This window comes from Malaya genurostris, chromosome 3, assembly GCF_030247185.1.
Source record: "Malaya genurostris strain Urasoe2022 chromosome 3, Malgen_1.1, whole genome shotgun sequence".
Taxonomy (NCBI): domain Eukaryota; kingdom Metazoa; phylum Arthropoda; class Insecta; order Diptera; family Culicidae; genus Malaya; species Malaya genurostris.
Window position 1 is genome coordinate 29,118,830 of NC_080572.1, and position 72,089 is coordinate 29,190,918.

At 37.3% G+C, this 72,089-nt stretch overlaps 1 pseudogene; it reads right to left on the minus strand.

Annotated features, from left to right (window-relative positions):
* Positions 1-7,821: 7,821 nt before the first annotated feature.
* LOC131433749 (uncharacterized) lies at positions 7,822-45,430 on the minus strand (annotated as a pseudogene).
* Positions 45,431-72,089: the final 26,659 nt, after the last annotated feature.

The window sequence follows — 72,089 nt, forward strand, 5'->3', positions numbered from 1 at the left end:
ATCGGCAATTGAATGAAAAAAACCCTTCTTAATCCACCTAGTGGTGTGATAATGCCTTGCTCTTCTTTTATAACAGTCTCATGAAAATATGTTTCATACTTTTATTAAATAATTTTGGATACTAATTTTGACACCAATTGATTCAAATTGATTCGAGTAGTTCACAAAAGCATGCTTCAGTGTTTATGTCACACAGTCAGCATCATTTTCCTAAACTAGTGCTTGACATTTGCGTTGCCTATTTGTACGAGAACCTTTACCACCGGGTAGCACCCCTTACGCATGTCCGATTTAGCTCAAACTTTGCATGAAGGCTTTTTTCGAGGTGCTTAAACTTTTGAGCACTAGAGATTAACGAAAATAGAGGTGATCCCAAAATTTTGGCACCCTTATATATAAGAGCGGTAAAAATCAACGTGTTTTGTCGGTTACTTCACATATACCATCATATATCTGGAACCAAAAGTCACAACCATTTGATCTTCGAACTTGATCAATGGCCCGACAGTAGCTTTCAAACGAGCCCAAGTTTGTTAAAATCGGTTCAGCCATCTCCAAGAAAATTGAGCGCGTTAAAATACAACGCTTTTTGTCACTTATACAATCATATCTCCGGAACCAAAAGTCACAGCCATTTGATCTTCGAACTTAATCAACGGCTCGACAGTAGCTTTCAAACGAGCTCAAGTTTGTTAAAATCGGTTCAGCCATCTCCAAGAAAATTCAACACAAGAGATAATGCACAATGGTAAATTATCACGATGGAGATGAACCAATGTGCGTTAGTTCATGGAGGTATTTGAATTTTTGTTCAAAATTTACAAGTTTGTTGTTTCAGAGAAACGTTTTATCTTTTGGGTGCGTAGGGATATATCTAGAGTTACACACAGGGTAACTAAAGATCTCAAGAATCATTACAATGGTCTAGTTTAATAAGATTAAAATGATTTTCGTGGTTTTTGTGTATGCATAAGAATATTTGGAATGCATTTTTGCCTTTCTCATATAGAAAGGCTATACAATCACTGTGAAAACCTTTTGAACCGAGGCCCGGAGGGAATGTCATATACTATTCGACTCAGCTTGACGAACTAAGCAAATGTCTGTGTGTGTATGATGTATGTATGTATATATGTATGTATGTATGTATGTATGTATGTATGTATGTATGTATGTATGTATGTATGTTTTTTTTTTTTTTACAAGGTGAAATACCTACTTAGGTACTTTCCCAGTTCACGCGCTCGGTAGTTGTCAAGCTACCGCTATTGTGAACCAGCGAGTGGGACTGGCTGAACCTTACCCACTAAAACACCTTGGACATCTTGCCTTGATCCCCCCGTATGTATGTATGTATGTATGTATGTATGTATGTATGTATGTATGTATGTATGTATGTATGTATGTATGTACATATGTATGTATGTATGTATGTATGTATGTATGTATGTATGTATGTATGTATGTATGTATGTATGTATTTATGTATGTATGTATGTATGTATGTATGTATGTATGTATGTATGTATGTATGTGTGTTTGTGACAAATAATATCACTAGATGTTCTCAGAGATGGCTGAACCGATTTTCCCAAACTCTGATTCAAATGAAAGGTCTCACTGTCCCATAGATCGCTTTTGATTTTTATCCCGATCTGTCTTCCGGTTCCGGAAGTTTGGTGATATGAACAAAAAAAAAAGAATAAAATTGTCACTCACTTTTCTCAGAGATGGAGAGACCGAGACTTCCGGTTCCGGTATTACAGTGCGATTAGTGAAAATCTTCAATTTCATGAGTATTTTTTCACAAGTGATGGCGAAACGAGGGACACATTTTTATAAAATTTACTGATAAATTCACTTAGTTGCAGATCTTGTTATTTGGTGGATATATAAATCTACTTTGGGACTACTAGTGCCCGGTTTTCACTTCCAAACGCACCGGTAATAGTTAAGAAAAGCTCCAAAAACGGAACTCACTTCGATTTTCCAGCAACGGTCAAACCAATTTTCACAAATCATGATTCAAATCAAAGCTCTCAGTGTCTTAAAAGATACTGTGCTATTTTATCCAGATCCGACTTCCGGTTCCAATAGGTTATAGGGCAATGGATTCAAAATGATGCAAAATCGGTGCGCAACGGTAAGTGCTGGTACGGAAAAAAAGAAAACGCACCCGCCTAGCACACAGCGTGCTTTGTTCAATTTTGTATAGCGTGCAGGGTTGCCACATTTTTTTCTATATTAACTTGACATAACTGTTTACAAATTGAAAAGGTATGGTAGTGTATACCAAAAAAAGTTTTTGATTTTATTCAAGTTTGAAAAAAAAAATCTTGACAAAATCTACTGTTCTGGAAACATATGTAATATAAGAATGGCATCATTACACCACTAGGTGAATTAAAAAAGGTTTTTTTTGTTGGTAGCGCAGCTAAAGAAGGTGCAAATTGTACTTCAAAGTCAGGAAAAAGGAGTCGAGATGCTTTATTCCAGGGGTGGAAATAAGCAATTTTGTTGATTCACAGTAAATAAAAATAGTCAGTATTATCTTTTCATATCACATATTTATTGTAGAATGAATGGATTTTGAAGCGAATGATTTTTGATAAGATAAATTTTGAATTTACTTAGAGTTTAAAAATGTTTTCATCGTTATCAGTATCACTGGCTGATAACCGGAGTCAATATTTCAACAAAGTTAGGTTCGCTTTAATGCTACTCTGTGTTCATTAAACACGTTTGAAGTTCAAATGGCTGTCACTTACGGTTCCAGTGATATAATGATATAAGTGAACTATAATCACTATTTGGTGTGGTATATATTTTTAGTAGTTTTGTGTTGCGTATTGCTAGTGCGCAGTGAAAACTGTTAAATTAATTTTATCAATGATATTACGATCCAAACTAATTTATTCATAAACCCTTCTTAAGCAACAAGTTGCGAAATCGAACACGGTTTGTATCAAACGAGAATATGAGTTGAAACCAATGCAGTAAAACTGCATTCAATTCAATTGAAACTGAATGTGGAACACACTGACGATCTCTCTACTGCAGTAAACTTCACACTCTGACACACACAACGTTCGCTGACGTACCAACGGGCACAATTCAGTTCTTCACTCGTTTCTCTTCCAATCAAAGCTCAGTATTACCATCGTCAGTTGATCTCTTGAAGTAATAAAATATATTTTTAAATAGTGTGAGAGCGGCCTTCAAATGAGGTTCATGTAAACCTTTTAATTGATTCAAGATAATAGATGAAAAACAAATTAGATAGATGAAATATCATTTACAGAATATTCATAAATTAATAGTTTCCTCCTTCAGTTTTCATTTTTAATACTTCACTCTATTTATAATTTTATTCATTTGAACTAGCTCACAACCAAGAGCGAAGAAAATAAAGCAGCTAGACTACTTGGCACTTGAAACTGAGCAAGCCAAGTTTCAAATGACTAGGTACGATTATTCAACTGACAATGAATTCTGGGAGCCTCACTTGAAAATGGCAGCAAAAGTCAAATGAACTAGTCGGAATATGTTGACGGTCAGTGGCCATAAATTCCATTTTCATCTTATATTATTCGATTAAAAATGAAACTTTACCGCGCTTCTTGAAACCGTGCTGTAACGAAACCGGTATTTTGCACTCTGGTGATAAGGACTGTTAGAAGAGGCATTCCTAAAAGTTGCAAATTGACAATTTTCTCCAATTTGTAGCATCCTCATGCATATGAACTCAACTTCTTAAAGATACAAAATTGATAATTTTTCTATGATTTTAAAAGTCTCATTGATACGCGTTATCCATATTTAAAAATTCCTGTAGCACTACTGTTGCCACTAAATTTCGCACCCCTCATCGGGATCAACGATTGTAGACGTAAATCAATCGGCACTCATGTCTGATCTTGCTCATATGTGATTTTCTTCCATCTTTATGGCATGACATTCCTTTGGAATTTGGCCTTTCTGTTTCAACAGACTTTGCAGCCGATTCATAACGTACAGAATCATTGCATGACTAGTGCTACGATCCTACTGACACTAAAAATCCTTCCAGGTCGAGGCTCGAACATACGACAACTGGCTTGTGAGACCAGTGTCCTATACATTGAACCGCCAACCCGGGTTATCGTCCAGTGATTTGATCTCACAGGAATCAGTGAAATAGTAGTTCAAAATTATTATGTGTGACGGAAGATCGATGTGATTCAAGGATCACTGATCTACTGATCTCGGAAGGATTAGATCAGAAATGATTTTTATTGGGAAAGATTACAAACGATCATCTTCGCTAGTGATTATGATTTGATGATTTTTTGATCTTGTTTTTTCCAGACTTGATTCAAGAGTATTTCCGAAGTTAACAGTTTCACTGTCTGTAAAGTTCAAAAATTCAACTGCAAGATATTTTACATATGGGTATCGCTTTCTAATCAGATGCAAAAATTTAAAAAAATGTTGTCTAAACTATTCGTAGATTCTCAGCAAAACGTTCTATCAAATTATCATAAAAATCAAACTCGTAATATTTTTTGAACAAATTCCTGATACTATTTATCCATTCGACATAAAAGGTAATTTGAAATGTATGTGTAATCTCTCCGTGTGGTACTGTTTGAAACATAGTACGTTTCAAAAGTGATTGAGCGTTATATGAACGGCTGATAAGTGCAACTTATCGTTGAAACCCCCTTTAAGTAGTTTTGGATACGAAAACCGAGTTAATACTTTTTATGCCAAAATCGGACTTGAACTTTCCAGAGCAGAAAATGTTTAGAGCCATTTTTAGTGCAAGAAGCGGGCAAAAAGCTTTGAAAAGGATAACCTGATAAAATCATAGCCGGTACTTATTACATGGAAACTTTCTAAGATTTTAGAATACTGGATATTGATGACGAACCTTTCATTTAAATCTAGTTGTATAGAAATCAGATATTTGTATCTTGATGTGTGAAAAATTACTCTAATTATCGATATTATCAGGTTTGAAAAGTAGTTTAATATAAATAAAATTATTAACGTGATTATTCTATTCAATTCTAGATCATATTTGAATGGCTTTCTTTATGTATGACAACGCAAACAATTTTAAATAAATTTTAAGGAGGTGTTGAGCAAGATCGCATCAAGATTTTCAGGAAGTAGATGAAAAAGCTTTAGAATGATTAAGTAGTGACAGATACTTTTTCCCGCTTCTGAAAACCTAATTATGTATTACCAATATTGTGCCGTACGCCAAGGAAAATAATTAAACAAGTCTCAGAAAACACAACTTCTGAAAAAAGTAGGGTTTAGTATTCTTACAAAATTGTATAAATGTTATATTGTGATCGGAAACTTATCGGAGAGTTAATTAGCACAGGTTGTGATGCCTATTCTCCTGCGACTGAAGCACTCGAACCTCTTTCTTGGCTAAATGCGCTGAGAGCGTACGAAGTGCTGTACATTCATTTCTGCCGCGGTACATAAATTCGCGAATGAGTGAGAGCAGCTTGCTTGACAGACATGTGATATCGGAATCACTGTACACCGTGAAATCACATGTCTGTCACCCTAAACCACGGTGGTATCACGCGAGCATCATGATACAACGGTGATTTCCGTACTACGGTCATTTATCGTTGCAATGTGCATAATCACATCACTGTTTACTGCTACCAGCGCCATTGACGAGCGATGGTGAACTCACGAAACAATATTTCCTTCTTCAGAGTATCAAATAATAAACTACCTTTGTTATATATTGAAAAAAAATCTCTGTAAAATGCTAACCAGTAGCATAAAACGTATACAAGTTATCTACGTTGTAGCTTATTTTCAAAAAGCAGTCAAACCAAGAAATGTGCCTAAATTTGGTGAAGTTTTTAAATACAAATAAGGAAAATAATATATTCATATTTGTACATAAATTCAGCACTATTGAGTAATGGTTTTCTATTCAATTACATGTAAATTTATTGTTGAAATGGATTTAGAACACATAATGATTCATATTTTGAATGCACATGTGGTAATAATAAACGATAAATATACACAACATCAATAAACCAATTATGTAGTCACAAGTTCAAACTCCTCAAAATCCTAATAAAACCATTATGGGATTATATTTCTGCATAGTAGACCATTTTTCATAAGTAAAAAGAAGCATCAAACCTATGTCAAATCTATTTCGGAATGATTTCAAATTCAAGAAGGTTTTAAAATCAGCTTTATGATAAACGTAATCCTTTTTATGAAAATTTCGTAATGAATAAAATGTTTCGTTGAAAGCATTTTTTTTAGTTTGTGTGTGCCATGCCGATTTTATTGGTTACGTAATAAGAATATCTTATATTTATTTACTATTTTGAGGCTCAATGTTAAAAGTTTATGCGCTCTTATTTTTATTGTGAATATGAGGGTAAAAAAGGAATTATAACTGAACAACTTGAAATTTTTGCGGATTTTGCAAAAGTCGATATGATTTACAAACAAAATTCGGTGATTAATCATCTTTTCGGTACAAATCAGCTTCGTTGCATAAAAAATAGTGCTAGTGTTCTGCCCACGAACGACCGCTGTAGTCTATGGAAAGAATACGGGGCACCCGCCTGGTATTCGTAGCCTGGGGTTGTTCCCCGCGAACCCACACGGACAGAAAAAAGCGTCCAACATAGATACTTACCAACGTGTTACATTTAATACGCCGGCCGGTGCCGATCGCCAGCTGAAGGCTGGATCTGCCAAAGTTATTACATTATCTAAATATACTATCCGAGTTTTAAGTTATTTGTTAATTAAAATTAGAAAAAGCTCTTGGCATCTTAGAGCTTAAGCAGTGTGCCCTAAAATATTATATAATTGAATAAAAAAAAGTGCTAGTGTTCCGAAAATTAGTTCTGAAAGCCTTTCATACTTCCTCCATTTACTATTTTCATTTGGTTTTACTGTAGAACATCAAAATTGTGGACATCAAATTTTCCCTAATGCTAATTACATTTAAATAGTGAAGGTAAAAATCATGTATCCCAGAACAAACGTGTTAAAAATGTACCTTAAAACCATAAAACTTGATATCAGTGAAATTGTCATCCGAAGAACGCTCACACACAAAATTAGTTTTAATTTTTGCGGTTTGAAGTGTATTCCTAGTAACTGATTTATGACAGATATAATCAATGCCATTGGCATTGATTATATCTGTCTTAAATCAGTTACTAGGAATACACTTCAAACCGCAAAAATTATTGGTTTTTATATTATCGATCAACGGAGCTGGGAATTTAAGTAATGTTTTGAGTTTTTTCGTTTCACTGTATATTCTTTCTGTGCGCAAAACATATCTGTCACCTCATCGTTGTACGCGTACAGCGTTGTACAGAAATCATTGTACGGAAATCACATGTCTGTCAGTGGTAGCTCTTCGCCTGCGCATGGACAACTTCTAAGAATGAGAACAAATTTGTCTCAGCGCAATAAAAAGAGCTCGTACGTCTGCTGCTACTCTGTGTAATGTATAGTTCCCACATTTTAAAAAATAATCGCAATTTTAGTTTTGTTATCCAATTTTTTAATTCACGGTGTTCGGTTTTTGATTCTCAATCGGAAATCTTGATTCAAATTTTCGTGCGCAAAATGGGCTTATTTCCACCTCTCCTATATTCTTTTGTAGAATACGACTTTCTGTTTCAATAAAGTTCACTGCAGATTCATCAGGGTACGAGGCAGATGCTCGACTAGAGCTACGAATCTACGGACAAATATACTCCTTCCGTGTTGGGAATCGAACATACGACCATTTCTGACTTAATGAGGTAAACGCGTGCAATAGTTACAAATAAATATCCTACAATTTCCGTTTTTCTGGTTCCATTTAACGGCTTCTTCACGCATTGTGTAAATCAGCTCAATAGATACCTCGGCTTTTACCTTCTCTAAGAATAACAATGATTGAATCTAACGTTTCTTCAGAGTTTGGAATGATTTGTTCTGGAGGAAGCACGATTCCATGTGTGCCAGTGTCACGTAATTCGTAAGCGAAGACAATAGGTGTTTTGTATTCTCCTTTGATTCAGTCGATACTTCCACCTGAAGCAATGTCTAAAACGAATCTTTTTTAAGAATCTATTTCAATCTATTCAGAGCATTACAAACTTACAGATAGTTTCAGCTATATTGCCAACTTTATAAACAGTTCCATGACGTTCAGCGAGTTTTTGGATGGCTTTTGTTCCTACTTCTAACTACGTTGAAAAAAAATATCAGAAATTTAGTATGTTTTACGATTATCAAGTGATTTACCATTTCGTCGTAATTATCCAAATGGTCCTTGGTATGACCGTATGGAAGAAGAAGTAATTGAGAGTAAGCGTGGAATGATAGATAAGCACTAATAGTCGATTCTACGGAAGTAAAATACTCTGAAAGAGTACGGGTTTCATCTTCTGAAAAGGCTTCTGGTCCGGCATAGGTATCGGAGCATGGGCTATTTGATGCACCACCCTATATAGAAGAAAGTTCAAATTAATTACTTCAACAAAAACTATAAACTGTTATTACGCATAAAATTGTAAGCCCAGTTTCGGTTCGGATCCGCTCCAACACATAAAATACTATGCGGTCGACGAGTTTTCCTCCACTGACGATTTGTTGTGTGAGTGTACACATATCCATCGGGATTAGTCACCGGAAAGATATGCCAATCGTAGTTCTCAGCAATATGTCGTACCTCCTCGTCAGTAGAAGTCAAAAGTTCGTTCAAAATCCATGTGACTGTGGCACCACTAATCCATTCGAGAGCATGAATTGTTCCTTCCAAAAATACACCGGGGTTTCCCTCCTTGTATGACAGCTTTACACCACGAATTTGGCGCTCTTCATATGATGATCCACCAACAACAGAAGTCAAAACATTAGGATATTGTTTAACCAATTCATCCATCCAAGCATAGATTTCGTCTAATGTGTAATACGCATTCCAACCGAAAGCTTCCTTTGTAGTTCGCCTTTTTTCATAATCGAATAACTTTTGTAAGTTGGACACACTCAACTTCGACTGCAGTCCATGTTGTTTAACTATTTCGCTGAATTCCGCGAACTTATGCGGAGGTACCACCAAGTTCACTTCACTGTTGACGTGTACTGGCGACTCCCAGAAATTATAGCCATCTCCGAGTTGTTCAACAGCTTGCAGCACCTCTAGTTGGGTTAGATTATCAATTCGTATCCGATAGAGTCGGTAGTTATCGAACCGAGCTTTTTCGGCAAGTGCTGTTGAGATAGCTACTAGCACTAATAGGGAAAGTATGGTTCTCAATTACATCTTGTACAAAGGTGGAATATGACTGCTGTTTTTTACCGATGTGACTGCTTTTATAATTATCGATAGTAATTCGGGCGTAGGACGTGAATCTTTCAGCTCGTCTACTGTTTTTCTTATCATGAGGTAATATTCATCAAATTGACGAAGATATTCGATCTCATCATAGCGATTCCGCAACGTGCTCGATTACGAGCGGAAAGGTCCAGCTATTACCACTACGATGTTATACTGACGCAATTTCAATTAGAAATACTCTATCGATTCAGACTGAATCAATTAGAAACTTTCATTTTATATCTTCAGTTCCTATGTGTTGACAATATATTACTTTTAACTGACGTACTAATATACTAATCAGTTGACACAACGTAAGTCATGCGATGCCTGTATCTTATCTTTGATGCCGCACACATTATTGACGGAAACCTTTAAGCTATAATAAAATGATTTTAACGCTGGTTGGTGATCATGAGCATTTGAATATAAATTTTTTCAACAGTTTGAACAGTGGGACTTCTAATGCTTTACAACATATAACATTGATCCAAAAACAGAAATTCCTTGTTTTCTATTATTTGATTTATGATTGAAGATTTTTTTTGTCATCTGCAAAGTTGTTGATATTATAATTGAGAGTAGAGAGACAGCCGAACAAATAGCTTTTTTCTGGAAGAGGAAGTTTTTGTCTTCGACAATATTGTTGGAAACATAATTTCTCGTGATTACACAAAGAAAACCGATTCGCCAACTATAACCGTTGAATGCGGCAGTTTTACCAAATGGGTTTCAGGTTTTAGTATTTTATTCAAACTTTTTCACGTTCATTTAAACAAAGTTATATGTACTTCAACAAAGTGAATGATGGAAAAATAATAAGTCTGGTATATTCGATTTCATTTTTTGAGTCTCATAATCTACAAATGTGTAAAGATTGCTCACTCTTATCATTACAATATGACAAGCTTCTCTCATCTGGTGATAAAGACTTAATGGCTTTTTGTGAGTTTTCCTAGATTCGATTCTATCCAGGAATCAGAGCTAATTAGTTTAAGTGGCATGGTCCCATGGTTATTTGGAAATTTATGCCAAGTTGTGACTTCTCATCATTTTCCTCATAGAAAGGGAAGGTTAAAAACCTATTTTAATCCACCTAGTGGTGTAATGATGCCTGTCTCATATTACTCATTACATCATAAATATAATCGTGAAATTCGCAAAAACAACTGTTTATTGAATAGAAATAGGATAATTTGTTCGGATCTAATCTCACAAACTCTATAAAACCTGATTACCCTGTAGTTCCGGAACCGAAAGTAGCATCCACAACAAATTGAGGAATTCCGTATGAAACTGTAAGACTTTTCTTTTGAACCTTTGTGGAAATCGATTTGGCCATCTCCAAAAAAAAGTAAGTGAGATCCTTTTTGCAATTTTTGATCACTATTTCCAATTCTTCTGAAACCGGATTCAGATAAACGGAATAGCCGAAGTTGGTTCGTTTACTACCAACAAATATGACCTACAAATTAGAACAGTTTTGAACGTAGTTAAACCTATACTAACTATCTCATGCTCTATTTCGATTAAACCAATTAAACGAAATCTAACAAAAGAAACGAACATGCCTTTCTGTTACTTCTGCATATGTAAGTCAAGCTAAACAGCATGAATCAGCAGCATAAAATATGTAGTATTATTATTATTATTATTATTATTATTATTATTATTATTATTATTATTATTATTATTATTATTAGTATTATTATTATTATTATTATTATTATTATTATTATTATTATTATTATTATTATTATTATTATTATTATTATTGACATCACTACACAACGTGTACGAAATAGAACAAAACACGCCTTGTTCGTTTGGTGTTTTCTTCTTCTTTCGGTGTTGTACATATTGTCACTCTATATGGCGATTTGAAAACTTTGACACTCATGGCCCTGTAACTGCGGAACCGGAAGTCGGATCCGCATGAAATTTCACATTAGCTTTAAAGACAGTATGAACTTTAATTCAAATCAAGATTTGTGAAAATCGGTTCAAACATCGCAGAGAAATCGAAGTAAATTTAGTTTTAGGAGTTTCTCTTCTCCACATTCGTTGCTCTCGGAATGCCCACAAAATAACAAGCTCTGCAAACTAGAAGAATTTATCAGACAGTTTTATGGGATTTGTACCTGTTTTTAACCATCGTTCGTGGAAAAATACTAATAAAATTGGTAATTTTCCACTTATCACGCTTTAGTTCCGAAACCGGAAGTCGGATCCCTATAAAATGTTCCACAAATTTTTAGGATAGTATAAGACCTTTCATTTGAATCTAAGTTTGCAGTTTGGTTGAGTTGTTTCAGAGATAATTGAGTGTAAACTTTTTCTCAAATTTTCACATATTACCATATAACTCCGGAACCGGAAGTCACATTCAAATGAAATTCAATAGCAACGTATGGGACCATAATACCTTTCATTTGAATCTTAGTTTGTGAAAATCGGTTCAGCCATTTCTGAAAAAAGTGAGTACATATTTTTGTTACATACACACACACACACACCCACACACATATATGTATATAAATATATATATATATATATATATATATATATATATATATATATATATATATATATATATATATATATATATATATATATATATATATATATATATATATATATATATATATATATATATATATATATATATATATATATATATATATATATATATATATATATATATATATATATATATATATATATATATATATATACACACAGTCATTTGCTCAGTTCATCGAGCTGAGTCGAATGGTATATAATATTCGGCCCTCCGGGCCTCGGTTAAAAAGTCGATTTTCACAGTGATTGCATAGCCTTTCTATATGAGAAAGGCAAAAAGAATATGGAAATGAATTGTGAAGTGAGTGAGGTGGGGGAATAATGCACAAAACAAAAAGAAACGAATCGTTCTGCATCCCCAAAAGCTGAACGATCTGCAGGTGCCAAAATAAAACTTACATCCTCCGAGACCCAGCTATTCTGCACTCCCAGTAGAATGTATAACAATTCGCAATATGTATGCCGATGGTACCCCACACACCCAACCAGTGTGGTAAAATTTCATTTTCAATCGAATAATATAAAATGAAAATGGAATTTATGGCCACTGACCGTCAGCACATTTCTACTAATTCATTTGACTTTTGCTCCCATTTTCAAGTGAAGCTCTCATAATTCATCGTCAGCTGAATAATCGTACCTAGTCATTTGTGAATTTGCTTGCTCAGTTTCAAGTGCCAAATAGTCTAACTACTTCACCCCTGGTTATGAGCAAGTTAAAATGTATGGAATTATAAATGGAGTAATGTTTTAAAAATGAAGACTGAAGGAAGAATCTATTAATTTATGTATATTCCGTTAATGATATTTGAACTATCTAATTTGTCTTTCATCTTGTATCTTGAACCAATTCGAATGTTTACATCTTTAAGGTTACAGCATTGATTAGGTCACACTATTGAAAGAGATATTTTGTTACTTCAAGAGATCAACTGACGGTGGTAAAACTGTGCTTCAAATGGAAGACAAACGAGTGAAGAACTGAATGCTGCCCGTTATGCTTATGACAGACATGTGATATCGGAATCACTGTACACCGTGAAATCACATGTCTGTCACCCTAAACCACGGTGGTATCACGCGAGCATCATGATACAACGGTGATTTCCGTACTATGGTCATTTATCGTTGTACTGTGCAAAATCTCATCACTGTTTACTGCTACCAGCGCCATTGACGAGCGATGGTGAACTCACGAAACAATATTTTCTTCTTCAGAGTATCAAATAATAAACAACCTTTGTTTTATTTTGGAAAAAAAAAATCTTTTCAAAATGCTAACCAGTAGCACAAAACTTATACACTATTTATCAACGTTGTAGCTTATTTTCAGAAAGCAGTCAAATCAAGAAATGTTCATAAATTTTTTGAAGTTTTTAAATACAAATAAAGAAAACAATATATTCATATTTGTACATATAATCAGCATATTATTGAGTTAATTCAAGAAGGTTTTAAAATCAGCTTTATGATAAACGTAATCCTTTTTATGACAATTTCGTAATGAATAAAAATTTTCCCTAAAGCTAATAACATTTGAATAGTGAAGGTAAAAATCATGTATCCCAGAACAAACGTGTCAAAAATGTACCTTGAAACCAAAAAAATTGATATGAGTGAAATTGTTATCTGAAGAACGCTCACACACAAAATTAGTTTAATAATTCAGAGAGGCATTGATTAAATCTGTTATAAATCAGTTACTAGGAATACACTTCAAACCGCAAAAGTTTTTGGTTTCTATATTATCGATCATCGGAGCTGGGAAATTAAGCAAAGTTTTGAGTTGTTTCGTTTCACTGTATATTCTTTCTGTGCGCAAAACATGTCTGTCACCTCATCGTTGTACGCGTACAGCGTTGTACAGAAATCATTGTACGGAAATCACATGTCTGTCAGCGGTATTAGGTACATCAGCGAATGTTGTGTGTGTCAGAGTGTAAAGTTTACTGCAGTAGGGTGATCGTCAATGTGTTCCACATTCAGTTTCAATTGAATTGAATGATGTTTCACTGTATTGCACCCAACAAAGAAGCGTCGTATAACAAACTATGTGTTCATCCAGGGCTCATTACAAATAAACAGGCTACCACTCTTCACGGAGCAGGTATCTCACAACGAATGTTACGCAGGGAAAATTGAATGTGAAAGTTAGATAAGTATGAGGGAGTAAATACTTATTCCAAGTAATCATTTGAGACCACAAGCCAGTGTGGCTAGTAACGTAGTCTACAGGGTTACTGTTCCAAAGCCCTGTAACCTTAAGACGGTATGCACAAGATGATGTTTCTTGTTTTAGGAACACATCTAGAGCAGCAGTAGAAGTTGATGCACCTGTAGTCGCTATGAGGACCAGTGCGGTAAAACGGTTGTACGGGTTTTTTTTATGAAAATGAAATTTATGGCCGTTGACTGTCAGCATATCCCTTATCATTCATTTTACTTTTGTTACAGAAGCTCCCAGAATTAATCGTCAATTGAATAGCCGTACCTAGTCACTTGAAGTTTTGCTGGCTCAGTTTGTTTCACTGTTTTCCTTGTTTTCACTGTGGGTTGTAGCAAAGGCGAAAGGATAGGCATAATCATCAACTCGATAACACAAAACACTCTCCTACCATTATGGTAAGTATAGGGTGGCAGTTCTCATTTGAGTTTTCAATGATCATCAGCAAGTTAAAATCGATAATCTCGACTGTTTGAAATGTATTGAGATGTGTTTCGAAATATTAAAAATGAAAACTGAAAGAGGGAACAATTAATTTATGTTTTTTTAATTGATATTTCAACTATCTTGACTGGTTTACGTTTCATCCATTATCTTGAACCAATTCGAATGTATATATGAACCTCACTTGAAGGCCGCTCTCTCTTTCAAGGTGTGTGTTAAAATGTGAAGTTTACTGCAGTAGAGTGCTCGTCAGTGTGTGCACACATTCCATTTCAATTGAATTGTATTAAGTTTTACAGCACTGATTAGGACCATCTTTTGGAGATGATTTAGCTTTGACTGAGCTGTCCAAACTTCTCCATATGTTAAAATAGGTTGAAAAAAAGTTGAATTGATCCAATAAATATATCTGAGTTTGAGCCCCCATGATTTTCAAATAGATTGCCTGCATTGCATTAATCTTAAAGTCAACGTGAGCAGACCAACTCAGTTTTGAATTAAGTATAACCCCGACTTATTTAACTTGATCAACCATCAACAACCTCAGAACCAAAGAACTGTAATGGACGAGCTCCTGTGAAAATTCTACGATGACTCTAAAGCATCATTGAAGTTTTGCCCGGATCTACGGATAATTCAACCTGACAACACCATTACTCAACAAATCGTAGGGCTTGCCGCATTAAATTGAAAAGGGTGTTAATGCTAATACCGGTCATCAATATCCTACAAGCCGAGTGGATAAAGCACAAGATTCGTTCTTGGGCTGCATCCAAACATACCAGCTACTGGCGCAGTTTGCGAACTAGCGCTCAGACAACAGCATTTTTACCAGTTTTGAATCTGAAAAAGTCAAAATGTCTACTGCATTTTTGCAAACTTCATTGTAGTATTCTGGTCAGAACTCTGACTGGACACTGCAAACTCAACTATCACGCGGCTATTATTCAGCGTGCTGAGTATTATTAGTGTGATTTGTGTGAATTCGATTACGGTACTTCACATCATCTGGTATGTAACTGGGTTTTTGATTCTCCATACATGGTTGAATCTTTGCATGCAGAGCCAAAATTGAAGGATATTCTATCGTTTCTATTGGGTGATAAGGAGCTATAGTCAGAGGGATTCATCGTTTCTCCGGGAGTAAATAAATACTTTCTGTATTGACCCTAAAAGGTTTTAGGAGGTTGTTTAGCATCCCTTATGAAGTGCCGAATATACTTCCATCCGGGGATGTAGAACGATTTGTTTCTTTTTGTGTTGTACTGTTTTCCCACCTCACCCACTCCATCAATACTCAAGTTGCACGTTAAGTTGCTGCCCTGTATTTTTATACTGATCGTGAAACTTATTAAGCTTGTTTATATTATTAGTCTGTAACTGTTGTGTTATTGAAAAAGCCCATTCGGTGTTTTTGCAACATACCCTTAAGCAGAGTTGCAAATTGTCAGTCATGTTAAATGACCTTAACAGACTGACTAAAATCATCGTCAACTGTAATCGGTACGGTCAAACGGTCTGTCACATGAGATACTCGATAGTTCTATGACCAAGTAGAAGTATACTCAGTCAAAGTCAGGTGACTTTTTTGTTACTCTCACTCATTCTCCTATTCCCTGTTGAAGTAAACAACTCAATGAGAGTACTAACATAAACATAAATTGATAAAGTTCATTGTATTTTGCAAAAAGTCATAGGACTTCGGAGTATATTGGTGTAAATGAATATAATTCAATGTTTATGCTGTTAGATTATTATTTAGTCACATCGTAATCTAGCAGTGACAGGAGAAATGAAGATAATATCAATCGCGTCGGCAATCGATGAGCGTCCTGGTGAGTGTAATATCAAGAGAATTTAAATTATGACAAATTGGCTCTAAGACACTCAATATATGATGATTAGTATAGCCTGATTGGCAGCAGTCCAGTGACATAAGCTTTCCAATCTTCATCGTGTAAAGTTGCTAGTTGATAGTGACATATAGCAGCTCTGCCCTTAAGTTCATCCGTTGTCACGAATATTAACTGCGTGTAACTTGTCTTATATTATGAAAAATCTCGTATGTTTGACAGTCAGTGATGTTTGCTAGAGAGAAATTGAATATGAAGCTACATGAATTACGTTTAAATGTATATGTTTTTCGAACGATCTTATGAACTTATGAAATCAATTTTGAAACCTATGTAGGTGCCTTTTTATGTAGTTTGGGGGAGGACTTTTTTCTCTTAACTGATCCTTGAGGAATGACAAGTGATATACCTTCACTATTCCCATCAGAGCCAGATACCTCTGCCGCTACAATCTTAGAAAAAATGAAATTTACGCTTGACGTAAACTCAAATGTGCCGTAATTTCTTCGGCGATGACACAATATTACATAAAACGGTTTGAATAACCGTGTTCTGTTCCAAGAGAGGTAACATCAATGACAGTTTTGAGCATTTCTACATCTTCACATCTGATACATTCAAGCTTGTTACTACAATAAGTAGCTGTACAAAAAGCCGAACAGGAAGACAAACTTTATCAATGTAGACATGCCTGGCCAACGCAGACCCGGATAATGTCACTCGAAACGAATCTGTGGGTTAATAAGTCTTGTTACCATCATTAATAGATATAGTACAATTGTTTGCACCAAAATATCCTCAAGCATCCAGTTTTTAAAGCAACCAACTCGATTCTTAATTAAGCCATCGACTGTCAGACTCGCTTCAGTGACAACACCGTAAATTTCTACATCCTTCGATGGAATGATATTCTAGAACTAATAATGCACAGGTTAATTTGGTTAGCCTGATTTAAATCGTTAACAACAACTCGAATTTTATCTTTATTTCCTTTTAAAATTCTACAAATTCTGAAAAACGTAATGTCAAATCTTTTGTAATTTGCATCATATTCAATGGCTTCGATTTGCGCCAAAATAGACGATCCATGGATTAGAATCCGGAGACCCTCCGGATAATGCTTATCCCTGGGAGTATTAAAGCTCTTGCTAGAATCCGGAATTGGATTCGGATGATCATTCATGAGATCATTCATTGCATTAACTAGTTGTTTAAAATTTCAGAACGAAAACTTAAGAATAGTTATTCAGTTTGTTACGGAATCACGCACCGCATCCTCGGCCGTTCTCTCGACTGGACTGGCAACAGTGAAATAACAAGAAGAATGTCATTCAGTATGGCGAAGAAAGGAAGTGAGACCACGATTCGAACAACGTGCGATTAAATTATAATTATTTCTCAACGTTATTTTGGATTTGTACAAGTAAGATATTCGAATTGTTCAATAATCTGGTTGATTTATTACTATTTCACCTAACATAGTATAGGACAGTCTCTGATTCGGAGCACGAATTGTTGCCGGTTTCTTGAGACATAAGTGAGGTTACGAAATGTAAGATACAATGAAATTGAATTTGGTAAAATAACTGAACTAATAACAATTGTAGCTTTTAGCTGCGCCAATCATCGTTGCGTGTGCGGTCTGCTTGAAAGATCCGAAAACCCTTCGTCGTAAACTACAACAATCTAAAAGATTTCCCTTTCGGAAAATGCCGAATCAGACGGAAACGCCGGCCGGTGCTTCAGATGGTGCAATCACCGGACAAAACTGCCAAGGATGCGAGCAACCAGACAACCTATTCATGGTGCAGTGCGATAAATGCGATTGCTGGTGGCATTTTACTTGTGTGAATGTGGGCAATAGCATCAGCGAAAAGAGTTTTGTATGTTCCACGGATTCGCCACTTCCTAATGAAAAAGAGATTCTAGACGATAATGTTAGCATAACCAGTAGTTCGAGCGACTCACGAGCCAGAGGTAAACATAAAATGCAAAAATTAGCAGCACAAAAAGCACTAGCCGAAAAGCAGTTGGAATTGGAAAAAACGGAATCAAGAAAGGCGACATCAGTTGGAAAAGATACAGCAAGTTTCGGAACGTGAGCGGAAACAGTTACAGATAGAAGAAGTTTTTGAAGAAGAAAAATTTCGTTTATTGGAGGAAGAATTAGAAGAAGAGAATGACGGAAAAGGTGCAAAATCCCATCAGAGCGAGTTTAATAAGACGAACGATTGGAGTGGTAGGAAGTTGCATTTTGCTGCGGCTAGTTCAACGCTGCAAGCGCTTTTAACACTGGCCGGCACCGCGAAGCAAAGTCTTAGAACCATCAATCGACAAACTGACTCTGGAGAAGTGGAAAAGACACTAACCAGCAACCGTGATTACTATTCTCTTCTGCATGCGATGACGTCGGCAGGAATTTCTTTAAATGAGTCGGTAATTGCACGTACAGCGGGTGACTTATTGAATAGATCATCGGAAGTTTCTGAGCAACATGGCAGAGCCGTAGCAACCTAGGGGGCAAGGGGGGGCTTTGCCCCACCACGCGGTTTCCGCCTCACCACGTATTTTTCTCGTATATGAAATTGATAGTAGAAAGGAAAAAAATTAAAGAATTATAAAATAAAAAGCAATAAAGAGATCTATTTGTATAGTTTATACTGCGTTCACAGTTCTTTTATTATTTTGAACAATGATATTCAACCACTTTTTTAATATAATTGCACTTTGCGATTTTTTTGTTCGTTGAATCTTAAAAGGACTGTGTCCACGTCTAAAAAATCCAGTCGCTTGTGCTCGAATGCCAGAAACGATAAATTGTTTAATCTATCAGTGGACATGCTAATACGTTGAGGCCGCATGATCCGTGTCAATGCCGAAAATGATGATTCGCATACTGCCGTTCCGGACGGAAAAGTTTCAATGGTTGCAAAAAGGTTGTATACGTTTTCCATTCCTTGGCACACCTTATACAGCTCTGTCAGTATTACAGTCTTAATTTTTTTATCTATCGGCCTCTTCAAATTGTTCAATTTCTCATTTTTTGCACGAATTTTATCAATGTATTCTTTGGCAATTTTTAGCTCAATTTCATTTGGCAATTTGATGCCTAACTCGGTCAAAGGCTGCAGCTTTTCCAAATCCATCTCATTTGCTGTATCGATAGCTGTGAGAATGGCATCGTTTTTTATGAAACGATCTGTCATTTTCATGGCTGCTGAAACCTGCTCAGAAATGAATCCGAAACCACTCTCAGAGTGATCTTAGAGGGTTTACTTGAAAACGCTGTCAGTGAGTGACGTTCGTCGCGTACAATATGCAGGCATATGGTGCCTCAAATTGCTATCTAGATTGTTTGATACGCATGTAATGCAGCTTTTTTTTAATATACGTTAAATTTAATCTAAAAAATTTGCCCCCCCACGAAAAACTGAATTGCTACGGCTCTGCAACATGGTGTTGCGCTTCCCGTTCCAGCTGGTATTGCAAACAATGTAGGCGCTAGTGGCGTCTTAATGAACCCATTCGGAGGAGTCGTTGGTGAGCAGAGCGTACCTATAATAAAAAATGTTGAACCATCCCCTTTGTCTACGGTACCAACTTTATCGTCCGATACACAAGCTGGTGCGTATATCGCGAATGGAACGCCAACTGCTCAACAATTGCATGCAAGACAAGTCATTCCACGAGAGCTACCTATTTTTTCCGGCGATCCCGAGGAATGGCCAATCTTTTATAGTGCGTTTCAGAATTCCACGCGAGCCTGTGGCTATACCCATGCTGAGAATATGATATGAGAATATGATACGTTGTCTCAAGGGTAACGCGCTGGAGGTTGCTCGGAGTCGTTTGCTGTTGCCGGCTGCTGTGCCTCTAGTTATTAACACTTTGCGAACCTTATTTGGGCGACCGGAGATTATTATATATACGTTGTTACAGAAAGTTCGTGATGCACCTTCACCGAGATCTGAAAGGCTGGAGAGCTTGATAAGTTTCGGTATCACGGTTCAAAATCTTTGCGATCATCTCGAGATAGCGGATCAACAGGCGCATTTAAACAATCCTACCTTGCTGCATGAGCTTGTAGGTAAATTACTGCCAAATCTTAGGTTAGATTGGGGTCTTTATAAGCAAAAGCTTCTCACGGTAGGTCTGCGGACATTTGCACAATATATGAACACTTTAGTAACCGCCGCTACAGAAGTCACCTTGCATGTCCACCTAAAACAACAATCGCGTATCAAAAAGGATAAGATGTTTTCGGGGGCTCATCATGAAAGTGAATCCGATCCACCATCCGATGGCCATGATAGAAAAAGAAACCATAAAGAAAACTGTGCCGTCCGAATCCAGTGCCGGTCCAGTATGTCTTGTATGCCGTGTTTCGGGCCACAAGGTGAAAGATTGTGCTATATTTTCTAAGCTGCCGATAGAGGAAAGGTGGAAGACTATCCAGCGCTATTTTCTTTGTCGTAATTGTCTAGGCGTCCATGGTAGACGGCCATGTAAGTCGAAAGCGAGGTGCGATACGGCCGGTTGTCAAATGAGACACCACCCCTTTTTGCACTCTTTTGTCGCAGTAAGAGCGACAGAAACAAATACATCTGCCGCAAGTGCCGTAACTAATCTCCACCTTTCTGACCGGACGACGCTATTCAAAATCATTCCAGTGACGGTACATAATGGAAGTCGTTCACTCACGGTGTACGCGTTTCTGGATGATGGCTCATCAATGACATTGGTTAACAGAACCGTAGCTGAAGCTCTCGGGGTAGACGGTGAAGCCGTTCCGTTATGTCTTCAATGGACAGCAAACGTAACTCGATCTGAAAAGCATTCAAAAAGAGTTTCGTTTGAAATATCGGGGGTGAACTGTTAACAACGATACGTGGTATCGGACGTAAGAACAGTAAATTACCTGAGCCTTCCGAGGCAGTCTTTAAAATACGTCGATTTAGTTTGTCGATATATATCTGATTGGCAATAATCATTCCTATTTGAGTGCTAACTTGAAAATACGTGAAGGGGGTCCCCATGATCCGATCGCAGCCAAGACTAGATTAGGATGGTCAGTGTATGGTGTAATAAAACCAGGAATCATTAGGAACGTACATAACCTCCATATTTGTGAATGCACCGGTGAATCTCTTCACGATCTAGTTAAACAACACTTCTCGTTGGAAAATCTAGGTGTAGCAATTCTAGAGACCCCAATGTCAATCGATGATCATAGGGCTCGTCAAATTTTACAACGTACCACCAAGAGAATCGACAACCGTTTTGAGACGGGTCTTCTTTCGCGATATGACGACTTTGAATTTCCGGACAGCTATTCTATGGCAGTGAGACGAATGGAGTGCCTAGAGCGAAGAATGGCAGCTGACTCAGTATTAGCGGACGGTGTAAGAAAGCAAATAAATCAGTACATAGAAAAGGGATATATTCGTATCCCGACGCAGCAGGAACTTCTTGATGCTGATCCACGACGTACATGGTTCCTGCCACTAGGAGTCGCATTGCACCCGAAGAAACCAAACTTAGTAAGGATATTCTGTGATGCGGCAGCCAAGGTGGACGGCATTTCGCTTAATAGTATGCTGATGAAGGGACCGGATCTATTGACCGCTCAACCGACGGTGCTCTACGGTTTTCGTCAAAGAAGAATAGCCTTTTCGGCTGATATTCAAGAGATGTTCCATCAGATCCGGAGGGAAGACCGGAACGCTCAGAGAGTACTATGGAGGGATAATCCTATGCAGAAGCCTACTATATACGTCATGGACGTTGCGACGTTCGGAGCTTCATGTTCACCGTGTTCCGCTCACTTCATAAAGAACCTGAACGCATCTCAGTACTCTAAAGAATACCCGTCGGCCGCGGATGCCATCATCCGGAAACACTACGTCGACGACTATCTCGATAGCGTCGATAGTGTCGAAGAAGCAGTTGTTCGAGCACAAGAAGTACGATTCATACACTCCCGCGGAGGGTTTCATATTCGCCACTGGCCGTCTAATTCGGACGAGTTCCTGCAGACGATCGGCGAGAGTAGTCCGAATAATGAGAAAACGTTGGATTTTGGAAATACCAAATCAATGGAACGAGTCCTTGGCATCCTTTGGCGGCCCAAAACTGATGTTTTCACCTACCATTCTACATCCATCGTCGTGGAAAGTCGTCCTACCAAAAGGCAGGTGTTGCGTACTGTTATGAGTTTGTTCGACCCGCTCGGTTTTCTTTCCTTCTTCCTGATTCACGTTAAAATCCTAATCCAGGATACACCCAAACCTCCATTTACGAACCTTATATATGTATGTATGTATGCTTACACACTCACTCATTTACGTATATGTGTATATATTTATACATATAAAAGATCGCATTTACTTCACCAATATTTATATGTATTAAGAAATATAAATATTTGCACACATGCGTACATATATTAATACATATATACATATATAAGTTACGTAAATGGAGATTTGGGTGTATATGGCGCGCTAAAACAGACTGGGACGAGGTTATACCAGAGAACTTGCGAGAGAGATGGCTGAAATGGACAAATTATTTCGAAATGGTAGATCAGATCGAAATTCCTCGGTGTTATTTCCCTCAGCGCGCATGCAACGATTTTAAATCACTGCAGCTGCACGTTTTTGCAGATGCAAGCGAGGGGGCGTTTGCCTGCGTCGTATATCTCAGGGCTGAGTTCGAAAACGAAGTAAAATGCGCATTAGTGACCGCCAAAGCAAAGGTGGCACCACTCAAGGCTCAAAGTATTCCCAGGCTAGAACTGCAAGCAGCCACAATTGGTGTTCGACTGCAGGAGATGATTATTTCTGCACACGAGCTACCTATTACGAAGAAGATGTTCTGGACCGACTCTCGGACGGTCCTGTCATGGATTAACTCGGATCACCGAAACTATCGTCAATTCGTGGCCGTGCAGGTCGGGGAAATCCTTTCCCAGAACAATACTTCCGAATGGAGATGGGTGCCATCCAAATCGAATCCCGCTGACGCCGCAACGAAGTGGGGAAAAGGACCATGCATGGCCACGGAGAGTCCATGGTTCAGAGGTCCCGATTTTCTTTATCTGCCCGAGAATCAATGGCCTGAAGAGATTGCGATGGGTTCTGGAGTATCAGAAGAACGGCGCATTTGTCTGCTTCACAACGAAAATGCAACGCAAACGTTGATAGACTGGAACCGTTTTTCTCAGTGGAACCGTCTCCAGCGAGCGATGGCTTACGCGATTCGGTACATACATAATTTGCGCCATAGTACGAAGCAAGAAGCGAGGATATCGGGACCTCTCCGACAAGAAGAGCTAGAAAAGGCTGAATCGTCTATTTGGAGAGCGATACAGCTCGAAGCGTATCCAGATGAAATATTAATTCTTGCTCAACACCGAGAGCATCCTCTGGAGCAAAGCGAATTGAAACTGGCACGTGACAGTAAACTTCGATTATTGTCACCTGTGATGGACACGCGAGAGGTGTTGCGGCTTGAAGGAAGAACCGCTTTAGCGGACTATCTTTCCTACGAGACCAAGAATCCTATTATTCTACCCGCGAATCACTCTGTCGTCAAACTTCTTATCAATTGATAAGAAGTTTGACGACAGAGTGATTCGCGGGTACAGTTCTGAACGAAATAAAACAACGGTTTCACATTTCCAAGCAACGACTTACGAAGGGAGTTGGATATCGACCAGCAGCAACTGGCCGAGACATTTACCAACACCATCACCAAATGGTTCTTCAATCCGCCTAGTGCTCCTCACATGGGAGGCTCCTGGGAGCGTATGGTTAGGTCAGTTAAAACTGCACTTGCTGCAATGTCATTCGCTAAACATCCCGACGATGAAACTTTCGTCACGGTTATCTCAGAAGCAGAGAGTATAATTAATTCCCGTCCTCTAACCTTCATTCCATTGGAAAGTCCGGAACAGGAAGCTTTGACCCCAAACCATTTCCTTTTGCTGAGTTTTTTCGAGGAATTTTCGAGTGGAGTCGCACAGCCGCTAAAAACGTTTGGGGAACAAAGATTGGCCCTGCGTAGTAATTGGAATTTATGTCGTTCGATGGTTGATCAATTTTGGCGTAGGTGGGTGCGCGAGTACTTGCCGACAATAACTCGACGCACGAAGTGGTTCGCGGACGTGGAATCCATAAAACCGAATGACTTGGTCATTGTGGTCGATGAGTCGATCAGAAATGGATGGAAAAGAGGACGAGTTCTCGAAGTGATTGAAGGTGTAGTCGGCCGTGCAAGGCGGGCCGTAGTGCAAACTGACGGCGGAATTATGCGGCGACCGGTTGCCAAACTGGCGCGATTAGATCTGGAGAGGTGCAAATCTGGAACCAATGTGAAACAACAGATTTACGGGTCGGGGAATGTTACGGAATCACGCACCGCATCCTCGGCCGTTCTCTCGACTGGACTGGCAACAGTGAAATAACAAGAAGAATGTCATTTAGTATGGCGAAGAAAGGAAGTGAGACCACGATTCGAACAACGTGCGGTTAAATTATAATTATTTCTCAACGTTATTTTGGATTTGTACAAGTAAGATATTCGAATTGTTCAATAATCTGGTTGATTTATTACTATTTCACCTAACATAGTTTAGGACAGTCTCTGATTCGGAGCACGAATTGTTGCCGTTTTCTTGAGACATAAGTGAGGTTACGAAATGTAAGATACAATGAAATTGAATTTGTTAAAATAACTGAACTAATAACAATTGTAGCTTTTAGCTGCGCCAATCATCGTTGCGTGTGCGGTCTGCTTGAAAGATCCGAAAACCCTTCGTCGTAAACTACTACAATCTTTTGTAATTTGCATCATATTCAATGGCTTCGATTTGCGCCAAAATAGACGATCCATGGATTAGAATCCGGAGACCCTCCGGATAATGCTTAGCCCTGGGAGTATTAAAGGTCTTGCTAGAATCCGGAATTGGATTCGGATGATCATTCATGAGATCATTCATTGCATTAACTAGTTGTTTTAAATTTCAGAACGAAAACTTAAGAATAGCTATTCAGTTATTATAAAAATGATAAAATTAAATTAAATCTACCTTGTTTCTGTTGTCTCTGTTGCTCTGCCGTGATTTAAACCGACCAATTGAGAGTATGTTTTGGCTATACCTAGGGTGCGTTGCCAACAATTTTCAAATTGCCGTTTTCTGGTATCGCTTTCCATCTCCGCTGCTCTGCCGTTGTGGTCTCCAGGGAACTTGGTGTGCCTTGTCTGTACCTGGCAGTTTGTACAGCACTATAGCTCATGATAGTGATTAAATGTGATGCTTGTAGTGTACGATAGGTGTCGTTTCTTTCCTGCCACCGCGGCAGGTACTGTACCCCGTACGGTGTAGAGAAGCGGCCATCTTTCAAAGTGGCTACGCAAAGATGAGAAAGAAACGAGTTCTTAGTAGTATGCAAAATCGAAGTAAATTTGAAGTCGAACTGTTTTCAAGAGTTCATATCTCTTTTGTTGAATAGTCTCTAGTATGTTCAATTGACTTATCGTCCTGAAGTGTCGGAACCAGAAGTTGTATTTACAAACCAAATTATTGTTACTAATTAGACCAGTAAGATTTTCATTTATATCTAAGTTTTTCCACAATCGATTCGGTTTGGCGGTTCAATGCATAGGGCGCTGGTCGTACAAGCCAGTTGTCGTATGTTCGAGCCTCGACCTGGAAGGATTCGTAGGATCGTAGCATCAACCAAGCAACGCTCTGAATTGGTTGCGAAGTCTGTTGAAACAGAAGATCAAATTCCACAAAAGAAATGTAGTACCAAGGCTTTACCGTGAAATCGAAGTTAATACTGTTTCAGAATTTTCGACCACTACTTTCGCAATTCACAATTTCCTCTTACAAACTTGAATAATAGGAATAATTTTGCAGATTTCACCAGTATATGTAGTTTGGTTTGTTATATACTAACAAGTTCTCATGACCAGGGCCGCCGAGAGAAAATTAGGCACTGCTATATTACGGGTCCCTAAACACGGGAATTAAAATATATTGTGAGTATGCGAATATCATCGAATCAAGAGCAGTTCGCTTTCACATCTCATCCAAGTCGATAAAACAAAACCGCTTACGTTCGGGACGGAAGAAACCAAGTACAGTATTGTGTAGTGAACAATAGAACGATCTCGAAATGAGTGAACCAAACGAATAAAAGCTACCGCCGCTACGAATGAATACAACAATTATTGTTGACTTCAGGCAGTGCAAAATTCGACCTTCGATACGAGAACTCGATGGTTTGCTCAAGGAGCAAATGCATCTTGACCTTGAAGTGCGTATGCATGATCATCACTCAAGCGTCATCGATCCTTATATTCGCAAAACTATGTCCCAATACGGAGAGATTCTCTCTATCGAAAATGCAAAATGGGAGAACTTTTTCCCCGATATTCTAAATGGCATCTTGACCTTGAAGTGCGTATGCATGATCATCACTCAAGCGTCATCGATCCTTATATTCGCAAAACTATGTCCCAATACGGAGAGATTCTCTCTATCGAAAATGCAAAATGGGAGAACTTTTTCCCCGATATTCTAAATGGCGTACGTTTGTTACGCATGCGCTTGAAGAGGCCTATACCTTCTTATGTGACTTTCGGTCAGGATACAAGAATCCCGTGCAAATCACTTGTTACCTATGACAATCAGATGGCCACAAGTCAATATTGCCAAAAAGCTGTTCACTACGGTAAGCCATGTGATAAACTGGACAAGGAGACAACTACAAAAAATCGGCTCAATCAGCCACGTAAAGCTTGTCCGCAAATAGGCCTGAATAAAAATCTCTTAAATAATAAAAAAATCGAATCAGATTTTTAAATAGATTATTTTATCAAAATAATTCGAAAGACATTTTTTTTTTCGATTTTTGATATTTTGTTTTTTTTAATGAAAAATGAAAAAAAAATTTAGAACTTCTTATTTTCCGGAGCGAGAAGGACCCTTTCCCCCTCCCATCTCGACCGCCCTGCTCATGACCTTTCATCTATTTCGATAGTTGGATACAAAAATAATCTAGACATTTTTACGTCATTCTAATATCATTCATTTCAATGTTATCTTCGAGAAAACCAAGTATGTACACTTTTTTTAAACATACCACCATGCAATCCAGGAGCCGGAAGCTCGTGGTATACAAAATTCTGAATTCAGTGAAATATCACTCATTTTATTATTTTCGATGAAATAGAAGCATTCATATGCTGTAAATAATTTCTTCAAAAAATAACTAATATGGGCTTTATCACAAACTCTGATTCAAATGAAAGGTCTCACTGTCCCATAGATCGCTTTTGATTTTTGTCCCGATCGGACTTCCGGTTCCGGAAGTTTGGTGATATGAACAAAAAAAATGATTAAAATTGTCACTCACTTTTCTCAGAGATGGAGAGACCGAGACTTTTCTATTTCATGTGTATTTATTCACAAGTGATGGCGAAACAAGGGACACATGTTTATAAAATTTACTGATAAATTCATCTAGTTGGCAGATCTTGTTATTTGGTGGATATATAAATATACTTTGGGACTACTAGTGCCCGGTTTCCACTTCCAAACGCACCGGTAATAGTTAAGAAAAGCTCCAAAAACGGAATTCACTTCGATTTCTCAGCAACGGTTAAACCGATTTTCACAAATCATGATTCAAATTAAAGCCCTCAGTGTCTTAAAAGATACTGTGCTATTTCATCCAGATCCGACTTCCGGTTCCGAAATTATAGGGCAATGGGTATCAAAACTTTCAAACTGTCAAAATGATGCAAAATCGGTGCGCATCGGTAAGTGCTGGTACGGAAAAAAATAAAACGAATCCGCCTAGTACACAGCGTGCTTTGTTCAATTTTGTATAGCGTGCAGGGTTGCCACATTTTTTTCTATATTAACTTGACATAACTGTTTTCAAATTGAAAAGGTATGGTAATTTTTACCAAAGAAAGTTTTTGTTTTTATTCAAGTTTGAAAAAAAAAATCTTGACAAAATCTTCTAGTAAAGTTTCTGGAAACATATGTAATATGAGAAAGGCATCATTACACCACTAGGTGAATAAAAAATGTTTTTTTTTGTTGGTAGCGCAGCTAAAAAAGGTGCAAATTGGTAGTTCAAAGTCAGCAAAAAAAGTAGTCAAGATGTTTTATTCTTTTGTAGAATACGACTTTCTGTTTCAATAAAGTTCACTGCAGATTCATCAGGGTACGAGGCAGATGCTCGACTAGAGCTACGAATCTACGGACAAATCTACTCCTTCCGTGTTGGGAATCGAACATACGACCATTTCAGACTTAATGAGGTAAACGCGTGCAATAGTTACAAATAAATATCCTACAATTTCCGTTTTTCTGGTTCCATTTAACGGCTTTTTCACGCATTGTGTAAATCAGCTCAATAGATACCTCGGCTTTTACCTTCTCTAAGAATAACAATGATTGAATCTAACGTTTCTTCAGAGTTTGGAATGATTTGTTCTGGAGGCAGCACGAATCCATATGTGCCAGTGTCACGTAATTCGTACGCGAAGACAATAGGTGTTTTGTATTCTCCTTTGATCCAGTCGATACTTCCACCTGAAGCAATGTCTAAAACGAATCGTTTTTAAGAATCTATTTCAATCTATTCAGAGCATTACAATCTTACAGATAGTTTCAGCTATATTGCCAACTTTATAAACAGTTCCGTGACGTTCAGCGAGTTTTTGGATGGCTTTTGTTCCTACTTCTAACTGCGTTGAAAAAAATATCAGAAATTTAGTATGTTTTACGATTAAATGATTTACCATTTCGTCGTAATTATCCAAATGGTCCTTGGTATGACCGTATGGAAGAAGAAGTAATTGAGAGTAAGCGTGGAATGATAGATAAGCACTAATAGTCGATTCTACGGAAGTAAAATACTCTGAAAGAGTACGGGTTTCATCTTCCGAAAAGGCTTCTGGTCCGGCATAGGTATCAGAGCATGGATTATTTGATGCACCACCCTCTATAGAAGAAAGTTCAAATTAATTACTTCAACAAAAACTATAAACTGTTATTACGCATAAAATTGTAAGCCCAGTTTCGGTTCGGATCCGCTCCAACACATAAAATACTATGCGGTCGACGAGTTTTCCTCCACTGACGATTTGTTGTGTGAGTGTACACATATCCATCGGGATTAGTCACCGGAAAGATATGCCAATCGTAGTTCTCAGCAATATGTCGTACCTCCTCGTCAGTAGAAGTCAAAAGTTCGTTCAAAATCCATGTGACTGTGGCACCACTAATCCATTCGCGAGCATGAATTGTTCCTTCCAAAAATACACCGGGGTTTTCCTCCTTGTATGACAGCTTTACACCACGAATTTGGCGCTCTTCATATGATGATCCACCAACAACAGAAGTCAAAACATTAGGATATTGTTTAACCAATTCATCCATCCAAGCATAGATTTCGTCTAATGTGTAATACGCATTCCAACCGAAAGCTTCCTTTGTAGTTCGCCTTTTTTCATAATCGAATAACTTTTGTAAGTTGGACACACTCAACTTCGACTGCAGTCCATGTTGTTTAACTATTTCGCTGAATTCCGCGAACTTATGCGGAGGTACCACCAAGTTCACTTCACTGTTGACGTGTACTGGCGACTCCCAGAAATTATAGCCATCTCCGAGTTGTTCAACAGCTTGCAGCACCTCTAGTTGGGTTAGATTATCAATTCGTATCCGATAGAGTCGGTAGTTATCGAACCGAGCTTTTTCGGCAAGTGCTGTTGAGATAGCTACTAGCACTAATAGGGAAAGTATGGTTCTCAATTACATCTTGTACAAAGGTGGAATATGACTGCTGTTTTTTACCGATGTGACTGCTTTTATAATTATCGATAGTAATTCGGGCGTAGGACGTGAATCTTTCAGCTCGTCTACTGTTTTTCTTATCATGAGGTAATATTCATCAAATTGACGAAGATATTCGATCTCATCATAGCGATTCCGCAACGTGCTCGATTACGAGCGGAAAGGTCCAGCTATTACCACTACGATGTTATACTGACGCAATTTCAATTAGAAATACTCTATCGATTCAGACTGAATCAATTAGAAACTTTCATTTTATATCTTCAGTTCCTATGTGTTGACAATATATTACTTTTAACTGACGTACTAATATACTAATCAGTTGACACAACGTAAGTCATGCGATGCCTGTATCTTATCTTTATTGCCGCACACATTATTGACGGAAACCTTTAAGCTATAATAAAATTATTTTAACGCTGTTTGGTGATCACGAGCATCTGAATATCAATTTTTTTCAACAGTTTCTTGAAATAATATGGGACTTCTAATGCTTTACAATATATAACATTGATCCAAAACCCGAAATTTCATGTTTTCTATTATTTGATTTATGAATGAAGATTTTTTTTGTCATCTGCAAAGTTGTAGATATTATTAATGAGAGTAGAGAGACAGCCGAACAAATAGCTTTTTGCTGGAAGAGGAAGTTTTTGTCTTCGACAATTTTGTTGGAAACATAATTTCTCGTGATTACACAAAGAAAACCGATTCGCCAACTATAACCGTTGAATACGGCAGTTTTACCAAATGGGTTTCAGGTTTTAGTATTTTATTCAAACTTTTTCAGGTTCATTTAAACAAAGTTATTTGTACTTCAACAAAGTGAATGATGGAAAAATAATAAGTCAGGTATATTAGATTTAATTTTTTGAGTCTCATAATCTACAAATGTGTAAAGATTGCTCACTCTTATCATTACAATATGACAAGCTTCTCTCATCTGGTGATAAAGACTTAATGACTTTTTGTGAGTTTTCCTCGATTCGATACCATCCAGGTGAAGCTCTCAGAATTCATCGTCAGTTGAATAATCTTACCTAGTCATTTATAGATTTGCTTGCTCAGTTTCAAGTGCCAAATATTCTAGCTACTTCATTGTCTTCGCTCCTGGTTATGAGCAAGTTAAAATGTATGGAATTATAAATGGAGTAAAGTTTTAAAAATGAAGACTGAAGAAACAATCTATTAATTTCTGTATATTCCGTAAATGATATTTGAGCTATCTAATTTGTCTTTCATCTATTATCTTGAACCATTTCGAATGTTTACATGTACCTCATTTTAAGGTTACAGCACTGATTATGTCACACTATTGAAAGAGATATTTTGTTACTTCAAGAGATCAACTGACGGTGGTAAAACTGAGCTTCAAATGGAAGACAAACTAGTGAAGAACTGAATGCTGCCCGTTATGCTTATGACAGACATGTGATATCGGAATCACTGTACACCGTGAAATCACATGTCTGTCACCCTAAACCACGGTGGTATCACGCGAGCATCATGATACAACGGTGATTTCCGTACTATGGTCATTTATCGTTGTACTGTGCAAAATCACATCACTGTTTACTGCTACCAGCGCCATTGACGAGCGATGGTGAACTCACGAAACAATATTTTCTTCTTCAGAGTATCAAATAATAAACAACCTTTGTTTTATTTTGGAAAAAAAAATCTTTTCAAAATGCTAACCAGTAGCACAAAACTTATACACTATTTATCAACGTTGTAGCTTATTTTCAGAAAGCAGTCAAATCAAGAAATGTTCATAAATTTTTTGAAGTTTTTAAATACAAATAAAGAAAACAATATATTCATATTTGTACATATAATCAGCATATTATTGAGTTAATTCAAGAAGGTTTTAAAATCAGCTTTATGATAAACGTAATCCTTTTTATGACAATTTCGTAATGAATAAAAATTTTCCCTAAAGCTAATAACATTTGAATAGTGAAGGTAAAAATCATGTATCCCAGAACAAACGTGTCAAAAATGTACCTTGAAACCAAAAAAATTGATATGAGTGGAATTGTTATCTGAAGAACGCTCACACACAAAATTAGTTTAATAATTCAGAGAGGCATTGATTAAATCTGTTATAAATCAGATACTAGGAATACACTTCAAACCGCAAAAGTTTTTGGTTTCTATATTATCGATCATCGGAGCTGGGAAATTAAGCAAAGTTTTGAGTTGTTTCGTTTCACTGTATATTCTTTCTGTGCGCAAAACATGTCTGTCACCTCATCGTTGTACGCGTACAGCGTTGTACAGAAATCATTGTACGGAAATCACATGTCTGTCAGCGGTATTAGGTACATCAGCGAATGTTGTGTGTGTCAGAGTGTAAAGTTTACTGCAGTAGGGTGATCGTCAATGTGTTCCACATTCAGTTTCAATTGAATTGAATGAAGTTTCACTGTACTGCACCCAACAAAGAAGCGTCCGTGTAACAAACTATGTGTTCATCCAGGGCTCATTCCAGATAAAAAGGCTTCCACTCTTCACGGAGCAGGTATCTCACACCGAATGTTACGAAGGGAAAATTGAATGTGAAAGTTGGTATGAGGGAGTAAATACTTATTCCATGTAATCATTTGAGACCTAGTAACGTAGTCTACAGGGTTACTGTTCCAAAGCCCTGTAACCTTAAGACGGTATGCACAAGATGATGTTTCTTGTTTTAGGAACACATCTAGAGCATCAGTAAAAGTTGATGCATCTGTCGTCGCTATTAGGACCAGTGCGGTAAAACGGTTGAACGGGTTTTTTTTTATGAAAATGAAATTTATGGCAGTTGACTGTCAGCATATCCCTTATCATTCGTTGTACTTTTGTTACCGAAGCTCCCAGAATTATTCGTCAATTGAATAGCCGTACCTAGTCACTTGAAGTTTTGCTAGCTCAGTTTGTTTCACTGTTTTTCTTTTTTTCACTGTGGGTAGTAGCAAATGGAATGAATAGGCATAATAATCAACTCGATAACACAAAACACTCCACAGTGGGGAAAAAACTATCAAAAACGCGACTTTGCTCAATAATTTTATAAGAACCTAAGTAAATATTTTGAAAGTTAGTATTTCTTATGCAAATTTTTCCGTAGAATCGATTTATGATAGTTAGAAGATCCGTAAAATTCACTATCATGCCCGTTTTGCTCCAATTCCTCATTTTTCTGACTTTACTACGAAAACTAACTGTGAAACTCAGGAAAAATGCAATTCGACCAATCGGAAGGTATTCCTGATATGTTCATAAGTTATATAAATGGATTGTTTTTAATAAGATTGACCACAAATAACTATATTCTATTTTACCCCCAGTCATCTCCTTCCATGGATTTACAGAAAAAAAAGTTCAAGTGATCGGTGTTTGGACCAATATTGGTTAAACAAGACAGTTCTATGTTTCGCATATAACCTCAAATAATAATCAACAGATAGTCTCCATGATCGCATACGTCGTGCTACATCGTTTTACCCCAATTTTCCCACAAATATAATTTTATGTTGAATTTAGATTTACAATCCCGAAGCAGATCCAGTATGACCTGCCAATATTGGTTCATATCACGTACAAAACATCTGTAATCCAATCAAACACAATGGGAATCTAACCCGTTTACCGCCTATCTAACCCGTTTTACCCCAATTTATTTCATAAGTCGTTTTTCTGGTTAAACGTTCTTCTGCATACCGTAAGCAGGCTGATTGTGGTTGATGAAAATCGATTGATATTACGAAGAAAGCCCTAAAAATAAGATTACAGATGAATTCAATGGCCGCATGAATCTTGGTATACCGTTTTACCCCAATTTATCTTTTAACTGAGTCTTAAGATTTTGCTCCACATTTGGAAAATAGTTCGTAATATAAATCGATTTTCATCAACCGCAATCATCCTGCTTTTGGTATGCGAAAGAAAGTTTAACCAGAAATACGACTTATGAAATAAATTGGGGTAAAACGGTATAACAAGATTCGTGCGGTCATTGAATTCATTTGTAATCCTATTTTTAAGGCTTTTTGCGTAATATCAATTGATATTCATCAACCGCAATCATCCTGCTTTCGGTATGCGAAATAAAGTTTAACCAGAAATACGACTTATGAAATAAATTGGGGTAAAACGGTATAACAAGATTCGTGCGGTCATTGAATTCATTTGTAATCCTATTTTTAGGGCTTTTTGCGTAATATCAGTCGATATTCATCAACCGCAATCATCCTGCTTTCGGTATGCGAAAGAAAGTTTAACCAGAAATACGACTTATGAAATAAATTGGGGTAAAACGGTATAACAAGATTCGTGCGGTCATTGAATTCATTTGTAATCCTATTTTTAGGGCTTTTTGCGTAATATCAATCGATTTTCATCAACCGCAATCATCTTGCTTTCGGTATGCGAAAGAAAGTTTAACCAGAAATACGACTTATGAAATAAATTGGGGTAAAACGGTATAACAAGATTCGTGCGGTCATTGAATTCATTTGTAATCCTATTTTTAGGGCTTTTTGCGTAATATCAATCGATATTCATCAATCGCAATCATCCTGCTTTCGGTATGCGAAAGAAAGTTTAACCAGAAATACGACTTATGAAATAAATTGGGGTAAAACGGTATAACAAGATTCGTGCGGTCATTGAATTCATTTGTAATCCTATTTTTAGGGCTTTTTGCGTAATATCAATCGATTTTCATCAACCGCAATCATCCTGCTTTCGGTATGCGAAAGAAAGTTTAACCAGAAATACGGCTAATGAAATAAATTGGGGTAAAACGGTATAACAAGATTCGTGCGGTCATTGAATTCATTTGTAATCCTATTTTTAGGACTTTTTTCATAATATCAATCGATTTTCATCAACCGCAATCATCCTGCTTTCGGTATGCGAAAGAAAGTTTAACCAGAAGTACGACTTATGATATAAATTGGGGTAAAACGGAGTAAACAGGTTAGTACTGTCATTCACAATGTGTTTAATTGGATCACAGATGTTTTGCACGTAGTATGAACCAATATTGATAGATCGTATTGGATCTGCTTTTGGATTGTAGATCATATTTCAACTGAGTATTATAACTAGAAAAGAAATGGGGTAAAACGGTACAGTGAGTTTTCTACTGTCAATAAAACTATATGCAATCGATTTGTTAGACTTTTTTACTTCGAAAACACTCTATTCGCTCTTCTGCAAGTTCTTCGGTTTCATGTTATATAGTTAAGCTTGAATACAATGCAGTATAAAAAGGGAATTTGGGGTAAAATGAACATGATAGCGTTTCGTGCGGTCCTTCTAAGTACATGGAATCGATTCTACTGACCATTTTACACAAAAAAAGTGCTTTGTGGTCAGCTGTATCATGCCTCCAAAAAATCGTCGCGCTTTTGGTCTATTTTTCCCCACTGTGCACTCTCCGACCATAATGGTAAGTAGAGGGTGGCGGTTCTCATTTGAGTTTTCAATTATCATCAGCAAGTTAAAATCGATAATTTCGACTGTTTGAAATGTATTGAGATGTGTTTCGAAATATTAAAAATGAAAACTGAAAGAGGGAACAATTAATTTATGTTTTTACCTTTTTTCATAAATATAAAAAAAAGGTATTGAATTCGCTCAAACTTTAGAAAATTTTTCCGAGGCCCGGAGGGCCGAATGACATATACCAATCGATTCAGCTCGACGAACTGAGCAAATGTCCGTGTGTGTGTATGTGTGTGTCTGTATGTGTGTTGTCAACTAAGAGGTCGAGATCTCAGAGATAGCTTGACCGATTTTGATCAAACTAGTCGCAAATGAAAGGTCTCCCCGTCACCCAAAACGCTATTGAATTTTTTTGCGATCGGATGTTTACTTTTTGAGTTATACGAAGTTTTATGTTTTTTGACAGTATCTGTTACAATTGACCTTGAAAACAGAATATATTTTCAGACTTAGATTCCGCACGGTAATACCTATCCAACAAGCCATAGATTGTTAAAATCCGTACATTTTTAAGGGAGATATCGAAATTTTTGTGTAAACGATTTTTCCCCTTATTCCAGCAGTAGAAGTTTTGAGCGCTGTCTGGCAAAGAAATGCTTGGGAGCAACGGAAAACACGTTTTTTATACTGTGACATACAATTGTTTCTAAGTACCAAAAAGACTGTGTTCAGCATCCTTTTTCATGACAATTTGACTTGGACCGATTTTAGCACGGTTCGTTTTTGGCAACATAATCGTTCGAATATGGCATATGTAAACCAGATGATCTCAGCATTTTCGAGTTGAAAGCAATTCCATAATTATATTGATTTAAACTACTTACAGCAATAAAAGCTGGAAGAACATAACTTCCATATACCATACGACTCAGTTCGTCGAGACTAGCAAATGCGTGTGTGACAAATAATTTCACTCAATTTTCTCGGAGATGGCTAAACCGTTTTCTACAAACTCAGATTCATATGAAAAGTAGTATACTCCCAAACAAGGTTCCTGAATCACGTTTGGATCCGACTTCTGATTCCGGAACCACAGGATGATATATGAAACGAAATTAAAATAATGCAATTCATTTTTCTCGTAGATGGCTGAACCGATCTAAGATTCAAATGAAATCTAAAAATAATCTATTATTCAAATGAGAGGTCTTGAAATCCTATAAAATTTAGTCAGATTCGATTTCTGGCTTAGGGGCTGTCCATAAAAGACGTCACGCTTTTTTTACGATTTTTGACTCCCCATCCCCCCTTTGTCAAAAATTGTCAAAGAAGCAAAGACCCCCCACCCCCTCTATGTCACATGTCACGAATTCAAAATAAATAAAATTCATCTCAATACCCACTCAATATGTATGACAAACCATACAAATATGAGGGAAAAATCAATTTATTACATGCTGTCATTAGATTAAAAAATATCCCTAAAACTACAAAATCATCGGGATTATTTTATTAATATCAATTATATAAATTAACAAAAGTATTTGGTTGGACTTGATGAAACATTTAAATCATCTGTTTTATTCCTCCTAGGGGTACACAGATATATTATTGTTTTAGGTAAAGAATAATATTTCCTTAATGTAGCATACAGGGCTGAGAAAATAAAGACCAAACCTCATCAAAACGAGATCACTGCCGGAGAATCTTTTCATGATCAGTTGATCAGTGAATTTTAAATCACATCGATCAATATCGGTACTGATATTCCGTAACACAATGGGTAGTAATTTTGAGCTAAAATGATTCTTGATTGATGTAAGTTCAATCATTGGATGATTCGATAAGCTTTGATGTTGGTGGAGGAAAATCACATATGATCAAGATAAGACATGACATGATCTACGTCTGAAATCGTTGATCTCCCGCCCTTTTTCAAATGGAGTACAATTGAATAAACCGCATCAGAATCAGATAAGAGAAATTCTTATGATATACTATTATCAATGCTAGAAAATCAAATTACTGAAAAAATTGTCAGTGCATAACTTAAGTTAAACCGTTTGAAGGCATCTTTTCCATTTTTTACTCATATTAGCAAAATTTATTAATTTCGCTAATTTACTCGCTCCTCCGTGCACTTTTGCTGATCACAACCGAAATGATTTCCTGCATAACTCATTTCCGAATTTACAAGAAGAAGCTTCTACACCAACAAATACACGTTTTCCTACAGAATGTAAACGTGTGGAGATTTTTTCAGGAAATAGGGCAAAGCAGTAATATAATTAGGTATTTCAAAAATGCGCTCATTGAAAATATTGGACGTCACGTTTTATGAAACACCCCCCTCCCCCTTGCAGCGTGACGTCTTTTATGGACAGCCCCTTAGGAGATACAGCGTGATTAGTATAAAAATGTCCATTTCACATAAATTAATCAAGTTGATCGGGTTTGCTGATTTGGATAGTCGATTACGAAATAAATTTATTTCAGTTTAAGCGGTATTCAGTTTTCGATTCGGAATGTACCCCCAAATTTTAATTCGCACTACAATTACTTAAAGATGTCTACACACTACCCAGGTGAATTTAACTGATTTCGGCTACACCGATTTTAGAAGTTCGGTTCCAGTATCGAATCGTTTCTCAAAGCTTAATCATTTTTTCAAAAAGGCCAAATCGAACTTCAAAAACAAAAATTCAAATTAAAGGACTTAAGGTCCCATACAAAATTGGTGAATTTTATCCGATTTTGGAGTTACAGATGATGAGTTTTTAAAATGCATACCGATATAGAAGATGTAAATTGTTTGGCGTATTAATTTATGGCCGTTCGAATCATTTTTGGTTATGCTAGTTCCTGAATACCGGCTCTGGAAGTACCATAAATAATGACGAAAAACTCTAACGTGGAACTTACTTCGACATCTAATGGAATGTTCAATCGATTGTCACACGTTAAGATTGAAATTCGATACGATTTGCAGTTTCGACATTACAGGTTAATGAATGATTAAAATCTCAATTTGCCGTTTAAAACGACGGTAATTAAAATAATGTCATGAGAACTAAAACACCTAAGAATATCCATGCAAAAAAACACATGCGGATTGATAAAAAAAGGTATCATCTCACTGCTAGGTGGATTAATCACGTTTTTTAATTGATATTTCAACTATCTTGACTGGTTTACGTTTCATCCATTATCTTGAACCAATTCAAATGTATATATGAACCTCACTTGAAGGCCACTCTCTCTTTCAAGGTGTGTGTTAAAATGTGAAGTTTACTGCAGTAGAGTGCTCGTCAGTGTGTGCACACATTCCATTTCAATTGAATTGTATTAAGTTTTACAGCACTGATTAGGACCATCTTTTGGAGATGATTTAGCTTTGACTGAGCTGTCCAAACTTCTCCATATGTTAAAATAGGTCGAAAAATAGTTGAATTGATCCAATAAATATATCTGAGTTTGAGCCCCCATGATTTTCAAATAGATTGCCTGCATTGCCCGAAGCTCTCTTAATCTTAAAGTCAACGTGAGCAGACCAACTCAGTTTTGAATTAAGTATAACCCCGATTTATTTAACTTGATCAACCATCAACAACCTCAGAACCAAAGAACTGTAATGGATTGAAAAGGGTGTTAATGCTAATACCGGTCATCAATATCCTACAAGCCGAGTGGATAAAGCACAAGATTCGTTCTTGGGCTGCATCCAAACATACCAGCTAATGGCGCAGTTTGCGAACTAGCCCTAAGACAACAGCATTTTTACCAGTTTTGAATCTGAAAAAGTCAAAATGTCTACTGCATTTTTCCAAACTTCATTGTAGTATTCTGGTCAGAACTCTGACTGGACACTGCAAACTCAACTATCACGCGGCTATTATTCAGCGTGCTGAGTATTATTAGTGTGATTTGTGTGAATTCGATTACGGTACTTCACATCATCTGATATGTAACTGGGTTTTTGGTTCTCCATAAATGGTCGAATCTTTGCATGCAGAGCCAAAATTGAAGGATAATCTATCGTTTCTATTGGGTGATAAGGAGCTATAGTCAGAGGGATTCATCGTTTCTCCGGGAGTAAATAAATACTTTCTGTATTGACCCTAAAAGGTTTTAGGAGGTTGTTTAGCATCCCTTATGAAGTGCCGAATATACTTCCATCCGGGGATGTAGAACGATTTGTTTCTTTTTGTTTTGTACTGTTTTCCCACCTCACCCACTCCATCAATACTCAAGTTGCACGTTAAGTTGCTGCCCTGTATTTTTATACTGATCGTGAAACTTATTATGCTTGTTTATATTATTAGTCTAGTAACTGTTGTGTTATTGAAAAAGAGCATTCGGTGTTGTGCAACATACCTTTAAGCAGAGTTGCAAATTGTCAGTCATGTCAAATGACTTTGACAGACTGACTAAAATCATCGTCAACTGCAATCGGTACGGTCAAAGTGTCTGTCACATGAGATACTCGATAGTTCTATGACCAAGTAGAGGTATACTCAGTCAAAGTCAGTTTTTTGTTACTCTCTCTCATTCTCCTATTCCCTGTTGAAGTAAAAAATTCAATGAGAGTACTAACATAAACATAAATTGATTAAGTTCATTGTTCTTTGCAAAAACTCATAGGACTTCGGAGTATATTGGTGTAAATGAATATAATTCAATGTTTATGCTGTTTGATTAATATTTAGTCACATCGTAATCAAGCAGTGACAGGAGAAATGAAGATAATATCAATCGCATCGGCAATCGATGAGTGTCCTGGTGAGTGTAATATCAAGAGAATTTAAGTTATGACAGATTGGCTCTTAGACACTCAATATATGATGATTAGTATAGCCTGGTTGGCAGCAGTCCAGTGACATAAGCTTTCCAATCTTCATCGTCCAAAGTTGCTAGTTGATAGTGACATATAGAAGTTCTGCCCTTAAGTGCATCCGTTGTCACGAATATTAACTGCGTGTAACTTGTCTTATATTATGAAAAATCTCGTATGTTTGACAGTCAGTGATGTTTGCTAGAGAGAAATTGAATATGAAGCTACATGAATTACGTTCAAATGTATATGTTTTTCGAACGATCTTATGAACTTATGAAATCAATTTTGAAACTTTCTAAAATAATAACAAAAGTAAAATTGGGTTTATAGTTGCAACTTATTTTATAAAAATTCTCGTGCAGTTGAGTCAGCCGTAAAAACGATTGTGCAACTCTTACATAAACTTTTGCAGCTATCACATTTCAATTGCAGCAATGAAATCAGCGAAAAAACAATTGTGAAACTCAAGGAAATTACTACGTAATGTGAACAAGAATTGAATTGATGTTTAAAAAATCTTAACAAAAAATTTCTAATACATAAGACTCACTTTCCGCTCATTTCATGAACATGAATTATCAACGACATTCTATATAAGAACAAATTAAAATTATGTATTCGTTGTTCGTCTCTTTGTGAATTGAAAATCGACAACGAAATGCATTTTTATGGTGAAATATGTATTAGTAGGCCTGAAACTTCCGAGCGCCTTCGAATTAATGTGTTTTGATTGTTGTGCATCAATTTCTGTAAAAAACAATAGTATTGTCTTTTTTTGTGAAAATCATTAGCATGTTGTTTCAAATATCCATAATATAATTTTCGAACATTTTCAGATTACTTCAATCAAATTGATACCTTAATGAAATAATTAAATTTGGAAATTTTTTTCAATATTTTCCAACGTGTGACGCATCAGTGTGTTGAATGAAAATGGGTTCATACAATGGTGAGTTATATTATCTAAACAGGAAACATGAACATAGGAATATTGCAGTAAGATGATATTCGCAATAAAGAAAGGCGTTACGTTTTGCAATTTTCAGTTTTTTGACAATATCTGTCACAATTGACCTTGAAAACAGAACATTATTTTAGATTTAGATTCCGGTAATAGCTATCCAACAAGCCATAGATTGTCAAAATCCGTCCATTTTTAACGGAGATATCGATATTATTGTGTAAGCGACTTTTCAGCTTATTCCAGTAGTAAGAGTTTTGAGCGCTAAATGACAAAGTAATGTTTGGGAGCAACGTGGAACATGATTTTTTATACTAATGTTTATAAGTACCAAAACGACTGTGTACAGCATATTTTTTCATGAAATTTTGCCTCGGGCCGATTTTAGCACGATTCGTTTTTGGCAACATAATTGTTCGAATATGACACAAAATGTAAGCAATTTCATAATTATATTGTTTGAAACTACTTACAGCAATAATTGCTGGAAGAACATTGTTGCGACCCCTTGCTCGGCGCGCCCAACAAGAACGAGCCGACAGAAAGAATCATCGAAACATTCCCGCACTGATAACTGTCATACGAGTATCAGAAGCAAACACGTGATACGCACTATTCACTCGTTGCAACTAAGTGTGCTTTGATTCCTTGCTAAAAATATAGTTGAACTGGTAGCGGAATTTGGTAAGAGGTGTAGGTTTACACATTGATTATTTGTACATTAGGTTAATTTGTTATTTGCAATAATATGCTAGATAAGCATGTCAGGAGGCCTTGATCATAGGTTAGGTTAACCGAATGATAGTCCTTAAGATCCTATAAAACATCTAGCTTTTTAGTCAGATCCAACTTCCGGTTTATGAGATACAGGGTGATTAGTATAAAAATTTCCATTTCACATAAATTTATCAGATTTATCGGGATTGTATATTTGGGTACTCGATTAACAAATAAACTTATTTCAGTTTTAGCGGTATTCAGTTTTCGATTCGGAAGGCACCCAAAAATTTATTTCGCATTACGATTTCTCAAAGATTTTCAAACAGTTTCAATCAAATGTAAACTATACAGCTCCTGAGGTGGATTTAACTAACGTTGGCTACACAGATTCTAGAATTTAGCTCAATCGTTTTCTCAGAGAAGGCCAAATCGAATTTCAAAAACTAAAATTCAAATTAAAGGATTTATGGTCCCATACAAAATTAATCAATTTTATCCGATTCTGGAATTACAGGGTGATAAGTTTTCAAAATTCATACCGATATAGAAAATGAAAATAAAAAAAGCTTCAAAATTGGACTCAAAACTATTGCAATTTATTCGTCATATTCATTTATGGCCATACGAATCGTTATACTGGTTCCTGAATTCCGGTTCTGGTAGTACCGTAAATAACCGTAAACTCTAAAGTGGAACTTATTTCGACATCTCATGGAATGTTCAATCGATTATTACTAGTTTATAATCAAATTCGATCCGATTTGCAGTTTCGACATTACAGGGTAATGAGTGAATAGAACTTTAAATTGCCACTTGAAACGACAGTCATTCAAATAATGTCACGAGAACTAAAACGCCAAAAAATAAGAACTAAAACACCGAGGAAAAACACATGCGGATGATAAAAAAAGGTATCATCTCACTGCTAGGTGGATTAAACAAGTTTTTTCTTGATGATTTCACGAATTCTACCCATATACAAATCAAAATCAGTGGATAATATTTTTTCACTAGCTCTTATCTTATATCAACAAAACATAAAATATGTCACTGGAAGGATGAATGAATGGATGAAAATATACTTCGTCAAGACACAGAGAAAAAAAACAACACATGCTCTTCCAGAGCAAAATATATGCAGATATAAACACAAACATACTTATGAACGCAAAGGAAAATTACACGACTCCACATCTTTCAACATCTCCGGAACGTCGACGGCACTAGCAATCATGATAGGGATGATGATGAAGACGAAGGCGACGTTCGTCGAAGGGATCGTTGTGGGATTTTCAAATCTCAACAGGTTCCTGCACTTAAGGGTATTTTCGCATTTTCCGATCACCCGTTAGTCGCCTCCTTCCGCTCTTTTCGTTTGTCTCTATCACTTTGTGTGGCCTTTGTTGGATCTGAAAATCGTCTTGAAGGCATTCAATATTTTTACATTCGAACCTCTTCCCTTTCATCGGAAAAGCGGATAAACATATTGAGGATGCCTCTCCGTGAGTTAACAACAGATTTGCTACCGAACGAAAATAGTGCTGGCAATGATTTCATGACGACGAGTCACTGGTAAGAAATTGGGTTCTTAGGGGTTTCTGACTGATGTGTGGGTAAAAGTGGAAAGTTGCTTCGTTTGTGGTTTGATTGAACGAATTGTGACGCAATAGGTGTTGGGAGAAAATCTTTTTACGATATCATGAAACTAATGATTGTTGGAAGTACACAACTACAGTAAAGGTTATTTTTATTAATGCTGTAAAATACAGTGACTCTGTTTGATACAGTATGTTGTAACCCTTCTTCCTAATACAGAGAATGTTCAACACAAATTTGAGAATTATAGAATCTGATAAGTTAATTTGGTTCATACTATGCCAAAAAAGGTTTCAGTGTACAATAATAAATCATTTCGAAAATTGTGATTGTGGAAATTCCCAGGAACAGTGCAATGATTCCTCCAGCGGTCGCCATAAAGTCAAGGAAGTCGAAGCGAATGACTCTATGGTATCCGTAGAAGTGATCTTCCCCAAAATGAATAAGTAGTTCGGAGAAGTTTCCGTTGTGTTCACTTTTCAACACGACTCGATTGTAGCTAATTTCGTTACAAGTCGGTAGGCAATCACAGGTGTGCACGAAATATCTTGACAAGGGGATATGCTGGGTCCTAGCTAGCAAAAGTGCTTCTTTGTCGAATTGATCGTCCCAGTGGAAACTGTGCTTACAGAGTTTTGTTTTTGCATGTCTGGGCATATGATATAGTACACATTTTTTCTTTTCTAGAAAGTAATTGGTACGGCATTCCAATTCACAGTTCTCCTGGCTGTATGTACGAAAGAATCGCAGTTGTCGTTGACCATCAAAATAACATTTAGCACTGAAAAAGTGAAAGTATCAGAACACAATACTGCTCTGAAAACGAAAATATTTTCTACCTGTTTGAAGGATAATATTTCAAAGATGCAGGTGCCTGTTTTACTACAGGTTTGACCGTAATATCAACGAGCTCTCCTGATGAAACTGGTACTACATGTTTTCCTTTAAAAGGAAAGTCTACAGCGTTGTGCAGGAATATTCTTAGAGTACGAGGGTTTTCACATTCAGATTCGACCAAACTTTCATTAAATTTCAGTTTTATTCGCAGATGATATTTCTCCGACAAGTCTACTGCAGGTCTGGGATAGTATTTGAGAAAAACACCATAATCTGCATAACCATCTTGGAGACTCCAATTTTCCGTCGATTTGGATGCATTTGAAAATGTTTGGTCTGGTGCGAGGCTGTAACAAATAACAAAAATTTGAATCTAGCGTGTTTAAACAAGCTTATAACTTACATATCCTTGTTGAACAATTCTTCGGCAGCTATATTGTTGAACGTGTAGCAAGCGCCATTTTCCGTACGAGTTTCGGTAAACAATGATCGACAAATGTCGCACTGGTTGTGCCAGCAAACTTGTTCGCAGAATCGCTCTAGTGGAACTATATGAGCAAGACAAGTTGTTTTCTTCTCATCCACAATCGCAGTGTTCCACTGTCCACATATGGTAACAGCTGGGAAGGGAATGCTCCATATTGGTGAAGGGTTCTCATCTGGTACAATCTCGACTAAATGATCATTCATTCTTTGCCAAAAGAATACTAACCCAACAGAGCATATCCCAATTGCTACTAGGATTATTACCAACCAGAGCATGTTCTCTATAAGCTTCATTTCTCTGCCGAATACGTATCTCAATCCATAGAAGGAGGATTTCTGAACAAATTGTCGAAACATACCCTCTCCTGTTTCAGTTGAGATGTGGAACCTGATATCTTTGTCCACATTCGATAGGCTGTCCACCTTACCATTTTTGACCAAATTAGTATTTTTAGTAGAACCGAAGACGTGTTCCGAATCGTTTGTCATCGAATAACTCTTGAGCGAAACACTCTCACCACAAAACTATCACAAAATTTGGCTGAGCATGCTGTTATATCGATAATAATTACACAAAACTGGATACTGAACAAGACTGCCAAAGTGTTATCAAGAGGGTAATTTTCGTGTATATCCCAAACACGTGAGGACACACTAAGCAAAGTCAATGGTGGAATGGTACAGAAAAGGAATGAAACAGGCATTTATTGTGTCATTCCAGTATTTATGGTTGCTCATCATCCGTGGGTGAAAAATATGCTAATGAGGTCCTATCTGGAAAGGTTTGAGTATTTTTAGTCACACCCTGACTGTACAGGTCTATCTTTAATAGCAATGATTTTAGGTTAATTAATGCTTTTGGTTGATTTCACGTAGACCAAGGTGCTTTCTTTCATATCAATTATGTTTCAGATTTCGTTTAGTATTGACTAGAAAGTTGAACATGAGTCTTGTTATAATTCGTATGTTTATTCTTTATTTACTCTCTATTTATTATGTTTTATGTTATATATTTATGCAGATTAAATTGCGAAAAAAAACCTGCGATCAAGTATCCTTTGGGATACTTGAACATGTTAACCGGATGAGGTTTTGAGATTTGTGCTTTTCCTTTTTTCGTGTGATCAATTTCAAAGAGCGTTGAATTAAAGATTAAGTTATTCGAGATGCATTCGAAAAAATCTTCAAATCAATTGTTTCAAAAAACAGTTTAACTTTCACGAATTAACAGGGTTTGAGACTTTAGTAGAATATTTATGATAGAATAAAAATTTTTTACACCGGTGAATTCTACTATAGGTATATCTCGTCGCTATACACATTCAGTATGTATCTCACAACACTTTTAAAACATGTATAATAGACGTCACATCACAGATACTTACCTTACCTAACAGCTATAGGCCTGGGGTGTCCTTTGCTGTATCAAGCATACGTCTCCACATAATTCGGTCCATGGCTGCTCGTCGCCAGCCACTCAAGGCACGGATGCTTCTGAGATCACCCTCCACTTGATCGATCCACCTTGCTCGCTGCGCTTCTCTTCTTCTTGTACCAGACGGATTAGATTCAAGAACCATTTTCACTGGGCTGTAATCCGACATCCTTATGACATGCCAAGCCCATCGTAGACGTCCGATTCTAGCTGTCCGTACGATAAGTGGTTCTTCTAGCAGCTGTTGCAATTCGTGATTCATACGCCGTCTCCACGTTCCGTCTTCCATCTGCACTCCGCCATAGATGGTCCTCAGTACCTTTCTTTCGAAAACACTGAGGGCGCGTTGGTCCTCTGCCAGCATAGTCCAAGTCTCGTGGCCATAGAGAACAACGGGTCTAATGAGCGTTTTGTAGATTGGTCAATTGCGGTGGCGTACTTTTCTCGATCGGAGGGTTTTTCTGAGTCCAAAGTACGCATGATTCCCTGCCAAAATATCCTCGCCCTTGCTGCATTCTTCTCTTCGACCAACTGCTGACATTCGCCGTCAAACCAGTTATTTCCTCGATTCGATAACCTCGTACCTAGTACGGTTGAAGCAGTGCTACTCACAGCGGACCTTATGTTCCTCCAGCCGTCTTCAAGAGTCGCCGCGCCAAGCTGCTCTTCCGTCTATAGTTTTGAGCGCATACGAACCGGGACAAGATAATGGTCAGAATCAATGTTTGCACTGCGGTAAGTGCGGACAATGATTCTGTACGCTAAAAATCGGCTGCGAAGTCTGTTGAATCAGAAAGGCAAAATTCCACAAAAGGAATGTAATGCCAAGACTTTGCTTTGTATCAGGTTTCTAAGTAAATTGAAAGAATGCTGCAATGTTGTTCCTTATCAAGGATTGTTTGGATTGAGCGCTCCGGATATCCGAACTGAGCTTTCCAATTTCGAAAATCTTTCGATGTAACCGCCTTATTTCCGAGTGTTCTGGTGAAGGATTCAATCAATCTGTTGGAAGATTGGTTACTTCAACAAAGGAGTAGTAGTTCATGGAAATGCAAAGTAAGGTCTTATCTTAACCTAACTCGACTTTGCATGGATGTAAATTATTTCAAATTGAGAGGTGAATTTTATATAAATTATAAGGGGCCCCAATGGGTAATCCACTCTCCCCGTTTTTATGCGAATTATTTATGGAAAACCTCGAATAACTTTTAATATATCAGGGATTATCACCTAATCGCAGGTGGAGATACGTTGATTTATCAAATTTCTTAGAAATAATTAACAATTTACATTAAAATGTTGAATTCACCTATGAGCAAGAGGAAGACAACAGTTTACCTTTCTTAGATATTCTCATTGTCAGGAAGGCAAAATCTTTAACTCTCGAAATATATAGGAAGCCAACCAATACGGACCATGTCATACCAAACACTTCCAATCATTCTCACCATTGCCGTTTCAACCTTCCGAGTGAACGGACGTGCTTTGTGTTTACTGCGAAAGCGTTGAAAACCAGTGCCGTGTGTGATAAAGTGACCGGACGATCAAAACTAGATTGCTATTGTGTAATAGACAATAGTGCTTTTTCCTGTGAGAGGTTTTATGCACATTATATACTAAAGCAGTGTATTGTTGTGAGCGGACGATCGAAACAGTACCGTTAGCCGGTGATTGTTCGATCGATCAAAACAGGCCCAGCGGTGTACGTGATATCACTGTGCGGATTAAAAAAGAGTGTGCTTTTTCCTCTCGGAGGTTTTTTGCACACCATCGCAGCGGCGATACGCCGATCGACGAGGGCTAGGCCTTGGTGGCCCCCGTTGGATTTAAGTTAAGTATCATTATTTAGTTTTTTTTTCCTTCCTGCATTCGACTGTTCTATTTCTCCCCGATTCACTTATTTCTGTGCGGAGGTAGCTCCGCAACATGTCTAGTGTAAATTCTGACCCCCCCGTTCCCGATGATCAAATGGAGACTTCCCTTGACTATAAAAAGTCTCGCATAAAGAGCTATCCGGATGGGCTCGCACTACCGGCCGGTCCTTATGCGGTCTATTTCCGGACCAAATCGAAAGAAAAAAAATTAAATATTTTAAAAATATCGCGGGACCTGTCCTCGCGATACAATACTATAAAAAGTTTTGATAAGATACGTCCAGACAAGCTCAGGGTCCTGTTTACCAGTTCAAAACAGGCTAATGAGCTCGTTCAAAATGATCCTTTTACGCGGGAGTACCGCGTCTACGTGCCAGCTCGTGAAGTCGAAATCGACGGTGTGGTCACCGATTCGAGTTTGCCTTGCGAGGACGTTCTTAAGTACGGGGCGGGTTGTTTTAAAGACCCCTCACTTAAGAATGTCAAGATACTGGATTGCAAGCGATTGCATTCAGTATCGATCGCCGGGGATGGAACAAAGTCCTATCCCCAATCAGACTCTTATCGTGTGACCTTCGCCGGTTCTGCTTTGCCCAACTACATCCTCTTGGACCGGGTTCGTTTGCCTGTTCGCCTATTCGTACCCCGAGTAATGAACTGTACTAATTGCAAACAACTGGGGCATACAGCTACCCATTGCAGCAATAAGCCACGTTGTGCTAACTGTGGGGAAGCTCATGCGGACGGCTCTTGCGGTAAGGATGCTGAAAAGTGTCTCTACTGTAAGGAGGGTCCGCATGACCTCTCTGATTGTCCCGCTTACAAACTGCGAGGTGATCGAATGAAGCGTTCCCTAAAGGAGCACTCCAAGCGTTCTTTCGCAGAGATGCTTAAAAGTGCCACCCCTCCTAAACAGACAACGAACCCATATGCCTGCTTGTCAACTGACGAGAGCGATTCTGACGACCCTTTGGAAGGTCCATCTTCGGCGGTCCCTCATAGCTGTAGGAAAAGAATAAATAAATCCTCTCATAAGCTACCTAGTAAGGGTTCGAAGGTGTCTTCCGAAGGGCTTCGAAAAGTTACAGCTAACGGGAATCGGGACACAACACCGAAGCAAAAAGCTCCTGGTCTCGGAAAACTCAATTCCGAGATGGAATTCCCACGACTTCCCGGGACTACAAAATCCCCAAGCGTCCCAGAAAATCTACCAGAGAACCAACTAGGTGCTGGACTTATCAAGTTCTCTGATGTTGTGGACTGGATTTTTACAACTTTCAATATTTCAGACCCTCTTAGAAGCATTTTAATTGCTTTCATGCCAACAGTAAAAACATATTTGAAGCAGTTGACTGCAAATTGGCCCCTTCTCTCAGCGATTGTATCCTTCGATGGCTAAATCATCCACCGAGGTCACGGATCTAATCACTGTTTTACAGTGGAATTGCAGAAGTATCATCCCAAAAATAGATTCTTTTAAATTTCTAGTAAATAATCTGAAATGTGACGCATTTGCATTGTGCGAAACTTGGCTAACTTCTGAAATATCCTTAAACTTCCACGATTTTAACATTATTCGCCTGGATCGAGATGTTCCCTATGGAGGAGTACTTTTAGGGATCAAAAAGTGCTATTCTTTTTATCGAATTAACCTCCCCTCGATACCAGGTATTGAAGTTGTCGCATGTCATGTTACAATCAAAGGTAAGGACCTTTGTATTGCTTCCATCTACATTCCCCCTAGAGCCTTGGTTGGGCATCGGCGGCTCAGTAATATCATAGAGCTCCTTCCCGCACCGACGTTGGTTTTAGGAGACTTTAACTCACACGGTACGGGATGGGGCTGTCTTCACGACGATAACAGATCAGCTATGATCCATGATATTTGCGACAACTTCAATATGACAATCTTGAATACGGGAGAAATGACACGGATTCCTGCACCACCAGCAAGACCAAGTGCGCTGGATTTATCCCTTTGCTCGACATCGCTACGGTTGGATTGCACGTGGGAGGTAATTCCTGATCCCCACGGTAGTGATCATCTACCGATCGTAATATCAATCACCAGCGGCTTAAAACCATCGAAGACAATCAATGTTTCGTATGACCTCACACGAAATATTGATTGGAATAGCTATGCGACCTCGATATCTGAGAAACTTGAAAGAACTCTACAACTTCCTCCGGAGGAAGAGTACACGTTTTTGGCTGGCTTGATTCTCGATACTGCGATTCAAGCTCAGACGAAACGTGTACCCGGCGCAAAAACTAACATCCGTCCTCCCAACCCGTGGTGGGACAAAGAGTGCACAAATTTAAACGCGGAGAGAGCCTCCGCGTATAAAAAATTCAGAAAAAATGGAACACCTGATAATTACCGGAATTACGCGGCGTTAGACGTTAAAACTAAGAACTTGATTAGAGCCAAGAAACGCGGTTACTGGCGTCGGTTTATAGACGGCTTAACGAAAGAAACATCTATGAGCACTCTTTGGAACACAGCCCGACGAATGCGCAATCATAACACCACGAATGAAAGCGAGGAATACTCCAACCGCTGGATATTCGATTTCGCTAAAAAAGTATGCCCAGACTCTGTTCCGGAACAGAAGATCACCCGCGCCGCGACACCAAATACAAACGAATCACCGTTTTCGATGGTAGAGCTTTCACTTGCACTTTTGTCATGTAACAATAAAGCCCCGGGATTAGACAGAATAAAATTCAACTTGTTGAAAAATCTGCCTGACCCCGCCAAAAGGCGCTTGCTGAATTTATTCAACAAGTTCCTCACGGGTAATATTGTCCCACACGACTGGAGACAAGTCAGAGTTATCGCCATTCAAAAACCAGGGAAATCAGCCTCCGATCACAATTCGTATCGGCCGAATGCTATGCTTTCCTGTATCCGGAAATTGTTCGAAAAAATGATTCTGTTTCGTCTAGACAATTGGGTCGAAACTAATGGTTTACTTTCAGATACACAATTTGGTTTCCGCAGGGGCAAAGGAACGAACGATTGTCTTGCGTTGCTCTCAACAGAAATTCAAATGGCATTTGCTCGTAAAGAACAAATGGCGTCAGTTTTCCTAGACATTAAGGGGGCTTTTGACTCAGTTTCTATAAATATCCTATCTGAGAAGTTGCATCAGCATGGTCTTTCGCCAGTTTTGAACAACTTTTTACATAATCTATTGTCTGAGAAACACATGTACTTTGCGCATGGTGATTTGTCGACAATACGATTCAGCTACATGGGTCTTCCTCAGGGCTCATGCTTAAGCCCCCTTTTATACAATTTTTACGTAAGTAATATCGATGAATGTATCAACACATCTTGCACGCTAAGACAACTTGCCGACGACAGCGTTGTGTCTATTATAGGACCCAAAGCTGCCGATCTCCAAGGACCATTACAAGATACTCTCGACAACTTATCATCATGGGCTCTTCAAACGGGTATCGAGTTCTCTACGGAGAAAACTGAGCTGGTTGTATTTTCGAGGAAGCGAGAACCAGCACAATTACAGCTTCAACTAGGGGGTGAAACCATAGCTCAGGCCTTCACATTTAAATATCTCGGGGTCTGGTTCGACTCCAAAGGCACCTGGGGATGTCACATTAGGTATCTGAAACAAAAATGCCAGCAGAGAATCAACTTTCTTCGTACAATAACCGGATCATGGTGGGGTGCCCACCCAGGAGACCTGATCAGGTTGTATCAAACAACGATATTGTCCGTGATGGAATACGGATGCTTCTGCTTCCGATCAGTGGCGAACACTCATTTCATCAAGCTGGAAAGAATTCAGTATCGTTGTTTGCGTATTGCCTTGGGTTGCATGCAATCGACTCATACGATGAGCCTCGAAGTGCTGGCAGGCGTTCTTCCACTGAAAAACCGGTTCTGGGATCTCTCATATCGTTTGCTCATTCGATGCGACATTTTGAATCCTCTGGTGATTGAAAACTTCGAAAGGTTAGTTGAGCTTAACTCTCAAACCCGTTTTATGTCCTTGTATTTTGATTACATGGCTCAGAATATTAATCCTTCTTCGTTTGTTTCCAACCGTGCTCATTTCTTGGATACTTCTGATGTCTACTGTGTTTTTCGACACATCCATGAGAGAAGAAATTCGTGGAATTCCGGATCACGTGCGCCCTCAAGTGGCCCCAAATATTTTTTATAATAAATTTAGAACAGTCAACTGTGAAAAGGTGTTTTACACTGACGGATCAAACATCAACGAGTCCACAGGCTTCGGCATCTTCAATCAAAACATCACCGCTTCTTACAAACTCAGTGATCCGGCTTCAGTTTACGTCGCAGAATTAGCTGCTATTCAGTACACCCTCGAGATCATTGAAACCATGCCCAAAGACCATTACTTCATTGTCACGGACAGTCTAAGTTCAATAGAAGCTCTCCGGGCAATGAAGCCAGGAAAGTATCCCCCATATTTCCTGGGGAAAATACGGGAACATTTGAGAACTTTATCTGAACGGTCTTATTTAATATCGTTAGTCTGGGTCCCTTCGCATTGTTCCATTCCGGGCAATGAAAAGGCAGACTTATTGGCTAAAGTGGGCGCATTGGAAGGTGATATTTATGAAAGACCAATCTGCTTCAATGAATTTTCAGTATTTCTCGTCAGAAAACTCTCGAAAGTTGGCAAACTTCATGGACGAATGACGAACTGGGACGATGGCTACACTCCATTATCCCTAAGGTATCGACGAAACCTTGGTTCAAGGGGATGAACATGAGTCGTGATTTCATTCGCGTTATGTCACGGCTCATGTCAAATCACTATACATTCAACGCACATCTCCGGCGTATCGGGATCGTGGAGAACGGGCTCTGCACCTGTGGCGACGGTTATCAGGACATCGAGCATGTCGTGTGGTCGTGCGTAGAGTATCGTGACGCCAGGTCGAAGCTACTGGAATCCCTCAGGGCCCGAGGTAGACCGCCTGAGGTGCCGGTTCGGGATGTGTTGGCGAGTCGGGATAGTTCATATATGCTTCTCATATACCAGTACCTCAAACACATTGATATACAAGTGTAATGTGTTATTCCTCGCTCAGAAAATATAATCTCCACCTACAGGTTCGACACTAACATTCGCCCGATTCTCTCGATCCCCGTCCCTGTTCACCATCTTCATTGGAATTAACAAGATCTTTTTTTTTGTCACTAACTTTTTCGTTCCCCTTTCCCTGTTTTTTCACCATCTCGATGGCAACTAATTAGATCTCTGTCGTTTTCAAACATTTTGTTCCCACACCCCTTTTTTACCCCGTTTCCCACAGTATTTACTTCTTTTTTTCATTCTCTTCCGTAACATCACCATCACCGGAAGACCGCTCCAGTCAATGACCAGCATGCGGGCCACCCGCCGGGCCTTCGTAGCCTGGGGGTGTTTCCCGCGGACCCTCACGGACCGAAGAATGCGGCCAACATAGAAAATTACCATCGCCATCTGGAATCATCTCATCCTAAATTCAATTCACCGGCCACTACCGATCGCCAGATACTATATTACATAATGATACTACTCTAGTTTTAAGTTAGACCATAATTAAGATTAGTAAATACCCTTGGCATCTTAGAGCTTAAGCAGTGTGCCTTAATATTATATTATATTATTGAATAAAAAAAAAAATCATTCTCACCAACACAAAATGGCAGCATTCCATCATATGTTTCATAGAATGCTGACCTTACCTCTCAGAGATGATACGGTAATAAAAGAGAAAAATTTTGTTTTCGAAATTGGAAAGCTCAATAGATATCCGGAGCGCTCAATCCAAACAATCCTTGATAAAAAAAATGAATAAGATCGTTGAAAAAACTATCACTCACAACTTTGACTTTGACCCTTTGACTTGAATTTAGTTTTCAGTAGTACTAAATCCCAATTGAAAACTTTGCTAGGATCTACAAAAGATCTTACTGATGAATTGAAAAAATCTGAGGTATATAAAATTTCATGTTCTCATTGTGATAAATTATACATTGGACAAACAAAGAGAACATTAGGTACCCGTTTCAATGAACCCATAGCAGAAATAGGGAAATCATCTAAGGATTTGAGCTGAGCTGAAGTAGATCGCCCGTAGTTGCACTTCGTGATTGACCGAATGAGTGGAAATGAACAATGAACCAAGAAAATTAAGCTTGGGAGAATCAAATCATTTTCACTGTACATACCCACTCACTCCTAACTTTTTATTAAATGATCAATATGGACGCTGGCTACGGCCAAAGGCTGTGCTACTGAGGGAAAGGAAGGAATGTTAGTCCAATACTCGTTGTTTCTAGAGACCGCGGGTACCACTGTATCTCCACCAGCATCACGGGATAGGAGATTTGTTAGTAGGGAGGGAAAGAGATCCGGATATGTTTTGGTAATCAATATGATCTCAACAAAACCTTATTTTCGATACCCAGGAGAAATATAATAAGTAAGAAAAATATCTCCAAGGAACGATCTCACCAGTATCCCCTTTCTCCTGCTAGCTCTGCTGTTAGCAAGGCGAGATGAAACACGACAACTGAAAGAATAAAATTAAAACACTCGCGAATGGCTCCGCTGCAGACCAACCCTGGACCTTCCACACATTCCATAGAAATCCGACAATGACATGCAGATGGCGCTTCGATCGGTTAACAGGTTAACATCGTTGAACTTCGAGGCGATAAATTATCAGTTTCCGCCGTTAGAGAATCTTTCGTTTCGCAGATCAATATTATTGAATAAATAGCACTCTTACTACTGCACTGTCACTACTGCACGGTCACTCAAAATAACTTTTTCAACCAAATTTTTAACGATACGTATCAAACAACACATTGAAATTATACTTTTTTGATAGCAGCACCAGGACACCGCATCGCACTCCCAGTGATGCCAAATCTCTCGGGAAAGCATCTAAATCTCTCGGGAAAGCATCTGGAAAGGGGATTATCCCACCATTTCAAGTCAAAAGCAGCAGAGCATGCCTTTTCCGAAAACTATGAATTCACTACTAATGACCTAAAAATCTTAAGACAAATTTCTAACCCATGGACATTAGATACAGCTGAAAGTTTAGAGATTTTCAAATCTAACTAAAAATCTTTACTAAACAGAGACCAAGAAAATATGTCTTCCTGGCTTTTTAAGTTACTACCTACACACAGGTGACAAACAAACATAGAAAACACTTAACCTCTTTCAACCCAAAACAATTTTTCAAGGTATTTCTACCTGATGTTAAGAATCTATCTACCTCCGTTTCATAAAAAAGGAACAACATTGCAGCATTCTTTCAATTTACTTAGAAACCTGATACACTGATGATGAATACAAGTAGTATTCGAAATACGTATCTGTGATGTGACGTTTATTATACATGTTGTAAAAGTGTTGTGAGATACATACTGAATGTGTATAGTGACGTGATATACCTATAGTAGAATTCAATGGTGTTTATTCTAGCAGTTTAACCGTGCTCCAATTAATCTCATCTAGAGACTGCTCCACATAAACGGGTTATGTCACCAAAAACATCAAGAATATCATTTGGCAGGTCTTCACGTCAGATATCTTAACGTTTGTAATTTTTGCGTCAGAAATGTTTACCTCAGAGAAAATTAAGAGAGAAATTTTATGTCAGGAACTCCACGTCGGAAATTATGTTGGTGGTGAGCTCAATTCTTCTTCACGTAACATACATGTTGATGCGAAACATATTTTTGTTTCCTATGTAGGGGTGGAAATAAAAACTCAAGAAAGTAAACGTACAGAAAGGTGGTCAAGTTTTGAACACTTACAGCTCAGTCAATTTTGTTTCGATTTGTAAAATTATTTCACTAACTGATTAGAAATATTCTTACGCATTGATTTGAATGGATAAAGCCACTTATTTTCTTGTAAATATGAATGAAATTTTTATAAATAGCGAGCATTATCTGATTTTGCCTGCCAAACATCTAAACACTATGCTGGTATACTGGCTTTCCTGAACTGAGACGATGGTTTTGAAGGAGTAAACGATATATCTCTTGAGAAGCATCGCTCTTATTGGTCATTCAAAGGAAAAGCGCTCGAATCTATAAATATAAGCGAAATTATAGCTAATGATTCAGTCTCACACGAAGGTTACTACCTGGCAGTATACTAGGGATGGGCAAAACAATTCATTTCAAAAAACCGTTCAGTGATGCAGAGTTCTATTCAAAGAACTATTTCTCGAGAGCCCTTCGTTCGTTCTTTTCATAGTTAGTTTGCTTGTTGATTGACTAACCCTGATCCCAATTAGAACTGAGGTTATTAATCTGTTTTCTACCGTTCTCGAAAAAGATTGAGCGTGGAAAAAAAGGCCCACGACTTTGAACTGAAGAACTACCGTTTTCAAAAAAAGAACTATTCGCCATTCATTCTTTCAAAAGAACTAGTTCTTTTGCACCGTTCGCGAACGAATTGCCCATCTCTACAGTATACGTTACAAGAAGCGATACGAAACGATTGCAGGCTCTGATAGGTTTGCTTTGACCAAATGTAATTTTCTCGCGTTCGCTTGTTGATTTTGATAAAAATGTGAATTGGCAAAGCCAAAGCCTTGGTATTACATTCCTGTAGTGGAATTTGACCTTCTGTTTCAACAGACTTCGCAACCGATTCAGAGTGTACAGAACCAGTGCATGGCTGGTGCTACGATTCTACTGACACTACGAATCCTACCAGGTAGGGGCTCGAACATGAAAAAACTAATCTTGAGCTTTTTTGAATTCTTCCAAATTTGGTATTGGAACAATTCAAAATAGCTCAAGATTAGTTTCCATTTTTTATTGATAAAACACGTTTTATTAGGTAAACATTTTTATGCCTTTCATCAAAATCGCAGACTGATAAAGCCAAACTGCCAACTCGAATAGATGCATGAAACATTCCTAAGCAAAACTTGATTACAAATTTGGTGTGAAGTGGTTAAATACCCAAATCCAGTACTTTACGTATAATTGCATACATTTCGGCTGCGTCGTATACAATACAGACGCAAATTATGGCCAATAGTGTAATTTCCTGGTGCGTGTGTCCGGTGTTTTTCGAACATTTATACAAAAACGTGTTTAATCCACCTAGCAGTGAGATGATACCTTTTTTATCAATCCGCATGTGTTTTTTGTTTTGTTGTTTTATAGAATCTTGAAACTTTTCATTTGAATCTTAGATCGGTTCAGCCATCTACGAGAAGAATGAGTTAAACAATTTTCATTTCGTTTCACATATCATCCTGTAGTTCCGGAACCAGAGGTCGGAACCAAACATAATTCAGGAACTTTGTTTGGGAGCATACGACTTTTCGTATGAATCTGAATGTGTAGAAAAAAATTTTCCGAGAAAATTGAGTGAAATTATTTGTCACACACGGATTTGTTGATCTCGACGAACTGATTCGAATGGTATATGGATGTTATGTTCTTCCAGCATTTATTGCTGTAAGTAGTTTAAAACAATATAATTTAAAAAAAATTCTGCCATCATCTGGTTTATATATGTCATATTTGAACGATTATGTTGCCAAACAAGAGCCGTGCTAAAATCGGTCCGAGGTAAAATGTCATGAAAAAGGATGCTGTACACAGTCTTTTTGGTACTTAGAAACAATTGTATGTAACAGTATAAAAAATCGTGTTTTCCGTTGCTCCCTAGCATTTCTTTGTCATACAGCGCTCAGAACTCCTACTGCTGGAATAGGGGGAAAAGTCGTTTACACAAAAATTTCGATATCTCCTTTAAAAATGGACGGATTGTAACAATCTATGGCTTGTTAGATAGGTATTACCGTGCGGAATCTAAGTCTGAAAACATATTCTGTTTTCAAGGTCAATTGTGACAGATATATTCAAAAAACTGAAAATTTTAACATAAAACTTCGTATAACTCAAAAAGTAAACATCCGATCTCAAAACCATTCAATAGCGTTTTGGGTGACGGGGAGACCTTTCATTTGCGACTAGTTTGATCAAAATCGGTCCAGCCATCTATGAGATCTCGACCTCTTAGTTGACAACACACATACAGACACACACACGGACATTTGCTCAGTTCGTCGAGCTGAATCGATTGGTATATGCCATTCGGCCCTCCGGGCCTCGGAAAATTTTTCTAAAGTTTGAGCGAATTCTATACCTATTTTTTATATATATAAAAAAACCCTTCTTAATCCACCTAGTGGTGTGATAATGCCTTTCTCTTGTTTCATAACAGTCTCATGAAAATATGTTTCATACTTTTATTAAATGAATTTGGATACTAATTTTGACACCAATTGATTCAGATTGATTCGAGTAGTTCACAAAAGCATGCTTCAGTGTTTATGTCACACAGTCAGCATCATTTTTTCAAACTAGTGCTTGACATTTGCGTTGCCTATTTGTATGAGAACAGTGATGCTAATCTGAAAAAAGCCTTCTTAGTCCACTTAGTGGAATTTTCATATATCTTGAAAAATCCCCATAGGGGGGAGTACATGAAATTTTCGAAATCGAAAAAAAATTTTTGATGCCAAAAGGCTTAGAATTGCAGGAAACGTCAAGATTTAGTGTCATCTCGAAAAAAATTTTTTTTTAAAAAGTAGACTTTTTTTTAAAAAAACTAACTTTTTAGTCCCAGAAAGTTGATTTTTTGAAAAAAATTTTTTTTCAGATGACACTAAATTTCGATGTTTCATGCAGTTTTAAGAGTTTCGGCATCAAAAAAAATTTTCGATTTTGGAAATTTCATGTACTCCCCCCTATGGTGCTTTTTCAAGATCGAAATTTGTCAAACCTTTACCACCGGGCAGCACCCCTTACGCATGTCCGATTTAGCTCAAATTTTGCATGAAGGTTTTTTTCGAGGTGCTTAAACTTTTGAGCACTAGAGCTTAACGAAAATAGAGGTGATCCCAAAATTTTGGCACACTTATATATATATAAGAGCAGTAAAAATCAATGTGTTTTGTCGGTTACGTCAATTATACCATCATATCTCCGGAACCAAAAGTCACAGCCATTTGATCTTCGAACTTGATCAATGGCCCGACAGTAGCTTTCAAACGAGCCCAAGTTTGTTTAAATTGATTCAGCCATCTCTGAGAAAATTGAGCGCGTTCAAATATCTTCACACACACACACATACATACACAAACAGAAATTTTCCGATCTCGTCGAACTGAGTCGAATAACACTATGGGTCTCCGAGGCTCCGTTCGAAAGTCGGTTTTTCCAGCAATTCTAATACCTTTCTATAGAGTAAGGCAAAAAGGTAAAACTGAAAAGTTTGCGTTGTGAAGGCTTGTAACAATCAATATAAAATTATCGATAATTTCGTATTATAACGACTTCTTTTTGTTTCGTGTATAGAGGTCTTAACCTTGAGGTCATTCGTCTCTTCGGGCTGAAAGGCTTCTGACCCTATGTGCGGGGCGTGAAAGGCATCGACTTACCCAGCATGAAACACCCGTCCTCCCCTTATGACGACTGTTTGAACTGTTTTATAAAAGGCGATTTTTAAGAGGTATAGGATTTAATTTTCCAAAAAAATTGATGAAATCTTTCTTGGAATCGAAAGAACGATGAATATAATTTAATATTTGAAGATAATTTCATGAAAATGTTGACCGCGGCTCCGCTTTAGATTGCCCATGCGCAAGGTCCAATTTTAGCACACTCTCTCCAACACATTGGCCGGTATTTCACGAATAAATGATTCAGTATTGGCTTCCAGTGCGTCAATCGTTCCTTTTACTATTTCGGGCAAAAAAAAATGTCAATCATCACACGGTAGCGCTCGCCATTCACAGTAACGTTCCGTCCATCGTAGTCTTTGAAGAAGTACGGCCGGATGTTGTCACCGGTCCAGAAACAGGGACTTTTTTGAGATACATATTAGCTCTTGCAAGGCTTCTGGCTGGTATTCACACCAGATGCAACAAATTCTCTTGTTGCCGTATCCATTCAACCAGGAATGAGCTTCGTAGCACAATTTTTTGATGAAAAATTCCAACTTCCAACTTTGACAGGGCCCATTCACCAAATGTTAGACGTTTTAAGTTGATTCATGATTACATTATAGACAAAACTGAACAAGTTTGACAATGACACAAGACACGATTCACGCGTGATCTGTCAAAAACAGTGTTGCCAAAAAGATACCAGCCAAAAATCTCCCTTTAGAAATTGTCAGTCAGTCAATTTTTTGGTAGACTCAATTCACATCAATAGCTCGAACAACCAAACAAAACACTTCAATCACATCAATAGCTCGAGCAACCGAATCCTTCTAATTTTTTGCAGCGAGTTTTACGTGAGTTAATATTTACGTTAGAAATTTCACGTTAGAAATTTGTCCGTCAAAAGTTTTTACGTCTGAAACTTTACGCCTGAAATTTGTACTTCAAAAATAGTCATCATAAGTTTTTACGACAGTAACTTTAACGTTAGATATTTTTACGCTCGAATTCTTTCGAGCAGATTTTTTGAGCTGATTTATGAACAGTTTCTTCGAACGGTTGTTCAAGCAGTTTTTTGGAGTTTTCCTAAGCAGTATTCTTACTAATGGATAGAAGATTTTTTAGTGACGTCTTTGTATGTGTCATTTGTGATTCGTATATTGTGAGTTTTCAGTTCGAAAATTTTCAGTGAAAATTCAACTGAAACTTTTTCAGCTTCACAAATATTCCTGACAATCATTTCTTTCACGCATACTGCATTTGCTTGAAGCCAAATAATTTACTACCCCTGAAATTACTGAGATCAACATTTACAACAAACCTCCTAATGAGAACGATGACAACTTATAATAGTATCGTACGTAACAATGTGAGAAATAACGACATCACAAAATTGCTCTCTGTCGTTTCACTTTTTATTTCGTACGCCATCACGTTCCGAATGTAAACAAGAAAGGAGTCATGATGTCGTTACTTCTACCTTCTGAATATGTGTTATATAAAAACAATGCTTTGTTCCTTCTTTCTCCACGAATGTTTCCAACGTTTTGTACAAAAAGACAAAACGAACGACCGAGATAGTGTCGAAGCAACTAAATAAAAATAAAATAAAATGAGTGTCTTTTATACTGGAGGAAAGCGGAAATTTATCAGATCCCAATGGGAAAATCAAAGCTGAGTTTACGGAATATTCGTCCTTAAGGTCACTTATGGTGAACTCGAATTGGCTTTTAAATTCTTATTCACTTGAAGATAGTGATGTCATGAACATTTTTCATTTGCTGGGTCGCAGCTAAACCAGCATTTCAAAAGATTATGCAAATTATTGATTATTTTGCAAATGACCCAAATTCACTATCATCAACACACTCATCAGAAAAATAGCAATTCAATTACCAAAATTCATCCTAAAATCAACCTCCTTCGTCATCAATTATTAATGAACAAACAATATTGGTAAACCACAGCAATCTTCAGCATTTACCTACACAATATCATGAAGCAGCAAGAATGATTGCCACACCAACTTGAAAAGGGGAATAAAATTATGTAACGACGTATTGAGTCTGCGTTTACTTCCTACGATGTCACAGATCGTCTGGGTGCTTTATTCATCTAATCGAATTAATATTCAAATGAGAACGTTTTGCAACCCACACAATCCAATTCGGAACATTCGTCACATCCACACACTGGGGTGGGTCGAAGGATTCGTTTGGCTACTGGAAGTCAAACTGTTTCACATCGTGATCTAAGTCCATCGTAGCGCATGTAAATACATTTTGCTGCTTTACGTGTTTACGGTTAATTGAACAGTAATTTTCGGTTCGATTTTCATGAAACTGTATATACTAATGGGTTATATAAAGTGAACTGGAAACGTAGCTGAAACTTGTTTTAATCCACATAATGGTGGCACGATACCAGGTACAGGTGTAAATGAAGTTGATTTCCTTGTTAGATTTTCTGAAATATTTCTTCTTAGGGCCGAAGCGAAGGTATCGTCTCCGAAATTATCGTTTTTCGTTGAATGTAGGCTGAGTAAACCGTTAAAAGGGTTAGAATAAGGAGACTATTGGTACAATTCTCTTAAAATCGAAGTAAATCATAAAATGCTGACAATCGATCTCACAAACAAATTCGAAATTCAAAGCGCGTCATATAGGTGGTTCGGAAAACTGCAAGAGTTGTTTTAATCTTGTGTGACTATGAAAGGAGAAAAAGGAAAAATGAAAAAAAAGGAAAAGGAAGACAGCTACCATAGGTTTTGGGGCTTAATTGAAACACTTAGCTTGAAATATTATAAGAACGGGAATTTTAATGAGAATTAGTCTTACTCTACGAATATAAATTTGAAAAAATCTAAATTTGACTATTTCTTCTCATACTTCAAACTGAACAGGACTGACTAATCGGGGAAGTATCCGCCAGGAACAGTCGCACTGGAGATGATTTTTCAAATAGCCTCTTTAATCAAGGCAACAAAATAGTTACCATTTCCCCATTACACAATACAAGTAGGTTTAGAATTTTCCCTACACAAAAATCTCAGAATTGCGAAAGCAAATAATGTCCTCATGGTAATAACCAAATCATATATATATATATATATATATAATTATATATATATATATATATATATATATATATATATATATATATATATATATATATATATATATATATATATATATATATATATATATTATATATATATATATATATATATATATATATATATATATAATAGGGCTGAAAAGTCACCACTTGTGTCTGAACACCCAATTTAAATCTTAATAATTTAATTTTAACTCATATTCCAATAAATAGTTATTTAAAAAAAAATAGTTACCATACACGCCTAGTGCGAACTATATCCAGTATATTCAATTGATTCTCAAAAGATAAATGAAACGAGCTGTAATCCATTCGACGATTGAGACTAAAGGCTGACTAAAAGTGAACTCGCAGTTCGCTTTCATGCCATCCTAGTCAATCTATGAAACAAAACCGATTACATTTAGGGTGGCAGAAAGTAAGTACAGTATTGTGAGTGAACAATATAACGATTCCGAAATAAGTGAACCAAACGAACAAAAGCTACTACGAAAGAATACAATTATTGTTGACTGCAGGTAGTGCAAAATTAGATCTTTGATAAGGTAACTTGAAGGTTTATTTGAGGAATAAATGTATCTTGATCTAAAACGTGTGCTCATGCTTCTATGCAACAAGACAAACAACGTTGTTTACATCCAGTTCGATGAAGAGTTGGATGTCATTCAATCCGCTATAGACAATAACAATGTGCACTACGTGGAACATGAAAATATCAAGTACAACACATTTTTACCATCGTAAAAGAAGTCAAGAAGAACTTTTTCCCCGGTATTCTAAATGGCGTACGTTTGTTACGCATGCACTTCTTATGTGATTTTCGGCCAGGATACAAGAATTCCACGTAAATCACCTATGACAATCAGATGGATAAATGTCAATATTGCCAAAAAGCTGTTACCTACGGTAAGCCATGTGATAAACTGGACAAGACAACTACACCAAAGGACAACGATGCTTCCTTCACACCACCCCCAAACAACCCACTATATCTGTGCCAGCCATCAACAATAATAACACATTCTTCTCAACGAAACCATCAGAGACCCTTCAAGGACAAGGTACGCCAACTGCAGTCAACAACACACCCAATGCCTGGGCAAAATGTAACGACAATTCCGCCAACAACAGTGACACCGTACCAATGGACGATAGTGTGAATAGCGAACCACTGATTCCCCTTCATTCGCTGGATAGCAAAGATAACGCCTCTCCTCCCAGTAAAAAATGGCAACGAGATTGATCATTAAAAATAAATAATTTTTGTTAAACGACAAAGCAAAAGAACCGAAATAAACACAATGAAAAAACAAAGGTTGATTGATACGCAAGCATGCCACTAGTGTTGGGAATCGAATATCCTTGACAGTGGTTTGTTTATACTTACAGGTGGCTAAAATGCAGAAGATGCCGGAAGTAATAGTTTGTCAAGTGCTCAAAATCTTTTAGCAAACCCTGATTATGACAATGCCACTCTAGCAGTAACCTTATGTTGTTGTCAGAGTGAGCACGGAACGCGGAGCGAAGTGATGCGATTCAATGCGATGTACTGTTATCGCATCGCATTTACTTTGACAGGTTTGCTTAGATCAAATGTAAGGTTGGTGTCAGAGTGAAAGCGTCACGCGAAGCGTCTGAAAGCGTACATCGCATTAAATCGCTCCGCGTTCCGCGCTCACTCTGACATCAACCTAACTAGTTTGCTCGCACGTCTTGATGCTTCGCGTAACGCTTGCACTCTGACATGAACCTAAGGTTGCTGTCAGAGTGAAATTTTCGAAATCGAAAAAAAATTTTGATGCCAAAAGGCTTAGAATTGCATGAAACGTCGAGATTTAGTGTCATCTCGAAAAAATTTTTTTTTGAAAAAATCGACTTTTCGGGACTTAGAAAAAATATCAAAATTTTCGTAAGCTCCAGAAAGTTGATTTTTTCAAAAAAAAATTTTTTCTGAGATGACACTAAATTTCGATGTTTAATGTAGTTTTAAGAGTTTCAGCATCAAAAAAAAATTGCGATTTTGGAAATTTCATGAACTCCCCCCTATGGTGCTTTTTCAAGATCGAAATTTGTCAAACCTTTACCACCGGGCAGCACCCCTTACGCATGTCCGATTCAGCTCAAATTTTGCATGAAGGCTTTTTTCGAGGTGCTTAAACTTTTGAGCTTAACGAAAAAAGAGGTGATCCCAAAATTTTGGCACCCTTATGTATATAAGAGCGGTAAAAATTAACGTGTTTTGTCGGTTACGTCACTTATACCATCATATATCTGGAACCAAAAGTAACAACCATTTGATTTTCGAACTTGATTAATGGCCCGACAGTAGCTTTCAAACGAGCCCAAGTTTGTCAAAATCGGTTGAGCCATCTCCAAGAAAATTGAGCGCGTAAAAATACACCGCTTTTTGTCGGTTACGTCACTTATACCATCATATCTCCGGAACCAAAAGTCACAGCCAATTGATCTTCGAACTTGATCAATGGCCCGACAGTAGCTTTCAAACGAGCCTAAGTTTGTCAAAATCGGTTCAGCCATCTCTGAGAAAATTGAGCGCGTTAAAATATCTTCGAAAAGTGCACACACACACACACACACACACACACACACACACACACACACACACACACACACACACACACACACACACACACACACACACACACACACACACAGAGCCAGACAGACATACATGTTCCGATCTCGTCGTACTGAGTCGAATGGTATATAACACTATTGGTCTCCGAGGCTCCGTTCGAAAGTCGGTTTTTCCAGCAATTCTAATACCTTTCTATAGAGAAAGGTTTTTCATCAAGTGAAAAAGACATCAGCTTCTATGATGTTTGATTGCATTATGATAAATTTTCCCGATTTTTCAGACATAACAAAAAATCAATTGTCTATTAGAAGTATGTTACATAATTAAAAAAGTGTTTTTTTTATAATTTTTCTATCATAAGTTTAAGTTTATTGTATTATCTGTGATATGTAAAAGTTTCATTCGAATGTGTCTGTTTGTTAAACAATGGTATGGTTTTGTTACAAAATGAACAGGAAACTTCATTCTACAACTTCCGGAGATTTTTTAATGTTTATTTCGAATGTCATTTTAATGATCAAATAGACCAAATTATCAACATTTTCACAAATATGAAGTTGAGTCATTTTTTGAGCGATTATACGAATTCTAACTCCTCAGCGGGTTGTTCAAAAGTCGATTTTAACAGTGATTACATAGCTTTACTATATGAGCAAGGCAAAAACAAATCTATCGAAGATATAATTTCATAACACACCAACTGAGTACTCATCATTTCATACAGGCTTAGCACTAATTTAGACGACGATGACAACTGCCAAACTTGCATAGAGGAATACTCCTACAAAAATATAAAGTTCGTTACTGAGCTTTTGTAACTTGATGTCCTTTTCTACTAAGTTCTCTTACTGCTTAATGATGTCAAACGTGTGAAAAGCATATTCACAATGGTATCAAAAATCTAAAAATATCAACATTTTCAGAATAATGTGCAGAATAACATAAATTCAGTCTCGAATAAGATTATTATTGTAATGTGTTCTATTCTCATTCCGAAAGATCAAAGCTTTTCTCATTGTTACAGCAGTGATAAATGTTAGCATTAGAGTAGTTAAGCAGATTCAAACACATAAAATTTATTGCTTTATTTTGGTACCATAAAATTGCTACGATCCGTTTCTTTATTCCTTCTTTTGGCACAAACATTCAGGAATTTGCCATCATCAGTACAACGATCCATAGCAAGAGTGAAACCTCAATCGTCTCGTGTAAATAAATGCACAGTGTACATATTTGTGCTTCCCCCGTTTATCCCTTATTGTTGGACGAAACAGAAGCCAATACCCGATTGTTGATTGTTTGCGAATGTTGGACTTTAACATGACGGTACACGAAGAAAATATTTCCAATGTGTATGGTACCCTAGGGGTACGATACTAGTCCATTTCAGCTCTTGCAATCTACTAACAAGGGTTGAGCATTGTTCTTTACAGCTCACTCCGTATTGATCGGATAGATTTGCAGATGAATAAACGTTAAACATTAAGTAACAGATACCAATTAGCACCTAGTCCGATATTTTCATCCGTTTGGGGTAAGGTTGAGGCTGTTTAGTTGTTTTCCTCCAGATTTTTTTTAACCTAAAAAACTTTTTAGCGGTTTAACTGTCAAATTAGATTATTTCAGCCGAGCCGGAAGCAATTCAATCTGCCCCTTCTTTGTTACCGCTCACTGATTATTTTTATTTTCCTGCCTACGATGTTGGCGGTCGCGAAGAACCTTTCCTGGATGCGATACACCACTTGCAAATTCATGATTTGAGTTGTACGCAGAAAAATGAACACTGCAAGAAAAAGTTCATGAATAATAAAATAAATTTTAAATTGTCTTCCTCGAGTAAAGCATTCCCCCTAGGGGAGCCGTGTGCTGTTCGTGCGCGTCAAGCACCTTTAGTATGAGGTGATGGTTGGCGAAGCTTAATTCACTGGATTCTCTTTTTTTTACTGTAAGACCAGAACCGGTAAAAAAGCTTGCCTTTTTCGCACGGATGATATTTTTTCGTTTATGTGGTCACTGAATAAAACCGAAGTCGATTTTTAGATAATGCGGACTGGAATGCTAAGACGTTAAACAAAGGGAAAGCATTCAGCAGGAATGAACATATTTTGATGCAGAAATTAATATATTTGTAAGTGGCTTCAACTATTTCTTGGAGATGGACGAAAAAAAATCTGTTAAAGTGGACAAGACAGACTTATTAAATATTTCTAACCTTGTATTAATGTAACAGAATAACAACAATGATAAAATACTAATTTAATTACACATGCCAAGAGTATATGAGTAAAATGGTGGTGCAATAAAGCTTTTCTCATTAACATTTTATTATAAATCGTTGCAAGTTTCCATAGAGTTTTTAACAATCTATTTCCAAAGCCAGATCCTAGAGACCGTCACAGTCGTAAAAAGTGTTTACGATGTTACCATCTAATAGTCTCAAACAATCACACGAAGCTGTTTGGATTGGACCCGGCAATGCCCCAAATTGAGTTGATTCAATTAGTAGTGAACAGAAAAATAACTGTCGGAAGTCAATCAAAACGTGAAGCTACTTTTCTCAGTGACAGAGATTGGCAGTCCTTGAAATTCAAATAGTTATGAAATCTGCTTTGAAATTTTTGTACTTATCTGTGTCGAAAATTTTATGCCGATTAGGCATTTTGACCAAAATATAATAAGTTTAGCGAAAAAACTATTCCATTCAAAAGTTGGTTACAGAGATAAAGACTAGACTAGGCTTTCATTTCGGCCTATTTTTTTTAAACGGATCAACCATCTCGGTTTTTGTCACATACACACATACAGAGACGTTTGTTCAGTTCGTCAAGAAAGACAACACAAACATAATAGGTTCATGTTGAATTTTGTCCCGATTAGCCTTCCGGATCCAGGCAAAAGGTTGAAGAAAGTTGGAAATTTTAAACCGTCATTGGTACGACAACGCAAAAAACGTGTGAAATTTTTAAAATTGATATCTAAACTATTCCAATTGTGATTTGATGCTCTGACAAACCATTTAGATTTCATTTACGAGTCTAGGTGAAGCATTTTGAAGAATCCTTCCGTTATCCTATCGCTTATGAGAAAGACATCTATACACTTTAAGTGCATTAAAATAGGGTTTAAATGAAAAGGTTGGTTGATGAAGATTCATTCTTGTTTGGTCATGTTCTGATCATGGCATCATTTATCTCGATCATTTCTAGAATCCAATTCTATCTTCCAAATTACATACACGGATAAAAATATTTTTTTGAACCTCCATCAATTTTCATGCACATATTTGGAGAAGGAAATAGAATGGAAAGTTACTTACTTTCCATACTATACTTTGAAATCAAAACAAAGCGGTTTTTAACCCTCAGGGTACGGACTATAAAAAAGTTACGTTCAGTACGGACAGGGTTAGCCTAACCCGGCGACTTTGATTGGGTGTATATCGAGCTGTACTTTGTCAATTTGAATAATTTTTTTTTTATTTTATGTGAAATTGTCTCAAAAATATAATAGAGTTGTCAGATTAATCATTTAACTGATTGAAAAAAAAATTATAATGAAAAATGTGAACGGGTTTTGAATTTTTTTTGTAAAAAACGTTTTTTTTCAAAATGCTGTAACTTTTTGAAAAAAAAAATAATAACATTGTATAACTCGCATTTGAAAGGTAAAAAGTAGTTCTTACAAATGTCCATAACGGTTTTTTGATTTATTCCAAAAACTATATTTTTTTTGAAAAATGAAAATACGCGTTTTTTCGAGTTAGCGAAAAAACGTTGTTTCGTTGATTTATGATGATAAAGGTTAAAATTAATTACTTTGAGCAGCAACGCTTCGAGTGATTCGACGCGTTGCCATGTTTTTAATGCGTGTTCTTTAACAAAAAATTACAAGAAACAAAATTTAATGAGTTATAATTCACTACGAGCAGCAAAGATTTCGATATAAGACGTTCGTTCAAGTGATTGAGATCTACTACAATACTTCGCTTACACCATGTACAACGCGTTATTTTGAGGTTAGAATCTACAAAATTGAGTAAAGAGTACGTATTCTTACTTACCTTTTTATTCCTCAGCGGCAAACAGACGAAAATTAAAACATAATTTTTTTGAAAATTTTGGATTTTGTAACGTTCGATACGGACTGGGTGTACCACACCCGAGCACAATGTTTATATGTGTCTAGCTCGGACACAAAGCGGAGACTGACTCTGCCGCTTGGGCCTCTAATAGTGTGTACCTATAAGTTTTTCCCCCCCTGGTCCGGACCCCCCTCGCCGACTTCTCTTCGTATGGCGCTTCTTTCAAATTTCGCTCGGGTTACGGTAACCCAGTCCGTACCCTGAGGGTTAAATATACAGTATTGTTCATTGATGTCTATTTCGTAGTACTATTGATTTACATGTCGTGTTAATTTTCTTTTTTTTCTGTGTACATTATACTTAACAATTATTGTCTTCAAAATGTGAATAGGTCCTATCGTGCTTTGGCATTTGTTGTAATGTAAAATCATTAGTCTCAAACAATCACACGAAGCTGTTTGGATTGGACCCGGCAATGCCCCAAATTGAGTTGATTCAATTAGTAGTGAACAGAAAAATAACTGTCGGAAGTCAATCAAAACGTGAAGCTACTTTTCTCAGTGACAGAGATTGGCAGTCCTTACTATAGTTTTGAAAACTCTGTGTATTGCCGTAGTAAACGTAGTCTAATTGCATAGCACTACGCCGACCAACTGAAGACAGATATGGAAACAGAAGTAGAATTGAATGTTGGGTCCTTTCCTAGGTAAGAGTCTAGCAGAGAGATGAAGAGAGAAAACGATGGAGGAATACCGCAGTAATTGAATTATTTCGCGAATTCAATTAACCCCGTACTTGATGAGCGTGATTTCCAGCAAAGTTGTGATTCGAAACGGGTAATGGTTGAAGTGGAATTGGTTGGAAGTACTGTGATTTGAATCATTTAGCAGAGTAATTTTGAGAAATGTGGTGAAATAAAGCAATGAGCTTCTTTGCAGATTATCTGAAATTTGATGTAAAAATATTTATTCGTTAATGTATTGCACCAGAATCCAGTTAGTGAAGTTCATGTTTGTATTACTATTATAATCCCAGATAATTAGTTCAGATTGGAATCGATCAGGAAATAACAATTGTATACGTCAATTTCGATGTCAACTGTCAATATAGCTGTCAAACGTGGCTGATAGGAAATCTCATCCCCACCAGATCTCCAATGAATGATTATTGTATTATGTGACCTGTAAAGTCCATAAATTATTATTTGTACTGTCGGTTGGGGAAGCACTTGAAACACGACAGACATTTTGAACACGTAATCACTTGCACACTCGAAAGCAGAATGAAGCTGAAGGGTTTAAATGTCACAGGATTTCGTCCCTAGCCACGTTAGTTAATGTCAGAATAGTTTAAATATATTAACTAACCTGACGCTGCTATCGATGGTTACACTTTGGTCACAGTGTGTGCTGTTTATTGGAACATGTCATTCTTGATTAGTGTCTGCATTGTAAACATTCAACCCCTTCGTCGGCCAACTGTTTGTTAATATTCAATGCTACAATTGCTGGTACCGGTTAGTAGGTGATAGATTTCCACCACCGCAGATATGGTTTGCAAATTGAGTTACTTGGAGTAGAAATCAATGTTCTGCTCGTAGTCGATCTTTGTATATGAAGCTACCGATTTTTGTAATTCTTCAGTAAGTTTTTTTTTGATTTGTGGTTCAAATTGCAGTTATCAATGAACATTTTATTATATAAGATTTGCGATTTTGCTATTACTCCCATATAGAAAATTCTCACAATTTTTTCAAGATATGCCGCTAAAAGATAAATGATTTCAATCTTTTGTTGAATATACTTTTCATGACTACATAAAAATGCGAAACCCTGCTGTTTATTCTACTCATTAGTTACTTAAGTTTTAGAAAATAGATTACTTACCCTCACTGAGAACCAAAATCAAAGTTAAAATTAGTATTGATAGAATAAAATGTTTACTCTTCATTGGCTTCCAGACGAATGCAAAAGTTTTAATGAATTCATCGTTTTGTTAAGGTCAAATTTATCATGTTGATGACCATGCTCGATTCGTATGATATTTTATGTAATTATTTTCTTGGTTCATTAAGTTTTTCATCAGGAGTGTTAAAATCTAAATTATTGCCAATTTTTTTCAAATTTCCAAAATAATGACCAAAATATTGTTTAAATTAAATTCTGAAACATTCTTATTGTAACGATGCATTTTTTACATTACTAAATATAACTGATAATTTAGCTTTCAACGAAACTGATTTGCTTATAAGGTTAAGAATCTGAATAAGC